At 43.4% G+C, this 72,089-nt stretch overlaps 1 protein-coding gene across 1 annotated transcript; it reads right to left on the reverse strand.

Annotated features, from left to right (window-relative positions):
* Positions 1-1,135: 1,135 nt before the first annotated feature.
* LOC140192978 (uncharacterized) lies at positions 1,136-53,919 on the reverse strand. The gene is made up of 9 exons (XM_072250444.1): positions 53,699-53,919; positions 49,313-49,451; positions 44,388-44,568; positions 30,527-30,631; positions 29,169-29,222; positions 27,191-27,269; positions 9,296-9,473; positions 1,979-2,262; positions 1,136-1,155 (listed from the first exon to the last, which is right to left on the reverse strand). Exons 1-9 carry the CDS (start codon positions 53,868-53,870, stop codon positions 1,136-1,138), a joined length of 1,212 nt encoding a protein of 403 aa, XP_072106545.1. The 5' UTR covers positions 53,871-53,919.
* Positions 53,920-72,089: the final 18,170 nt, after the last annotated feature.

Here is a 72,089-nt window from a genome sequence, read left to right on the forward strand (position 1 = left end):
AGAATATTTCTCTGGTGCCTCCTGCACCCTCTGCTTTCCCTTCCTTCTTTTCCCAACCATGATTCCCTTCTCACTCCCAGAATCAGAATTAGAATCACTCACATATGTCCTGAAATTTGATTTTTTTTTTTGCAGCAGTACAGTCCAACACATAAATTTACTACAGTACTGTGCAAAAGTCTTTGGTATATATGTGCACAGAATTTTACACAGTAATGTAATGGGTAGAATGGGTTTGGAGAGCTATGGTCTAGGTGCAGGTCGATGAGACTAGCAGAATAATATTTTGAAGGTCCTGTTTCTGTGCTGTAGTGTTCTATGACTCTCTATCAGAACTTCTTCTGCAGTGGCTCTTCTGCTCAGTGTAGACAATACCTCAGGGCAAATTACTGAGCAATATGGGAGTAAGAACAAATGATGTGACAGGGCTTATATTAGGATTGTACTTGGAAAAGAGAAAAGGAATACTATAACTGATGCACAGCTTCATCAGAATAAATAAAATTAAAACATGCTGAAATATTCATTATCTTCTGAAAAGTTTGAAGTTTTAATGTGTCTGATGAAGACCTTTGGTAAGAACTGGAATGATGGAAAATAAGTTAGTATAATATCTTCCAGTGAGTGCACTTATTTTCCCTCCTTCCAAGTCCTGATTAACATTCTTCAACATGAAACATTAATTTTGATGCAGAGAACGAGCTGTTGGATGAACTCCGGGTCAGGCAGATACTGCCTGATCTATTGAGAATTTTTGATCAGATTCCAGCATCTGCAGTATCTTGTGTCAACATCAATTCTCTTTCCACAGATACTGTCTGACTCCCTGTGTATATTCAGCACTTTTTAGGGTCAATATGATTTGGGTCCCACCAGAACAGGAGAGCCGGGATGTTTCAATCACCTGCACTCCAATCTGAGCGCCTACTGTGTAAGTGCTGCTCACTTGCAATTATCCACTAGAAATACCATCATACATTGCATAAAATTGTAAAGAAAGTACATTTACAAACTTCAGCTTTATCAAATAGTTAGTAGGAAAAAGAAAAGAATAAAAAATAAAAAAGGGCCCATTACAGTTAACAGTCCTAATGTGCGCCTAATTTGGAGCTCACCTTGAAGTTGTCTTTATCTCTCACACGCTGGGCCCACGGTCTGCGTGAAAGCACTCACCACATTCAGAATGTCTCTCGAAATCCATCTCGAACAAACGGGCTCCCCACGGGAGTACTGCTCCTTTCTCCTTGAAGCTATTCACCAGCACAAAGCACCTTGTGCAACAGGGATGGCATCCTCAGCCACCTACCCTCCTGTCCTCTCCCAGCTCCTGCCAAAAAGACCTCGACCCTCACCAGTGTCCACCAAAAATCGTCTCTACCTAGTGTTCTCTAGAACCTTCTCCTAATTCCACAATCCTGATCAGATGACATGACATTCCTAAGCTGAACATCATAAGCCTCATCTTTAATGGTAACCCAAACACCACCAACAGAACACACTGCTTCTACAGAAAACCATTAAATGAAATACCCTACACATTAGCGGTAAAATCGTAACCTGGGTATTACAATTAATTTATGGGAGTAAGGGGCATTTCCTCCATTTACTCCCTGAATGGAGATTAACCTGTCATAGTTACATCACTCTATTAAAAGATACAGTATATGATACTGACATACAAAGCACAGAGTTCTTTGGAGATTTTACATGTTACTAAAGTTCACCATCAGCAATCAAGCTAGCATGTTCTCCATTCTCCACTTGTATGCAAATTATAATATCTATATTGCATTTTTTTATTGTTTTATTAAAGTGTATAACCAGTGTTTTTGATGATTCCTACTTATCAATCATTTTTGAAAATAGTTATAGTAATGCTACAAAACCCAATTCTGATCTCAGCAACTAACCAATTAGATGACAAGAAAATTTCATACATGCTAACACCAATCATTTTTTAACTTTTGAGGAAGTTTACCTGCTGATGTCTGTATATGAGTTTCCTCAACAGATTTAGTCAGCGATGTGATAAGAGAATTTTCTGCTGTGGAAATGCACTGCCCCTCAATCAAGTTCTTGTTACAGTCATCCAAGCTGATCTTATCCGGGGACACCATATTGTAGGTTGAATATCCTGTCAGGTCAATGAGGTCTTCAACAACCTTTGGCTCATTACGATCCTTCTCCAATTCCACATCTTGGCTCACCTCATTTAGTGGAGAGAATTCCGGGATGGATATACCTTCATCCTTTGACATAGGGCTAGAAACAAAAATACTACAGAATAAAATATGTCTACAATTTACTATCAGACCTGTTGAACTTCCACTTGACCCATTCATTCAGTTGCTCTCCCCACAGATGTAATCTCACCTGTTGACTATTTTCAGTATTTACTGTTTGACATGCAGTTGTTTTGATTTTCATTATCACACCTTTATTGATAATGTAGGAAAATTACAGTGTTCCCAAGGTTATATTGTGGTGTACTATGTCATGTTTACGTATAGGAAATTTCACTAAATAGAAAAGTATATAATATGAATAAGCAAAGTGAATACTCACAAATTACAATAAAAACAGGGAATATTGGAATCTCTCAGCATTTTCTAATCCTTCCTTGGAATTGAGAAGGAGAGAAAATAAGCATTCCAACTAGAAAATAATATGCTAACTTTTTTTTTAAACTTGCCAATTCTGAGGAAGGTCTTTGACCTTCCCTATCTGTTTAGCACAGATGCTGGGTGACCTGCTGAGTGTCATAGAATGTAGAACAGTACAACACAGTATAGGCCCTTCAGACCACAATGTTGTGCTGGCTCTTTAATCTCCAAGATCAATCTAACCCTTCTCTCCCCATAAACCCCCAAGTATTTATTAATTTGCCTATCTAAGACTCTCTTAGATGTCTCTAATGTGTCTGCCTGTACCACACACTTGGCAGCATGTTACACGGCCCTACCACTCTGTGTAAAAGAAAACAACCTCTGACACCCCCTCGACTTTCCTCCAAACACCTTAAAGATATGCCGCCTGGTATTAACCATTTCTGACCTGGGGAAAAACTCTCCAGTTCTCCACTCTATGCTTCTTATCAACTTCTGTCAAGTCACCTCTCAGCCTCCTCCTCTCCAAGAGAAAAGCCTTAGCTCACTCAATCTACCCTCATCAGACATGCTCTTTAATCCAAGCGGCATCCTAGTAAATCTACTCCGCACTCTCTCTAAAGCTTCCACATCGTTTATTTAATGAAGCAATTAGAATTGATTGCAATACCTCAATTGCGATCTAACCAGAGTTTTATAGAGCTACAACATTACCAGAATCAGAATCGGGTCTATTTTATTTATTTATTGAGATACAGTGCAGAATAGTCTCTTCCAACCCTTCGAGCCTCACTGCCCAGCAGCCGTCTGGGGGTGAACCATGTTTTCATAAGACAAAGTACACAATGGTCCCTGATGTCCCTCTGGTACTGCAATCTTGCTCTGAAGTCTTAGTTTTATTTTTCAGTGACTGTACATTCACCAGTAGGGGAGTTGGGAGTAGGGAGTGGGGGGCAGGGGTGGTCTATGGGGTCTGTAGTTCAATTGTACCCGAGTCCAGCGCACTTCCCTTGCTTCCTTTTACTCAAAAGGGAACTGCACTCACAGTCTAAGTCTACCATCTGGGGTCCGCCAATTTTGAGGATCAATAGATTCTTTAGATGTCTTAAAGATGTGTTGCTTACTGAAGTAGACATGGCTGTGCCTGTGGATTTCAGCTGTAGCAGTCCTAAGTGGGAATTCTGACGATTCCCATCAGGGCTGCGTGCAAAGAGTCACCACTTATCAGTGCCATCCTGAAGAGCCATTCATAGCTCTTGAACTCAATCCCATGACTAATGAAGTTCAACAGAACATATGCCATCATAACCACCCGGTAAACTTATACTGCAACTTTGAAGGATCTGTGGATGTAAATCCCAGCATCTCTCTGTTCCTCCACACTGTAAAGAGTCTTGCCATTAACCCTGTATTCTGTCTTCAAGTTTGACCTTCCAAAGTGAATCACTTCACATTTTTTCAGAGTGAACGCCATCTGCCACTTCTCAGCCCAGCTGTACACCCTGTCAATGTCTCGTCGTAATCTACCATAATACTCTCCATACTATCGACAACACCACCAACTTTCATGTCATCTGCAAACTTACTAACCCAACCCTTTCACTTCTTCATCCCAGTCATTTATAAATAACTCACAAAGGGCAGGGGTCCCAGAACAGATCCTTGCAGAACACCATTGGTCACCAACCTGTAGGAAGAATACACTCCATCTACCACCATCACCTACCTTCTGTGGGCAAACCAAATGTGAAACTATGCAGCTAAATTTCCCTGGATCCCATGCCTTCTGACATTTTGAATGAACCTACTTCTGAGGAACCTTATCAAGTGCCTTACTAAAATCTATATACACCACATCCAACACACCACCTTCATCAATATGTTTTGTCAATGTGTCAGAGTATTATTTCAGGTTTCCAGCATCTGCAGGCATTATTATTCTCACAATTAATATATCCAATTTCATTTCTATGAAATATTTACCACCTCATTCTAGATTGTAAAGTTTCCTTAAGTTTTTATCCATACCAAATGGGCATCATCATCCTGGTTTGGTGTTCTGCTTGTTTGCACTCAAGTTCATGCAAACTTCTATATTACCTCTACTTCAACCACTCTGATAGCTTTCTGTGAGACTGTTTCTACAAGAGGTATTTCCCTTCCGTATACCGATCTCTCTGTTTTCTCTCTTACCCCCGTTATGTCTGTTTTGCATTGAATTCCAAATCCAACCTCACTCCAAACCAGGTGAAAATGACTTTCACGAATCACTATCTTTATCTTTATTCAGAACAATTCTCATAAATCACAAGAAATTTTCTCAAAACTCCTCAGCTCCAGTAATGATTCAAGTATATGAACTCTTTCCTCCTCCTTTGAGCTCTTCTAAAGATGTGCTAATGTAAAAAAAAAAACGGGTCTGAATTCAATCAAATTTATTTATAAAGAGCTGGTCAGCCCCAATCTGACATGCAGCCTATGTGTTCCAGGTTTTTCTCATATCTATCCTTGCCGGAACCCAACCCACATCAGCTCTAGTTTTGGTTCTCTGCACTTTCAATTAATTGAATGCACGTGGCACATGATTTCTTTGTTCAGCCACATCTTTCAGCATTTTTGCCTTAAAAACTCCCTTTTATTGTTTCCCGTCCTAAGATGCTAGACCTCAGATGTTAATCTGTATCTGCAACAAAGTTCTGGAAATAATTTATTCCAAATTTGTTGAACTGTAACCTGAAGGATGTAATACTACAAACACAGAGGTGGTAGGTCTTCTTCCTCCTTAGCCCATTATTAAATTTTATTTTCTTTTCCTATGATATATTTTTTGTCAACTGTTGACTCCTTGGTCTCACTGTCACTAATCAGTTTATAACATCTTTTACCTTTGATCAAGTACTGAACCTCAAGTGGTTTCACTCAATGAATATTTTAGTGGGGTGGGAGAAGGAGAGAGAGTCTTCTTAAGACTTTCTTGTTCAATTGATAACACTGGACAACAAAGATTTTGCTTCCTGAATATTTTTTGGAGTTTCTTAGGGAGTTTGGGCTGCTGATCATAAAAATCACCTAAAATTTCCCTTGTAGAAATTGCCTATATTTGTTATTTCAATTTATAATTCAAGTCAATTAAAATGTTGCCCACAATGTAAGCTGATAAGTTTTCTATCTTGTCCAGGCATGCCTCCGCATGTTTAGTCAGGGCAGGACAGGTTTTAGAAAGGCTATAAATTTCCATGAAGGATTCAATATTTGAGACAGATATTTCCCAGAATAATTGATGCCAAGATTAAGGAAGGCATTTTTGTTGGTCCACAAATAAAACAGGTCATCAATGAAAGCAATTCAAATAACTTAAAGTGGGACCGGAGAAAATCACATGGAAGGCATTCAAGAATATTGTTAAAAATTTTCTTGGCAACTACAGAACAGCAAACTACATGCAGCTGGTTGACAATATGCTTCAAGCACACAAAATCATAAAGTGCAACATGTCACTAAAGATTCATTTTCTGCATTCCCAGTAAATCTTGGCGCTGTCAGTGAAGAGCACAGTGAAGGCTTTCACCAGGACATTGCGGTGATGAAGAAACGGTATCAGGGCAACTGGAATCCATCAATATTGGCTGATTATTGTTGGATGCTTAAGCAAGAAGCCTCAGACACTGAGTACAAATGCAAATCATCAACAAAACATTTTTAGCTTAGTTGAACTATAGTGGAGTGTTTATGCAATTAAATGCATTATATTCAATAAAAATTAATTTCTACTTTCTCCAAATTCCTACATGATATAAGTAGTCTGAAATTACATGTTCAAGTAGTCTATCATAACCACAAAAAATTCTGAGGCAGCAACACTTCAGAAAAAATTTGTTGTAATTGGCTGAGCTGGGCAATGTTATTTCATTGTTGCCTCCATAGGCCATCTCTGGGTAAAGAATAAAGAATCTCTGGGTTAGCCTAACGTCGGTGGTGGGGAAACTGCTGGAGTCAGTTATCAAGGATGTGATAACAGCACATTTGGAAAGCGGTGAAATGATCGGACAAAGTCAGCATGGATTTGTGAAAGGAAAATCATGTCTGACGAATCTCATAGAATTTTTTGAGGATGTAACTAGTAGAGTGGATAGGGGAGAACCAGTGGATGTGGTATATTTGGATTTTCAGAAGGCTTTTGACAAGGTCCCACACAGGAGATTAGTGTGCAAACTTAAAGCACACGGTATTGGGGGTAAGGTATTGGTGTGGGTGGAGAGTTGGTTAGCAGACAGGAAGCAAAGAGTGGGAATAAATGGGACCTTTTCAGAATGGCAGGCAGTGACTAGTGGGGTACCGCAAGGCTCAGTGCTGGGACCCCAGTTGTTTACAATATATATTAATGACTTAGATGAGGGAATTAAATGCAGCATCTCCAAGTTTGCGGATGACACGAAGCTGGGTGGCAGTGTTAGCTGTGAGGAGGATGCTAAGAGGATGCAGGGTGACTTGGATAGGTTGGGTGAGTGGGCAAATTCATGGCAGATGCAATTTAATGTGGATAAATGTGAAGTTATCCACTTTGGTGGCAAAAATAGGAAAACAGATTATTATCTGAATGGTGGCCGATTAGGAAAAGGGGAGGTGCAACGTGACCTGGGTGTCATTATACACCAGTCATTGAAAGTGGGCATGCAGGTACAGCAGGCGGTGAAAAAGGCGAATGGTATGCTGGCATTTATAGCGAGAGGATTTGAGTACAGGAGCAGGGAGGTACTACTGCAGTTGTACAAGGCCTTGGTGAGACCACACCTGGAGTATTGTGTGCAGTTTTGGTCCCCTAATCTGAGGAAAGACATTCTTGCCATAGAGGGAGTACAGAGAAGGTTCACCAGATTGATTCCTGGGATGGCAGGACTTTCATATGAAGAAAGAATGGATGAACTGGGCTTGTACTCGTTGGAATTTAGAAGATTGAGGGGGGATCTGATTGAAACGTATAAGATCCTGAAGGGATTGGACAGGCTAGATGCAGGAAGATTGTTCCCGATGTTGGGGAAGTCCAGAACGAGGGGTCACAGTTTGAGGATAGAGGGGAAGCCTTTTAGGACCGAGATTAGGAAAAACTTCTTCACACAGAGAGTGGTGAATCTGTGGAATTCTCTGCCACAGGAAACAGTTGAGGCCAGTTCATTGGCTATATTTAAGAGGGAGTTAGATATGGCCCTTGTGGCTACGGGGGTCAGGGGGTATGGAGGGAAGGCTGGGGCGGTGTTCTGAGTTGGATGATCAGCCATGATCATAATAAATGGCGGTGCAGGCTCGAAGGGCCGAATGGTCTACTCCTGCACCTATTTTCTATGTTTCTATACTGACATATGGACAGGAAAAACATCCATAATATTATTAAATTAATTCATTATAGTACAGTGGCAGTATGGTTCCCATATTGAGTGATGCTGTGCATTTTCTGACTTATGTACAAAATCAGTTTAGGACATTGTCCAGCGCCATAAACTCAGAATTCTTATTATGGAGCAACAGACAAGATACTGGAGGAACTTGGTGGGTCAGGCAGCATCTATAGAAGGAAAAGGACAGTTAATAGTTCAGGTCGAGATCCTTTATCAGTCCACTGTACATTTCCCTCCACAATGCTACCTCACCCACTGAGCTCCTCCACTACCATGTCGATTGCTCCATATTCTATATCTGTTGACTCCTTTCTCAGCATGATAGTAGTTCTTCCAGGGCTTTGATCCTGCATATTTTAGCGGCTTTTACAGCCCAACAACACTTTCCCACCTCTTATCCCACTTTCTTATGCTATTGGTAGCTGTTTAAATGAAATCCATTTAATTTCAGGGATTTCACTCCTTAAAGCTTTCCACCTCCTCAGTTCCCCTTTTCCTTCCATGGTCCTTAAGCTCTTTCACATATCCAAGTTTTAATCACCTAACCTAATATCCACTTTAACCCGGTAATAATTCTATGAAACATTTCAATATATGAATGGTATTACATAAATACAAACTAGTGACTAATTTCTAAAGTTCTTAACTTTGTAAAAAAAATGCTAATGGATAGAATAACATGGCGATATTAAAATGTAACATTTTATAGGCTTGATTATTCAGGTGTCATTGATATGTACATTTCCCAAGTTAAATTTTCCAGCAAATCAAAATTCCTTCTAAAAACAACTACTTTTATTCAAGACTTGTAGACAAAAGAAACTACAGATGCTAAAACCTAGAACAACATACAAAATGCTAGAGGAACTCTGGGTCAGGCCTCACCTGTGCAGGGAAATCGATAGTCAAATTTCTGCTTAAGATCCTTCATCATGACAGAGGAGTACATAGAGGGGAAGGGGTAGGGCCCCTGAAAAAGCATCCGTAATTCACCAGACACACTAATCACTTGCTAATCTTTCCACTTCCTGTATCTTTCTACCCAGAACGTTAATTGCCCATTTCCTTTTGCAGATGCTGCCTGATCCACCAAATTTTGATTTCAAACTTGTTCCTGGTTTTTCTGCTTTTCTAGAACTTTAAGACAATGTGCAAATGCAATAGACTGTTTTCTCCAAAGTGAAAAAGAACACAAAATTTTAAATTGGAAATCCCCAGAATAATGTATAACAAAATGAAATTGAACTATTAGTTTACTTTCCTTATTAATAGAGCCATGCTAATAAGCCATCCCACCTCACATCCATTGACTGTATCTCATCTGTAGACTCATCCACACTGTTGGGTTGCTCATCCATTTGCTCAGTTGCTGGCACCACTTCCAGGTCTGGTATGGCTTCAGGTGGGGTCACAGCAGAATGTGCCATCTCATCCTGCTTGCTTTCTAAACAAAGCAGTGCTGTGCTGACTTCCACTAGAAAACAAGGATATGATGTTACACTAGGTCTCAGAGAGCACATTGCTGACCAGAATCTGCAGAGGTACATTTTTATTAGAGTCAAAGATTTCACATTCCACCAAGCTGAGAAGATTTCAGAAATTACTATTTTATAACAAATGGCTACATTGTCAGTGAAAAAGCATCTATAATTCATCACACAAAATAATAATTCAAAAATAGATGGAAGCCAAAGTGACCTCAGAAAATTAAGAACACATTTTACAGTTTACCTGAGTTGCAACAAAAATCTAAACAGTGGGAGTGCATATCAGTATATGACCGGTCCCTAATCATCCTCTGGGCTTAGTGGATGATATACAGTACACATACTGACCAGACAGCCTTAGTCCTGAAGGAATAAGGTTCTGGATCAAGAGCCTTTTCCTTCCAGCTAGGAATGCTATGTTTTTTCTGGCCAATGCTTGGGAGACTTCAGTCTGATTAATTGGTTCTAACAGGACAGTTTAGGTTTTGGAGCTTAGTAATTGGTTTTGAGGGTTGAAATTTTTGAATACTGAACCATAGTCAGTGAAGAACATCCTAAGGTGTGCATCTTCATTGTTCAAAATGTTCTACAGCTGAAATGGCCATCTGCTGGTATCCTGTTGTGATGGTAGGCAAATTGGAACAGATCCAAGTCATTCCTCAGGCAGAAGTTGATATGCATCATGACCAACTTCTCAAAGTACTTTATCACAGTGGGTGTGAGTGCCGCTGGACAATCATCACTGTGGCAAGTTATCACCTTCTTCTTGGGCACCGGTATGCCAAAGGAAGAGGTTGAAATTGTCAGTAAACACTCCAGGCAGTTGGTCAGCACAGGTCATCAGTACTCAGCCGGGTTCACTGCCTGGGCCAGATGCTTTCTGTGGGTTCACCCTCCTGAAGAATGCTGCCATGTCAGCCTCAGAGACTGCTATCACAGGATCGTCGGTGGCTATGGGAGTTCGTAAAGATGCCTCCATGTACTGTCACTCAAAGCCAGTATAAAAAGCATCGAGTTCATCTGAGACTGAAACCTTCTCATTATTTATGGATCTTGGTTTTTGCTTTTTAGGAAGGGATAACATTCAAGCACTGCCACAGCTGTCAAGCATCCTGTGATTGAAATTTGGTCTGGAATTGCCAAGTCGCATATGAGAGGCTTGGTTGGACCCTGTCACCTTCATGCCTCCTGCCAGTAAGTCAATCTTTTATCAACGCTAATAACTTTCCTGTAATACCATGGGCAAACTCGTGTGCGGCACCTTGTCAAAGGCCTTCTGAAAATCCAACTAAACAACATTGATTAACTCTCCTTTACCTAAATTGCCTGATAATTCCTCAAAGAATTCCAATAGATTGGTCAGGTAGCATTTCTCCCTAAGGAAACCATGCTGACTTTGGCCTATTTACTCCTCCAACTACAGGTTTCCCCCGCCATCTGAAGGTAGAGCGTTCCTATGAAACGGTTCGTAAGCCGGAATGTCGTAAAGCGAAGAAGCAATTACCATTTATTTATATGGGAAAATTTTGTGAGCGTTCGCAGACCCAAAAAATAACCTACCAAATTATGCCAAATAACACATAAAACCTAAAATAACAGAAACATATAGTAAAAGCAGGAATGATATGATAAATACACAGCCTATATAAATTAGAAATACTTCCCTACAACGGTTGCCTGCACTGTTCTCCGTAGCGAAAATCTCACGCAAGCGCAACATTCTCTCCAGTAACCTTTAAGCTGTGAAGCTGCCAAATCATACCAAATTAACACATAAAAATACACAGCCGATATAAAGTAGAAATAATGTATGTACAGTGTAGTATCACTTACGGGAATCGGGAAGACAGCGAGCACACTGATGATGGTGTGTTAGACTGAGTCGTCGGAGGTTGGGGTGGTGCAGTGGCCCCCAACCTCCAGGTAGCGAACCGATACCGATCTGCGAAGCATGCAGTGGTACAGCGGTAGCCGGGACGCACTCAGCACATCTTTAAGAAAAAAACTGAAATAAACAACCTAATTAATTAGCTTGTTTATCTTGGCTTTTTTCTTAAAGACTTGCTGGGTGCCTCCCGGCTACCCCTGCATTCTCTGCGAATCTGTCCGCGACTCGGGGGTTGGGACCACTGGGGTGGTGGGACACGGGGGTGTCATCTCATCTTCGATCAGGACAGGCAGGTCATCTTCTTCTATGTCTGCCTGCCTCGATGTCAAAGATCAAGGTTCGTTGTCAGCTGTGGCTGATGTGAAAGGCTTGAAAAACGACAGTATGCTTGACTGCTTAGCCTCGCACATTTTTCTATCATACAGTTCTTTGTAAAACCATCTTACAAATATGCCCTAAACCGACGTACCCTTTCAAAATTAAAGTCGTACTTCATCATTGCAGCGAAAATCTCACGCAGTTGCTTCACGTTCAGTTCCTGGACGACTTCAGTTTCGCTACTGCATTCGGTTTTGATTGTTATCCTTTCCTCTTCCAATTGCATCAGCTCTTCATCTATCAGTTCTTTGTCATGGGATGCCAAAACCTCTTCAACATCATCTTCGTCAACTTCCACAAGCCAAACTCACTTTGTCCTTACTTCGTTCACCGTGATCGAAATGCTTAATTATGTCTAGTTTGACGCTAAGTGTAACACCCTTACAAGCTCTTTTAGGCTTTTCTGATACCTTAGAACTCATCTTGCAAATGGCTGCTCAGAGGCACGTGTTTAAGCAATGCCGGCGAGAATGCCGTTACGAATCCGGGGGAGAGTGGCTGCTCGGGGCGTGTGCTGTTTTTTTTCGCGCGCTGCTTTTTTCTTAACAGTGAAAACACCTTCTGTTAGCGAAAACAGGGAACTAATGTAGGTCTGTCATAACAGTGAGGTTTCGTAAAGCGAACGTTCGAAAAGCGGGGGACACCTGTACCCTGAAACTTCATCGCCCCACCCCTAACAGTATCCAAAGTGGCATACTTAGTATTGAGAGGAATGGCCACAGTGATACTCTGTGCTGTCAGCTTGTTTCCTTTCCCTCCTGACAGTCACCCAGCTACTTGCCTCCTGCCACTTAGAGGCGACTACTTCAGTGTAGCTCCTATCTATTATCTCCTTATTCTCCCAAATGAGCTGACGGTCATTCAGTTGCAGCATCAGTTCTCCAACATGGTTTGTAAGGATCTGCAGTTCAATGCACTTCGTGCATTTGTAGTTATCAGGAAGACTGGAGGTCTCCCAATCCTCAAACAAAGAACATACCACTAACCTTACACACATTCTCACCACATTAACTATGTACTAATAGACGAAGAAAGAAAAAAACTTAACTAGAAACTTACTTCGAGCCTTTGCCTCTTGTTACCCAAACCTGACCACGCTAACACCGGCCCACTCACACAATAGCCTTGCTTCTTTTTATTGACCATTGTCAAGTGTCTCATAGATCATTATGATTGAAGCCCACCAAAAAGTTTGGAAAGACCTGAGCTACTTTTAAACCTCCCTCTTCCACAAGTGAGTGCTCATGATGATTGAAGCCCTCTGAAAGGCCCAAGCTCTTTTTAAACCTTGTGCCACTTCATCCACAAGATGTGCTTGTGATGATCAAAGCCCACTGAAAAAGGTTACAGGTTACAGTGATGTACATTTTTCCACTCATAATGGTCATAGTGCTTTGGCAATACCCAACAGATTAAGCCAGCAGAATTATTCCAAAGACAAGAAATTCTACAAATTCCAAAGTTAAATTTCTGTTGGAAATCCAGAACAACACTCACAAAATGATGGAGGAACTCAGCTGGTTAGGCAGCGTCTATGGAAGTGAATTAATAGTCAACGTTTCGGTCTGAGACCCTTTCTCAGATCTATTCTGTGCCTATTCTATTTAATAAGACTGCAGTGTAAAGCATGTCCAAAATATGAAGGCAGGACCATCTCCACAGACACTCTAGCAATGTTATCATGGACAGATACATCTGCCACAGACAGATTGGTGAGGTTTACCCTTTTCTCAGACAGATTGGTGAGGATATGCTGAGATGGGTTTACCCTTTTCTCGGTTAACTACCACAGACCCACCTGGCAGCTGTGTTCTTCAACAATTGGACAGATGTGGTGTAACCAAGCCACTCTTGGTGGTGGACATTACAAGTTCATCCTGTAATCTTATCTGGACTTAACAAGCAATATCTATAGAGGCATGTGTGTGCACCAGGTAGTCATCAGCTGATAAAACTTCAAGTACATGCACTGTCGCATGCTAATTCTGCTCTCATGGCTGGTGTCTGTTTTCAAACTCAGGTTGCAGCCACTGATTTAGACCATTTACAGTTCACTTCTTATTGTATAATAGATGAGTGGGCTTCCTTCTCAACCCATTGCAGCCAGCAGAATAGGGACAGGCACTCACTGCCTCAGAAGGCTTTCCAAATGACAGGAAGGGGCCATGTTCTCTCAAGCCATCAGAAGACTTTGCTACTGAACCCATTCCAACTTGCACCTCTCATAACTCATTCACCTTGCTCCACAGGTCCCACGTATCCCCTTGCTCCACGGGTCCCGCGTATCCCGTTGCTCCACGGGTCCCGAGCATCCCCTTGCTCCACGGGTCCCGCGCATCTCCTTGCTCCACGGGTCCCGCGTACCGCCTTGCTCCACGGGTCCCGAGTACCTCCTTGCTCCACGGGTCCCGACCATCCCCTTGCTCCACGGGTCCCGCGCATCTCCTTGCTCCACGGGTCCCGAGTACCTCCTTGCTCCACGGGTCCCGCGCATCCCCTTGTTCCACGGGTCCAGCGTACCGCCTTGCTCCACGGGTCCCGAGCATCCCCTTGCTCCACGGGTCCCGCGTACCGCCTTGCTCCACGGGTCCCGAGTACCTCCTTGCTCCACAGACCCCAAGTATGTATGGTATTTTCTGCTTTTATTTCAGACTACTGTAAAGATGGCGCCAGAGGTTTCCGTAGACCCAGGTGATTTGTTCCAGTTCGTCCATGAAACAGATTATTTTTCTTTCCACGTTTTTCTTTTCTTTTCAAGGTGGCTGGGATCCTATCGGAGTCCATGATCTACAGCTACAGCTCAAACTATGGTTCTCCGTGAGCGGTGGGTTCTCAGACTGACCATGTGGCCTGGTGTTTCGATATCTCCAGAAGCGGCCTGGAAGAGATGTGTCTTGGGGGTGGCGGGTCTGTCCCATAGATCAGTGGTCCCCAACCACTGGACCGCGAGGAAACTATATGATTTGGCGATATGAAACGATATGAGTCAGCTGCACCTTTCCTTATTACCCTGTCACGCACTGTTGAACTTGAACACCACCCCCCACCCCCGTCGGCCCGTCCACAAGAATATCGTCAATATTAAACTGGTCCGTGGTGCAAGAAAGGTTGGGGGCCCCTGCCATAGATGACCCGATTCATTGCCGATGTCGCTGACTGGAGACTAAAACATCGGGACAGATGGCGGTGTGCACTGCTGTTGGAAGAAGGCCCTGTACTCGAGCGATCCTCTCCCTCTCTCTGATGATGAGTGAGAGCGAGTCAGGGGACTCGGAGAAGTGACGTGGTAGATTGTAACATCGGAACAGCGAGCTGATGTCCACTCTCGTTGTTGCTGGGGGATGGGTGATGCTTCTGCTGCTGCTTCCGCATGCAAGGGGGAGAGGGGAACCTTGGGGTTCTGACGTTGCTGTCATTCATTCTTTGGGGTTTTTACTCTTTCATGGATGTCTGTGAAGAGTAAGAATTTCAGGCTGTATACTGTATACATTCTCTGATATCAAATGGAACCGTTTGTTTGCTTTTCACGGATTCATCTTTTTCCTAATAGAACTGCCTCTAGTATTTCAGAGCCACAACCCAGAGGATGAACATCAGAGGCAGGGTGGTGCGGGGGGGGGGGGTGGGTGTGGGTGGTGGAACTAGAGGATCATCTTTTGGTCACTCTGTGCACATCTTCAAAATCTGTCACAGGTGAGGCAGGACATGAATGAGCCAGACAAGTGGTAGGGTAGTTTGTGAAGTGGTGTGACCCCCTCCACCACCTGTGTGCCCCAAAACATGGACTCGAGTTTCTTCTCCACTTCAAGCAGCTATGGCCAGGAACTCACAGGAGTCAGTGGTATAAATTATTTCCCAAATGGGGAGAAAATTAAAAAAATCAGAGGTGTAAAGGGACTTGGGAGTGCTTATGCAGGATTCCCTAAAGGCTGAGTCAATGGTACGGAAGGCAAATGCAATTCATTCATTTTGAGATGAGCAGAATATAAGAGCAAGGATGTGATAATGAGGCTTTATAAGGCATTGATCAGACCGCACTTGGAGTATTGTGAGCAGTTTTGGGCCCCTCATTTAAGGAAAGATGTGCTGGCATTGCAGCGGGTCCAGAGAGGTTCATGAAAATGATTCCACGAATGTATGTAGAGCTTTTGATGGCTCTGGCCCTGTATTTGCTGAAATTTAGAAGAATGAAGGAGGATCTCATTGAAACCAATTGAATATTAAAAGGTCTAAATAGAGTGGAAGTGGGAAGGACGTTTCCTGTAGTGAGTCCAGGAACAGAAAGCACAGGCTTAGAATAGAGGATCATCTATTTAGAACAGAGATGAGAAGGAATTTCTTTAGTCAGATTGTGGTGAATCCGTGAAATATAGCTGACTATGGAGTCTAAGTCATTGAGTGTGTCGTCAGGGAGTGAAAGGTTACAGTGAGAAGGCACAAGACTGAGATTGAGAGGGATAATAATTAATCCATGATGGAATAGTGGAGTAAAGTCAATGGGCTGAGTGGCCTAATTCTGTTCCTATGTCTTATGATTTTATGGTATGTTGCCTCTTTTTCTAAAGAGGTGTGAAGGATATCGACCTGGTAACCTCCTCATGACAGAGCATTTCAGTTGATGTGAAGCTTGTGATCAATGTAACCTTCTCATAGAAACATAGAAAATAGGTGCAGGAGTAGGCCATTCGGCCCTTCGAGCCTGCACCGCCATTCAGTATGATCATGGCTGATCATCCAACTCAGAACCCTGTACCTGCCTTCTCTCCATACCCCCTGATCCCTTTAGCCACAAGGGCCACATCCAACTTCCTCTTAAATATAGCCAATGAACTGGTCTCAACTGTTTCCTGTGGCAGAGAATTCCACAGATTCACCACTCTCTGTGTGAAGAAGGTTTTCCTCATCTCGGTCCTAAAAGGCTTCCCCTTTATCCTCAAACTGTGACCCCTCGTTCTGGACTTCTCCAACATCGGGAACAATCTTCCTGCATCTAGCCTGTCCAATCCTTTTAGGATTTTATACTTTTCAATAAGATCCCCCCTCAATCTTCTAAATTCCAGCGAGTACAAGCCTAGTTCATCCAGTCTTTCATCATATGAAAGTCCTGCTATCCCAGGAATCAATCTGGCGAACCTTCTTTGTACTCCCTCTATGGCAAGAATGTCTTTCCTCAGATTAGGGGACCAAAACTGCACACAATACTCCAGGTGTGGTCTCACCAAGGCCTTGTACAACTGCAGTAGTTCCTCCCTGCTCCTGTACTCGAATCCTCTTGCTATGAATGCCAGCATACCATTTGCCTTTTTCACCGCCTGCTGTACCTGCATGCCCACTTTTAATGACTGGTGTATAATGACACCCAGGTCTCGTTGCACCTCCCCTTTTCCTAATCGGCCACCATTCAGATAATAATCTGTTTTCCTGTTTTTGCCACCAAAGTGGATAACTTCACATTTATCCACATTAAATTGCATCTGCCATGAATTTGCCCACTCACCTAACCTATCCAAGTCACCCTGCATCCTCTTAGCATCCTCCTCACAGCTAACACTGCTGCCCAGCTTCGTGTCATCCGCAAACTTGGAGATGCTGCATTTAATTCCCTCATCTAAGTCATTAATATATATTGTAAACAACTGGGGTCCCAGCACTGAGCCTTGTGGTACCCCACTAGTCACTGCCTGCCATTCTGAAAAGGTCCCGTTTATTCCCACTCTTTGCTTCCTGTCTGCCAACCAATTCTCTATCCACATCAAGACCTTACCCCCAATATCGTGTGCTTTAAGTTTGCACACTAATCTCCTGTGTGGGATCTTGTCAAAAGCCTTTTGAAAATCCAAGTATACCACATCCACTGGTTCTCCCCTCTCCACTCTACTAGTTACATCCTCAAAAAATTCTGAGATTCGTCAGACATGATTTTCCTTTCACAAATCCATGCTGACTTTGTCAAACCCAGGTAATTGTTTACATGCTTGGCTTGATGGTAGGAAGCAAACAGTGATGGTGAAAAGCTATTTTTCAGAATGGAAGTCTAGGACTAATGATGTGCCTGAAGGATTAGTGCCAGGGTCACTACAAGGTAGTCAGAGTACAAGGTATGGCTAGTAACAGTCAACAAGGTATTAGTTGCTGACCAATTGATTCGGGGAGGGGGAGCTTTGCACGGGTTGGGGAGAAGAATTTTTAAAAAAGGAGCGTTTTGCAGGGCTCTGCACATTAGTGGTGGACCAATCAATTCAAAGAGAGAGAGAGAGCTTTGCACAGGTTGGGGAGAAGAGTTTAAAAAGAGTGTTTTGCAGGGTTCGGCCATTAGTGGTGGACCAATCGATTCGAAGAGATAGAGATAGAGATAGAGATAGATTTGCACAGGCCAGGGAGAAGAGTTTAAAAAATGGAGCATTTCGCAGGGCCCGGTGCATTAGCGATGGACCAATCAATTCACAATTCATGAGCAGGAACAAATAAAAGAGTCAAAGTAAAGCAGCCATTATCTGAGTGGACCAGTGTAGGAGTGGGAACTTGAGGATTTGGCTCAAGAGACTTTGGTGAGGAGGCACAGATAAGCAGTAGGTAGGGCTTTTGTAGTGGTTGAATGAAATTCACCAAACTACAGCTAATTAAATAAAGCGATGATGTAGGATCAGGTGTAGCTGCATGATGTGGGAGCTGATGGACCCCGTTGTGGTTCCTGGTGACCACATCTGCAGCAAGTGTCGGCGGCTCGCGGAGCTCAGGCTCAAAGTTGATTTCCCGGAATCTGAGCTTCAAACACTGCGGCACATCAGGGAGGGGGGAGAGTTACCTGTGTTCTCTGTTTCAGGAGGTAGTCACACCCATTAGATTAGCTGCCTCAAGTTTGGTCTGTGGTCAGGGACAAGAGGGTGTGACTACGAGTGAGGCGAGTAGTGGGATCCAAGAGGCAGTGCTGGAGGAGCCTCAGCCCTTGAGCTTGTCCAACAAGTCTGAGATTCTTGCTCCCTGTGTAGATGAGAGTGGGGGCTGTAGGAAGGATGAGCAACCTAACTGTGACACTGTAGTTCAGGGAGCCATTCAAGAGAGGGGAGAGAAGAGCAATGTGGTAATTGGGGGTAGTACAGTCAGAGGAATGAACAGTTGTGAGGATAGAGCATCCCGAAGGCTGTGTTACCAGCCTGGTACGTGGGTTTGGGACATCTTATCTGACCTGCAGAGAAATTTGCAGTGGGAGGGGAAAGATCCAGTTATCATGGTCCATGTGGGTACCAATGACATAGGGAAAAGGAGGAAAGCAGTTCTGCTGAGGGAACTTGAGCAGCTAGGGACTATGTTAAAAAGCAGAACTGAAAAGTTGGTAATCTCTGGATTACTACCTGAGCCATGTGCAAATTGGCGGAGGGTCAGGAAGATTAGAGAGTTAAACGTGTGACTCAAGGATTGCTGTGGGAGAAGTGGGTTTGAATTCATGGGAAATTGGCAGCAATATTGGGAAAGGAGGGAGCTGTACCAATGGGACGGGCTCCACCTGAATCATGATGCGACCTGGATCCTGACAAATCGCATAACCAGGGCTGTGGATAGGGCTTTAAACTAAATAGCAGGGGAGTGGGTTCAACAGATTGGAGATGTATGGATAAAGTAAAAAATAAAAGTGTGGATAAAGATAAAGAAAAAACAAAAGATGATAAAGAGAAATGCAAGAGTGGAGTGAAGAAAAGTCAAGTGCAAAAGGGGGAAAGATTGCAGGATTTTAAAGCACTATGAGTGTAAGGGCACTTTATTTGAATGCCATAGTACAGTATTCGAAATAAGGTCAGTGAACTTCTGGCACAAATCAGTATAAAGGGGTATGATTTAGTGGCCATTACAGAGACATGATTGCAGGGTGGAGAGGACTGGGAATTAAATATCCAAGGATATCAGGTAATACAGAAGGACAGGCAGGAAGATAAAAGAGGTGGGGTAGCACACTTCATTAAAGATGCGATCAAGGCAATAGTGAGAGATGATATAAGATCGAAGGAGCAGAATGTTGACTCCATCTGTCAAAGTTCGCAGATGTCACTCAAGTAGGTGGTATTGTAGACAATGAAGAAGGTCATCAAGAATTACAGAGGGATCTTGATCAGTGGGCTGATGGCAGTCAATCCAGATAAGTGCAAAGTGTGACATTTTGTGTAGTCAGGCCAGGGTAGGACAGTCAGAGTATACTGTTGGGCCCTGGGGAGTTGTGTAAAAGAGAGGGACTTAGGAGTACAAGTGTATGGTTCCCCACAAGTAGCACCAGAGATAGACAAGGTGGTGAAGAAGGCTTTTGGCACATTGGCCTTCATCCGGCAAGGCCGTTATATACAAGTTGGGACATTATCCTGCAGTTCATCAAGACATTGGCAAGGCTGCATATGGAACACTGCATGCAGTTTTGGTTACCCTGTTATAGGAAAGATGTTATTAAATTGAAAGAGTGCAAAGACAACATATGAGAATGTTGCCAGACCTGGAGATCCTGAGTTAAAGGGAGAACTGGCATAGATTAGAATTTACTCCTTGAAACTAAGGGAGACTGAAGGTGACCTTATCCCAAGGAAATGAAATCAAAAACTACAGGACATAGGCAAGAAGTGAGAGGGGAAAAGCTTTAAAGCAACCTGAGAGGTGAGGTAACTTTATCATGCCAAAATAAGTAATTGTACAGGTACATTTACAATATTTAATTTGAACAAGGTCCTGAAGAGAGAATATAGGGAGTTAGGTAGAAAGCTGAAAAGCAGGACATCCAGAACAGTAATCTCTGAATTGCTGCCTTTGCCAACGTCACTGAAGGTAAGAATAGGATGGTTTGACAGGTGAATGTGTGGCTGAGGAACTGGTGCAGGGGGACAGGGTTTCAGATTTCTGATCATTGGGATTTTGTCCGTACAAAAAGGACAGGTCACACCTGAACCCAATGGGGACCAATATGCTTGTGAGAAGGTTTGCTAGAGCTGTTGGGGAGGATTTGAACTAATTTGGCAGGGGGGATGGAGACCAGAAAGATAGGGCTGAGGATGAAGCAGCTGTGTACCGAGACTGTGAGGAAGGACAGGCAGTCAGTGCAATGAGGTTCAGTGTAACATGGGGGCAAAATCGAACAGGATGATGAATACAGGATCAAAGATGTTATATTTGAATGCATGGAGTATACAGGATGAGGTAGATGATCTTGTAGCACAGTTAGAGATTGCCAGATATGACACTGTGGGCATCACTGAGTTGTGGCCTGATCATAGTTGGGGGCTTAATATCTAACAAAACACCTTTTATCAAAAGGACAGGTGGGTATGCAGAGGGGTGGGGTGGCTCAGATAGTAAAAAATGAAATCAAATCCACAGAAAGATGTGACATAGAGTATGATCAGAAGACGTAGAATCCCTGTGGGTAGAGTTAAGAAACTAAAGTTAAGAAAGTCAAAAGATCCTGACGTTAGTTGTATAAAGACCTCAAAATAGTAACCAGGATGTGGGATTCAAATTACAACGGGAGATAGAAAAGGCATGTAAGAAGGGCAATGTTACAATAGTCATTGGGGATTTCAATATATAGATAGATTGGGAAAATCAGGTTGGTGATGAATCACAAGAAAGGAAATTCGTAGAATGGCTACGAGATAGCATTTTAGAGTAGGTTGTGGTCAAGTCCACGAGGGGAAAGGCCATTCTGAATTGGAAGTTGTACAATGAAACAATTTGATTAGGGGGCTTAAAGTAAAGAAACACTTATGAAGCAGTGATCATAATGTTATAGAATTCACCCTGCAGTTTGACAGGGAGAAGCTAAAGTCAGTTATTTCAGTATTATATTAGAGTAAAGGGAATTACAGAGGCACGAGAAAAGAAATACTAAAGTTGATTGGAAGGAGGCACTAGCAGGGATGATGGCAGAACCAAAATGGTTGGAGTTTCTGGGGACAGTTGAGAAGGTGCATGATCAATACATCACAAAGGTGAAGAAGCATTCTGAAGGGAGGATGAAGCAACCATGGCTGACAAGGGAGGCCAAAGACAGCATAACAGCAAAGGAGATGGAAAAATTAGTGGGAAGTTAGAGGATTCAGAAAATTTTAAAAAACCAACATAAGACAACTAAAACAGCCATAAGGAGAGAAAAGATTAAATATAACATATAAACCATATAACAATTACAGCATGGAAACAGGCCATCTCGGCCCTTCTAGTCCGTGCCGAACTCTTACTCTCACCTAGTCCCACCGACCTGCACTCATCCCATAACCCTCCATTCCTTTCCTGTCCATACATCTATCCAAGTTAACTTCAAATGACAACATCGAACCTCCCTTAACCACTTCTGCTGGAAGCTCGTTCCACACAGCTACCACTCTCTGAGTAAAGAAGTTCCCCCTCATCTTACCCCTAAACTTTTGCCCTTTAACTCTCAACTCATGTCGTATTGTTTGAATCTCTCCCATTCTCAATGGAAAAAGCCTATCCACGTCAACTCTATCAATCCCCCTCATAATTTTAAACACCTCTATCAAGTCCCCCCTCAACCTTCTACGCTCCAATGAATAAAGACCTAACTTGTTCAACCTTTCTCTGTAACTTAGGAGATGAGACCCAGGCAACATTTTAGTAAATCTCCTCTGTACTTTCTCAATTTTATTGACATCTTTCCTATCATTTGGTGACCAGAACTGTACACAATACTCCAAATTTGGCCTTACCAATGCCTTATACAATTTCAACATTACATCCCAACTCCTATACTCAATGCTCTGATTAATAAAGGCCAGAATACCAAAAGCTTTCTTCACCACCCTATCCACATGAGATTCCACCTTCAGGGAACTATGCGCCATTATTCCTAGATCCCTCTGTCCTACAGCATTCTTCGATGCCCTACTATTTACCATGTATGTCCTATTTTGATTAGTCCTACCAAAATATAGCACCTCACATTTTTCAGCATTAAACTCCATCTGCCATCTTTCAGCCCACTCTTCTAACTGGCCTAAATCTCTCTGCGAGCTTTGAAAACTTACTTCATTATCCACAACGCCACCTATCTTAGTGTTACCTGCATACTTACTAATCTAATTTACCACCCCATCTTCCAGATCAATAATATATATGACAGACAACATTGGACCCAGTACAGATCCCTGAGGCACACCGCTACATACTGTCTTCCAATCTGACACACAGTTATCCACCACTACTCTCTGGCATCTCCCATCCAGCCACTGCTGAATCCATTTTACTACTTCGATATTAATGCCTAACAATTGAACCTTCCTAACTAACCTTCCATGTGAAACCTTGTCAAAGGCCTTACTGAAGTCCGTATAGACAACATCCACCACTTTACCATCGTCAACTTTCTTAGTAACCTCATCAAAAAATTCAATAAAATTTGTCAAATATGACCTTTCACGCACAAATCCATGTTGACTGTTCCTAATCAGACCCTGTCTATCCAGATAATTATATATACCATCTCTAAGAATACTTTCCATCAATTTACCCACCATTGACGTCAAACTCACAGGCCGATAATTGCTAGGTTTATTCTTAGAACCCTTTTTAAACAATGGAACAACATGAGCAATACGCCAATCCTCCGGCACCATCCCTGTTTCTAATGACATTTGAAATATTTCTGTCAGAACCCCTGCTATTTCCACACTAACTTCCCTCAAGGTCCCAGGGAATATCTTGTCCGGACCCGGAGACTTATCCACTTTTATATTCCTTAAACGTGCCAGTACTTCCTCTTCTTTAATCGTCATATTTTCCATAACTACCCTTCTTGTTTTCTTTACCTTACACAATTCAATATCCTTCTCCTTACTGAATACCAAAGAAAAGAAATTGTTCAAAATCTCCCCCATCTCTTTTGGCTCTGCACATAGCCGTCCACTCTGATTCTCTAAGGGACCAATTTTATCTCTCACTATCCTTTTGCTATTAATATAACTGTAGAAACCCTTTGGATTTATTTTCACCTTTCTTGCCAAAGCAGCCTCGTATCTTCTTTTAGCTTTTCTAATTTCTTTCTTAAGATTCTTTTTACATTCTTTATATTCCTCGAGCACCTCATTAACTCCAAGCTGCCTATATTTATTGTAGATCCCTCTCTTTTTCCGACCCAAGTTTCCTATATTCCTTGAAAACCATGGCTCTCTCAAACTTTTAATCTTTCCTTTCAACCTAACAGGAATGTAAAGATCCTGTACCCTCAAAATTTCACCTTCAAATGACCTCCATTTCTCTATTACATCCTTCCCATAAAACAAATTGTCCCAATCCACTCCTTCTAAATCCTTTCACATCTCCTCAAAGTTAGCCTTTCTCTAATCAAAAATCTCAACCCTGGGTCAAGTCCTATCCTTCTCCATAATTATATTGAAACTAATGGTATTGTGATCACTGGACCCAAAGTGCTCCCCAACACATACCTCCGTCACCTGCCCTATCTCATTCCCTAACAGGAGATCCAACACTGCCCCTTCCCTAGATGGTACAACTATGTATTGCTGCAAAAAACTACTTTGCACACATTTTACAAACTCCAAACCATCCAGCCCTTTTACGGAATGGGCTTCCCAGTCTATGTGTGGAAAATTAAAATCTCCCACAATCACAACCTTGTGCTTACTACAAATATCTGCTATCTCCTTACAAATTTGCTCCTCCAGTTCTTGGTCCCCATTATGTGGTCTATAATACACCCCTATAAGCGTAACATCACCTTTCCTATTCCTCAATTCCACCCAAATAGCCTCCCTGGACGACTCCACTAATCTATCTTGCCAGAGCACTGCTGTTATATATTCTCTGACAAGCAATGCAACACCCCCCCCTCTTGCCCCTCCTATTCTATCACACCTGAAGCAACGTAATCCTGGAATATTTAGTTGCCAATCACACCCCTCCTGCAACAACGTTTCACTAATAGCTACAACATTATGTTTCCAGGTATCAATCCATGCTCTAAGCTTATCCACCTTTCTTACAATGCTCCTAGCATTAAAATAGATGCAGTTAAGAAACTCTCCACCTCTTACTCTCAGTTTATCCTTAATGGAGCAAACAACTTTGTTATCTTTTTCTTCCTTGTCCCCTACATCTTTGGTCTGAGTGCTCCTGATCTCTGTCCCCTGCCTATCCTCCCTCACACACTGTCAACTAGCTTTCTCTATTTTTGAACTAACCTCCTCTCTCCTAATCTCTTTAACTTGATTCCCACCACCCCAACCATTCCAGTTTAAAGTCACCTCAGTAGCCCTCGCAAATCTCCCCGCCAGGATATTGGTCCCCCTAGGATTCAAGTGTAACCCGTCCTTTTAGTACAGGTCACACCTGCGCCAAAATATATGAGGGGAAGCTGGAAAATAATTCAAAGAGGATAGTAAAAGGCATTCAAATATATAAAGAGTAAATGAGAGGCAAAATTGGATATCAAATTGCTGGAGAGGTAGTAATCAGGAACAAAGAAATGATGGAGAAACTTAATAAATATTTTGTGTCAGTTTTCACTTTTTAAGACACTAACAGTCTGCCAGAAATTCGAAAGAGTCAGGGGACAAGCGTGAGTGAAGTTGCTACTACTAAGGAGAAGGTGCTTGGGATGCTGAAACACCTGAAGGTAGATAAGTCAACTGAATCAGATGCTCTACACCCCAGGTTCTGAAGGAGGCGGCTGAAGAGATTAGTACTGATCATTCAAGATTCACTAGATTCTGAAATGGTTCTGGAGGACTGGAAAATTGAAAATGTCACTCCATTCTTTAAGAAGGGAGGGAGACAGAGAAAAGGAAACTATAGGCCAGTTGGCCTGACTTCAGTGGTTGGGAAGATGTTGGAGTCCATTACTAAGGAAGAGATCTCAGGGTACTTGGAGGCAAATGATAAAATAGGCCAAAGTCAGCATGGTTTGCCTTCCAAATCTGTTGGAATTCTTTGAGGAAACAACAGACAGGATAGAAAAAGTAGAGTCAGTGGATATTGTTTGCATGGATTTTCAGAAGACCTTTGAAAAGGTGCCACACATGAGGCTACTTACCAAGATAAGAGCTCATGGTATTACAGGAAAGATGGATAGAAGATTGGCTGACTGGCAGAAGACAAAGTGTGGGAATAAAGAGGACCTTTTCTGGTTAGCTCTAGTGACGAGTGGTGTTCTGAGGGGTTAATGTTGGGACTGCTTCTTTTCATGTTATATGTGAATGATTTGAATGACTGAATTGATAGATTTGTGGCCAAGTTTGTGAATGACATGATGATACGTGGAGGGGCAAGAAGTGTTGAGGAAGCAGGGAGCCTGCAAAACAATGGAGACAGATTGGGAGAAAGGGCAAAGAAATGGCAGATAGATTATAGTGTAGGGAAGCGTATGGTCATGCGCTTTGGTCTGATCTTGGTCGCTCAGACCCTGAGGAGGATCACAAGAATGATCCTAGGAGAAAAAAGCTGAATGTATGAGGAGTGTTTCATGCATCTGCATCTGTATTGATAGTGGATTATCTCCTATAGGACACTGAAAGGCTTGGATAAAGTGGATGTGTAGAGGTTGTTTCCACTAGTAGGAGAGTCTAGCATCCAAGGGCACAGCCTCAGAATAAAGGGACATCCATCCTTCTAAAACAAATGAGGAGGAATTTCTTCAGCCAGAAGGTAGTGAATCTGTGGAATTCTTTGCCACAGAGAGCCACAGAAGCCAAGTCACTGTGTGTACTTAAGGCAGAGATTGATAGGTTCATGATTGCTAAGGATAATGGGGAGAAGGTGAATGAATGGGGTTGAAATAAAAATCAATAGACAATAGGAGCAGGAGTAGGCCATTCGGCCCTTCAAGCCAGCACCGCCATTCACTGTGATCATGGCTGATCATCCACAATCAGTACCTCATTCCTGCCTTTTCCCCATATCCCTTGACTCCGCTACCATTAGGAGCTCTATCTACCTCTTTCTTGAAAGCATCCAGAGAATTGGCCTCCACTGCCTTCTGAGGCAGAGCATTCCACAGATCCACAACTCTCTGGGTGAAAAAGTTTTTCCTCAACAGAGTTGAGGAAAAATCAACTATGATTGAGTGGTTAAGTAGACTAAATGGGCCAAATTGCCTAACTCTACTCCTTTATCCAATGGTCTGAATAGGATCAAGTCCTACTACCTACAGAAAAGACTTTTCAAACTGCCCTTCCTCCAAAGGAATAGAATTTGTTACAGAACAGGAAGCACCCTGTGAAACCACGATTCCTCACAATTTCTTCCTTGATGTCCAGTGAAGAACTATAAAAAACATAGCATTTTTTTGCTCCATGCAAAGTAAGTATGGATCCAGCTCTTCCCAATGTTACTAATAGTTCAAGAAACTGCTTAACCCATAAACACAACTTCTCCTTTATGATGCTGTACAATGGAATTATCACATTAGAATGACCCAGGAACAGAGATTACCTGGTTCCACGGAGGTCAAGGTTTGTTGCTCCTTTGCACTGTTCTCAGTTAGCTCAACTACTGCTTTAATTTCTTTTTTCTGAAAGCAAAATATTCAAGAGATTTAATAATAATTACCCCTCACTTGTTCTGTGAGAATTCTTCTTGATGTTGCTATTAGATCTCATTGGCAATAAGGTGATCAACCCCATTTCCACTGTTTTCTACCATCAGCTAGGGAGAACCATTGCTACCAATTATGTGAATAATTTCCACTACTCTCAGGCACCCTTCTGAGCTCCTGATTTGGAATCTATATTCCAGCCAAATGACATGGTGAACAAGTCTATGACATAATATGAGGAAGCACAGTAGCTGGCAGTAACAGCTGGAGACACTGTCCCCAATGCCAGGGAACAGCTGGGCATCACAGAGAACACGTGGGCATGCTTTCTGAGAGGCTCTTCTGAGAATCGGGTACTTAACTCCAAAGGAAGCTGATGTGCAATTACCTTAAGAATAACAACACATGTCCACTTAGCAAAAAAGTCACCTTATTTGTTTTATTTTGCAATACAAGCTTGAGCAAATTACTGTTTTCCACAGCAAGACTCTGAAAGTAGAGAAGGATAAGCAAGATGGAGTAATTGTCCCTCGTTGTGGATATAGTGGATATACTGCCTGTCCACCATTTCTACCCAGAAGTGGTTGTAGCCTCAACTTGAACCGCTCGTGGATTCCATCCTGACCAAAACCAGTCTGTGTGTCAGTTATATAGCAGGAAAACCACCCCTTCCTGACCAAAACCAGTCTGTATGTCTGTTATATAGCAGGAAAATTGTCCCTTCCTGACCAAAACCAGTCTGTGTGTTGGTTAAATAGCAGGGAAACCACCCCTTCCTGACTGAAACGAGTCTGTGTGTTGGTTGTACAGCAGGGGAACCTTGCTGACACACTCATAATCACAGAGAATTGTAACAAGATATGCCAGGGATAATTACTGTATTGCCAATCACTGCTAGTGAGTGGGAGCCCTTGACTGAACTTACTTTCACACAACCTGAGTACTATCTAGCCTATGTTTGTGTATGCAGACTTATGACTGCCCATAAGCTTCCATGGGAAGGGAAGATGGGGTAACAAAAAAAAAACAATCAGGGTGCATATATTCCAATCTGTGATAGTACCACATAGACTATACAGAGGTTCCATTTTCTGGTATTTAATAGATATACAAAGCAATGCAAAATGAACTACACTTCCTCTACTACATTTTCAGTTTGTTTAATTATATTCAAATCATGCATGGAGATCAGATGGAGGAAAGGCCAAGCAAGGGTAGTGCTGCTGCAAAAAATTCAGCAACTAGTGTTCTATCTTGACCTTGGAAGCTATTTGTGTCGTCCTTATGGCAGAGACCATTATCCCATTGAATCTATGCCAGCCCATTCAGCAATTCCATTAGTTACATTCTCCCATTTATTTTCCTGCAACCTTTCACATGATACCGACAAGACAGCACACCGAGACAGACATTACAGCCATTGCATTAGAGCACTATAGCCACAGTTTCAATCCTGGCCTTGGGCACTGTGTGAAGTTTGCATGTTCTCCCTGTGACCGTGTGGCTTTACACATCCTCCCAAAGACATGCAGATAAGCTAACTGGCTGCTGTCAATTACCCAATGCCAACAAGAATCCAAGGGTAGTTGACAGACGGGAGCAAGAGAGAAGTTGCTGCAGGGAAGTATGGAGATGAAGACCAGGTCCAATGGGATTATTCCCCAAGAAGCTAGAATTAACTCAATGGGTTAAATGCCCTCTGTATCTTAATAAGCTCAGCAAACAATCCCACTGAATTTTCTGGCTTTGACTCCTGGAGAATATTGGTTTGCAAAGATAAGACCATTCTCCAGAATGGGAAAATGTTCAGTGATGGGAAAAGTTGTTTCTCAGAAGAATGGATGGGGGAGTTTTGTTACCGGTCTTGTTTGTTACCTTGGTCTCTCCAGCATCACTTCGCCTAGTTCGTTTCATGATCTCTTCTATTCTCTAGAAGAAAAGAACATAGTCAATCAAATGCTATTCCCTTTTGTCTGTTCTCAGCATGAGGCTTTCCATTCCAAAACACCTGAGATGGTCTCCTTCAAAAAACTGGTTTTCACTTCCACCACCATTGATATTGCCCTCATCCACATTTCCCACACACCTGCCCTTGCCCTATCCTTCTGCTACAATGACAGGGATAGGTTTCCCCTTGTCCTTACCTACCACCCCATGAGTTTCAATACCCAAAACATTACTCTAGATAACTTCCACCATCTACAGTGGGATCCTACCACTAACCATATCTTTACCTCCCTCGTATTCTCCATTTTCTGCAGGGATTGCTCTCTATATGACTCCCTTGTCCACTTGTTCCTCTCCACTGATCTCCCTCCTGGCACTTATCTCTGTAAGCAGAATAAGTGCTACACCTGTCCTAACATATCCTTCCTCACTACCATTCCCCTAAACAGTCTTTCCAGGTGAGGCAGCACTTCACCTGTGAATCTATCAAGAGATACTGTATCTGGAGCAACTGGTGCTGCCTCCTTTACATCAGTGAAGCCTGACTGGTAGATTGGTAGACCACTTTGTCAAGCACCCTTGTTCTGTTTGCCACAGAAAGTGAAGCAAAAAGTGGCCACCCATTTCAATTTGACTTTTTTTTCCCCATGCTGACATGTCAGTCCACGACTTATTCTACTGCCACAAAGAGGCCACACTCAGGTTGGAGGAGCAACTTCTCATATTCTATCTGGGTAGTCTCCAACCCAATGGCATGAACATTGATTTCTCTTAACTTCTGGTAATTTCTCCCCTCCCCCTTCTTTCTTTTTCAATTCCCCATTCTAAATCTCTGCTCACATTTTCTCTTCCCCTTGCTTGTCCATCACCTCCTACTTCCCTTTCTTACATGACCATTATCCTCTCCTATCAGATTCCTTCTTCTTCAGCCCTTTAGCTCTTCCACTTATCATCACGCAGCTTCTTACTTCATTTTCCCTCCCCCACCCACCTCCTTCACCTGGTTTCACCAATCACCTGCCAGCTTGTACTCCTTCCCCAACCCTGCCTTCTTCTTCTGGCATCTTACCCCTTCCTTTCCAGTCCAGATAAAGGGACTCAGCCCAAAACTTTGACAGCGTATTCCTTTCTTTTGATGCTGCCTGACCCGCCAAATAGAATTCCTGTTGTTTGCGTTTTAAAATTTCTCCCACACTGTGTGTGTTAGTCAATCAGACAATTTTTATTCTTCTCTAACTGAAACCCATCTGTATCAGGAGCTTGCTCCTTCATCTCTCCCCACTTACCTTTTTTCTCTCCAACCTCTCCTGTTCAATCTGCAGGATGACCTGCTCCCGCAATTGCCGCTGTCGCTCAGCGGCCTCCCGAGCCTTGACTTCAGCTTCTTCCCTCTGAAAGCAGAGAAATAAGGGAGATATTAATAACACAAAGCCTTAAATTACAGCCATCCGCACCCTAGCCTAATAAACAACGCAAATTTCAGGGAAAAAAATCGAATTCTAATCGCCACTGTTAGTCAATCCAGCACCTGAACACAGATGAGCTCTAAGTGCCTCTCCAAATAAGAGAAGCCGGCTTTCAGATCTGCCTGACGGGAATCAAAGCTCGACTCCTTCTCCTGTACCTTAGTTGTACCCAACAGTATTTCACCCATGTCTCAACTATCTCATTATATTGTATAAACTGAAGTCATGGTAGCATCATGGTTAGCACAAAACTTTACAGTACAGGAGACCCCAGTTCATTTCCCACTGCTGGCTGTAAGGAATTTGTATGTTCTGCCCTGTGTATGCATGGGTTTCTTCTGGATTCTCCGGTCTCCTCCCATGGTAAGTTAGTAGGTCATTGAGAATTGTCAACTGATTAGGCTAGGGTTAAATTTGGGGACTGCTAGGGGGTGCAGCTCAAAGGGGTGATTCAGTGATGTATCTCATTAAATAAATAAATATTATCACGGCAAGACGACAAGATTGCAGAGCTTGCAGAGAGATTTAGGCCAGTTAGAAGAGTGGGCTGAAAGATGGCAGATGGAGTTTAATGCTGATAAATGTGAGGTGCTACATTTTGGTAGGACGAATCAAAATAGGACATACATGGTACATTGAAGAATGCTGTAGAACAGAGGGATCTAGGAATAATGGTGCATAGTTCCCTGAAGGTGGAATCTCATGTGGATAGGGTGGTGAAGAAAGCTTTTGGTATTCTGGCCTTTATTAATCAGAGCATTGAATATAGGAGTTGGGATGTAATGTTGAAATTGTATAAAGCATTGGTCAGGCCAAATTTGGAGTATTGTGTACAGTTCTGGTCACCGAATGATAGGAAAGATGTCAACAAAATAGAGAGAGTACAGAGAAGATTTACTAGAACGTTACCTGGGTTTCAGCACCTAACTTACAGAGAAAGGTTGAACAAGTTGGGTCTTTATTCTTTGGAGCATAGAAGGTTGAGGGGGACTTGATAGAGGTGTTTAAAAATATGAGGGGGATTGATAGAGTTGACGTGGATAGGGTTTTTCCATTGAGAATGGGGGAGATTCAAACAAGAGGACATGAGTTGAGAGTTAAAGGGCAAAAGTTTAGGGGTAAGATGAGGGAGAACTTCTTTACTCAGAGAGTGGTAGCTGTGTGGAACGAGCTTCCAGCAGAAGTGGTTGAGGCAGGTTCGATATTGTCATTTAAAGTTAAATTGGATAGATACATGGACAGGAAAGGAATGGAGAGTTAAGGGCTGAGTGCAGGTCGGTGGGACTAGGTGAGAGTAAGTGTTCGGCACGGACTAGAAGGGCCGAGATGGCCTGTTTCCATGCTGTAATTGTTATATTAGATTAGATTAATAGATTATGAGGACACGCAGTCCTCTTTTATTGTCAAGCATTAAGAAATGATACAATATTTCTCCAGTGTGATATCACAGAAATACAGGACAGACCAAGACTGAAAAACTGACAAAAACCACATAATTATAACATATAGTTACAACAGTGCAAACAATACCATAACTTGATGAAGAACAAGCCATGGGCACAGTATAAAAAAGTTCAAAGTCTCTCGAAAGTCCCACATCTTACGCAGACGGGAGAAGAAAGAAAACTCTCCCTGCCATGCCCGACCACAGTCCAACTCTGAGTTGTCCGAAAACTTCGAGCCTCTGACCAGCCCTTCGACACCGAGCACCATCTCTGCCAAGCGCTTCGACCCCAGCCTCGGCCGCCAGCAGCAGGCAAAGCCGAGGATTTTGGGGCCTTCCCTCCAGAGATTCTCGATCGCACAGTAGCAGCGGCAGCGAAGTGGGCATTTCAGAAGTTTCTCCAGATGTTCCTCCGTGCTTCTCATGTTTGTCTCCATCAAATCCGAATTGTGCACGGCATCCTACTTACAAATACGATATCATTTCACCGGAGCGCTGCGCGTGCTACGTCACACCACTATCTTCTCCTCCCACCTTCCTCGCGCCTTATATGTTATATATGTTATGTTATAAGATGATGCAGAATTAGAATGATCTCCACGATTACAGGATAGTACCTGAAGTTAAATGGCTTATGGTTAAGAAAGATTAGAAGTAATCCAAATGAGTTACTCAGAACAATCATAGGAGTTTGAGAGCTGGGATTATAAGGAATGAAATAATAAAAAACGTTTTCACAGGAAGGCTCTGTCAAAGCTGCACGAGAGTTGCACACAGCAAGGTGTGGTAGAAAGGTGGAAAATAGAAGCCATAAGTGATGGTGAAACAGTCTAGCAGGTTGAATGGAGCTGTTTCGGGTCAAACCCTGCATTGGGACCCCAGCCTCTTTCACCTCTTGTATCTCTCAGATAGAACAGGGACACAAGAGACTGCGGGTATTGGAATCTGGAGCAACACAAGATGCTGGAGGAAGTCATACAGAGGGAAACGGACTGTCACTGTTTCAGGCTGAGACCTTTCTCCCTTATCGAAGGGGATGGCAGTGGTGCACTGGTTCATTTAACATCTCAGTAATCCAACAAACCTGAGATGAGAATACAATTCTCATTACATGGCAGCTGTGGAATTTAAACTCATTTTGGTAGTAATGATGAACCCAGTTTGCTCTGTTATAACACAACAGTTGCATTCCAAAGATCACATTTTTGAAAAATTGCATTATAAAAACAATTATACAAATGGGAGAAAGGGGGTTTGGGACTACAGAGTTTCAGACTTGCAACAAAGCTATTTTCCCACATGATTTTCAAAACTAAATGCACTTTTAATAGTCATAAATTTATTTTATTACTGCAAGCTGGAAGTACTAATGTTATAGAGTTTAATGGACAAGTATCAGTAGAAGCAATTGCTTGTCAGTTTCCAATTCCCTCACATGGTGAAATTAGCAGCCTGTCTTTTTAAGAGACAGTGTTGTCTAAATACTGCAGGGAGGGTACATGGAAACAGTTTTTATCCTCAGACCTTTACTCCCCTCAAGCGAGCTTCTTTATACTTATCAGCTTCCAGCTTCGGCAGCAAATACAGGAGACACTGTCTCAAGAGGTCAGAGATCCCCACCATCAGGCCATGTCATCTTCACCGGGCAGGCGCTACAGAGGCCGGAAATCTCACAGTACCAGCTTCAACATTCATCGTCAGAGATCCCCACCATCAGGCCATGTCATCTTCACCGGGCAGGTGCTACAGAGGCCGGAAATCTCACAGAACCAGCTTCAAGAAGAGCTAATCCTCTTCAACCACTCAGTTCTTCATCCAGTTTGTATTCTTTCCTGTAAAAATTGTGTATGCCTGATTTATATTTTTCTTGTCAAAGCTGTTCACCTGAGGCTATGTGTCTAAGTTTTTCACTGGCCCTGTGCAAGTTCAAGTTTATTGTCATTCAAACATACACTTGCATGCAGCTAAAACAAACAATGTTCCTCTGGGACAAAGGTGCAAGACATTTATCACACAGTACATAAAGTCTTTTTTACGCTCGTTTTGAAGTCGTTAACACTGAACCCCCGAGGAGAGCCGTCGACACAACCTGCAACTTGGTCATCTCCGAGGCCGAGTTACTTAGGTCACTGCTACATGTCAACAGCCGCAAGGCAGCGGGGCCAGATGGGAACCCAGGGCGAGTACTCAAAGTGTGCGTGGCACAGCTGGCTGGTGTGTTTACAGACATCTTTAATCTCCCTCACCCAGTGTAGAGTGCCCTCCTGCTTTAAAACATCCACCATTGTCCCTGTACCAAAGGAAACCAAAGGTAGCATGTCTGAACGACTGGTGTCCTGTCATACTCACCTCAATCATACGCAAATGTCTTGAGAGGCTGGTCAAGGACTACATTTGCAGCTTGCTACCACCCACACTGGATCCCTACAATTTGCCTACCGACACAACTGATTGACAGATGCCGCAATAGCCACAGATCTACACAGCATCTTTACACACTGGAGAGGAGGGGTGCTTATGTGAGAATGTTTGTTGTTCCTGGACTACAGTTCAACATTCAACACCATAATTCCCTCCAGACCTGACAAGATGCTCAGAGACCACAGCCTTCACCCTGCCTTGTGCAACTGGATCCTGGGCTTCCTGTCAGATCACTGGCAGGTGGTAAGAGTGGGCTCCCTCACCTCTGCCCCTCAATACAGGAACCCCCCACCCCAGGCTGTGTCCTAAGCCCCCCCGCCAACAAACTTCCTATATGCCCACGACTGTGTTGCTACACACAGCTCCAATCTGCTCATCAAATTTGTAAGTGACACGACATTGATAGGCCTTATTTCCAACAATGATAAGATGGCCTACAGAGGAGGTCAAAACACTGACATGGTGGTGTCAAGAAAACAACCTCCCCCTCAATGTTGACAAAACAAAGGAGATGTCACAGATTACAGGAGGAACGGAGACAGGCTAGTCCCTATTGACATCAATGGGACAGTAGTCGAGTGGGTGAGTAGCTTCAAGTTCCTCAGTATACACATCACCTGGACTGTATACACCAGCTGTGTGGTGAAAAAAAGCACAACAGCACCTCTTTCACCTCAGGCGGCTGAAGAAGTTCAGCGTGAGTCCCCAAATCTTCAGGGCTTTCTACAGGAGCACAATCAAGAGCATTGTGACTGGCTGTATCACTGCCTGGTATGGGAACTGTACTTCCCTCAATCGCAGGATACTGCAGAGAGTGGTGTGGACAGCCCAGCACACCTGTGATGTGAACTTCCCACTATCCAAGACACTTGCAGCAGCAGGTGCGTAAGAAGGGCCCGGAGGATTATCAGGGACACCAGCCACACCAACCGTTTGAGCTGGTACAGTTTGGCAAACGGTACCACAGCATTAAGGCCAGGATCAAGAGGCTCCAGGACAGTTTCTTTCGCCAGGCCATCAGAATTATCAATACACATTGATCTGATTGCACATCCGACTGTACGTTGATCCAACAGCATATACGACTGCACATTGATCCGACTGTGTACCTGACTGTATATTGATCCAACTGCATATCTGACTGTACATTGATCCAACAGCACATCTGACTGTACATTGATCCAACTGTGTATATAAGACCATAAGACAAAGGAGCAGAAGTCGGCCATTCGGCCCATCAAGTCTGCTCTGCCGTTTTATCATGAGCTGATCCATTCTCCCATTAAGTCCCACTCCCCCGCCTTCTCACTATAACCTTTGATGCCCTGGCTACTCAGATACCTATCAATCTCTGCCTTAAATACACCCAATGACTTGGCCTCCACTGCTGCCCGTGGCAACAAATTCCATAGATTCACCACCCTCTGACTGAAAAAATTTCTTTGCATTTCTGTTCTGAATGGGTGCCCTTCAATCCTTAAGTCATGCCCTCTCGTACTAGACTCACCCATCATGGGAAACAACTTTGCCACATCCACTCTGTCCATGCCTTTCAACATTCAAAATGTTTCTATGAGGGCCCCCCTCATTCTTCTAAACTCCAAGGAATACAGTCCAAGAGCGGTCAAACGTTCCTCATATGTTAACCCTTTCATTCCCGGAATCATTCTAGTGAATCTTCTCTAAACCCTCTCCAACATCAGCACATCCTTTCTTAAATAAGGAGACCAAAACTGCCCACAGTACTCCAAGTGAGGTCTTACCAGTGCCTTATAGGGCCTCAACATCACATCCCTGCTCCTATACTCTATTCCTCTAGAAATGAATGCCAACATTGCATTCGCCTTCTTCACTACTGACTCAACCTGGAGGTTAACCTTAAGGGTATCCTGCACGAGGACACCCAAGTCCCGTTGCATCTCAGAACTTTGAATTCTCTCCCCATTTAAATAATAATCTGCCCGTTTACTTCTTCTACCAAAGTGCATAACCGTACACTTTCCAACATTGTATTTCATTTGCCACTTCTTTGCCCATTCTCCCGATCTATCCAAGTCTCTCTGCAGACTCTCTATTTCCTCAGCACTACCGGCCCCTCCACCTATCTTCGTACCATTAGCAAACTTAGCCACAAAGCCATCTATTCCATAACCCAAATCGTTGATGTACAATGTAAAAAGAAGCGGCCCCAACACTGATCCCTGTGGAACACCACTGGTAACCGGCAGCCAACCAGAATAGGATCCCTTTATTCCCACTCTCTGTTTCCTGCCAATCAGCCAATGCTCTATCCACGTATGTAACTTTCCTGTAATTCCATGGGCTCTTATCTTGTTAAACAGCCTCATGTGTAGCACCTTGTCAAAGGCCTTCTGAAAATCTAAATACATAACATCCACTGCATCTCCCTTGTCTAGCCTACTGGTAATTTCCTCATAAAATTGCAATAGGTTTGTCAGGCAGGATTTTCCTTTAAGGAAACCATGCTGAGTTCTGCCTATCTTGTCATATGCCTCCAGGTACTCAGTAATCTCATCCTTGACAATTGACTCCAACAACTTCCCAACCACCGATGTCAAGCTAACAGGTCTATAAATTTCCTTTTTGCTTCCTTGCCCCCTTCTTAAATAGCAGAGTGACACTTGCAATCTTCCAGTCTTCCGGAACCATGCCAGAATCTATCGACTTTTGAAAGATCATCGCTAATGCCTCTGCAATCTCCACAGCTACTTCCTTCAGAACACAAGGGTACATTCCATCTGGTCCGGGAGATTTATCTATCCTTAGACTATTCAGCTTCCTGAGTACTTTCTCTGTTGTAATTGTGACTGCGCACACTTCTCTTCCCTGACACCCTTGAGTGTCTGGTATACTGCTGATGTCTTCCTCAGTGAAGACTGATGCAAAATACTCATTCAGTTCCGCCACCATCTCCTTATCTCCCATTACAATTTCTCCAGCATCATTTTCTATCGGTCCTATATCTACTCTCACCTGTCTTTTACTCTTTATATACTTGAAAAAGCTTTTAGTATCCTCTTTGGTATTATTTGCTTGCTTCCTTTCATAGTTCATCTTTTCCCTCTTAATGACCTTCTTAGTTTCCTTTTGCAAACTTTTAAAAGCTTCCCAATCCTCTGTCTTCCCACTAATTTTTGCTTCGTTGTATGCCCTCTCCTTTGCTTTAACTTTGGCTTTGACTTCTCTTGTCAGCCACCGTTGCATCCTTTTTCCATTAGAAAATCTCTTCTTTTTTGGAATATATCTGTCTTGCACCTTCCTTACTTCTCGCATAAACTCCAGCCACTGCCGCTGTGCCATCCTTCCCGCCAGTGTCCCTTTCCAGTCAACTTTGGCCAGTTCCTCTCTCATGCCACTGTGATTTCCTTTACTCCACTGAAATACCGACACATCAGATTTCGGCTTCTCATTCTCAAATTTCACAGTGAGCTCAGTTATGTTATGATCACTGCCTCCTGAGGGTTCCTTCACCTCAATCTCTCTAATCACCTCTGGTTCATTACACAATACCCAATCCAGTACAGCCGATCCCCTAGTGGGCTCAACAACAACCTGTTCTAAAAAGACATCTCGCAGACATTCTACAAATTCTCTCTCGAGATTCAGTTCCGACCTAATTTTCCCAATCCACTCGCATGTTAAAAAACTCCAGAATTATCATAACACTGCCCTTCTGACAAGCCTTTTCTATTTCCTGTTGTAATTTGTACTCCACATCACTGCAGCTGTTTGGAGGCCTATAAATAACTGCCATCAGGGTCCTTTTACCCCTGCGATTTCTTAGCTCAACTCATAAAGATTCTGCACCTTCTGATCCTATATCACCTCTTTCTAATGATTTAATATCATTTCTTACCAATAAAGCCACGCCTCCCCCTCTGCCTACCTTCCTATCCTTCCGATACACCGTGTATCCTTAGATGTTCAGTTCCCAGAGACTTGCATCCTTTAGCCAGGTCTCAGTGATGGCCACAATATCATACCTGCCAATCTGTAGCTGTATGACAAGATTACCCACCCTATTCCTTATGCTGCGTGCATTTAAGTATAACACCTTAAGTCCAGTATTTGGTACTTTTTGCTTTGATTGCACTGCAACTCATATGACTGTACATTGATCTGACAGTGTATACAACTGTATATTTATCTGACTGTGTATCCGACTGTATATTTATCTGACTGTATATAAAATAATGTATACAATCTTAGTGTTTGAGCAATATCCTCCCACATTTCCCTTCCCTATTGCTTGTATATAGCGACAGAGCAGCACCGTAAAGAATTTTGCTCCCATGGATGTAAAAGATAAAACATATCTTAAATCTTAAATAACATTACATATAATAAAAATATTCTGTAGATGTAGGAGTTAACAAAGTGCATATATGACACATGATTAAATATTACTGGCACTGTCATAAATGATGTGAACAGAGCAGTAGCAGGGTGTTCAGAGGTCTCACAGCCCGGGGGAAGAAGCTATTGCTCACCCTGACTGTCCTTGTTCTTGTACTGTTGTGCGTCTGCCTGACAGTAGGAGATTTTCTCAACAGTCCTCATAATCTGTTGCAGGGTCTTGCGGTCAGCTGCCTTGCAATTCCCCCACCAGACAGTGATACAGCTGGTCAGGACACTCTCAATGGTGCTCCGGTAGAATGTAGTTAGAATGAGGATGGGGAGCTTTGCTTGTCTGAATCTCAGGAACTGGAGGCACTGTTGTGCTTTCTTCACCACAGAGGTGGTGGATGGGAAATAGGTGAGATTATTTGTGAAGTGCAAGCCAAGAAACTTGGTGCTGCTGGCTCTCTCCACGGAGGAGTCACTGGTGTGTCAGCCTGCACCTTCCTAAAGTCCATAATCATCTCTTTAGTCTTGTCCACATTGAGACTCAATTTGTTGTGTTCACACCAGTCCACCAACTCCGTACGTTGATTCATCATTGTTACTGATTAGGCCAATCACTGTTGTGTCATCGGTGTGGTTAAAGATGGATCTAGCAATACCGTTGTACGTCAGTAGTGTGAACAGCAGTCAGCTGAGTACACAGCCCTGGGGGAGGGGTGGCTGTGGCATTGTTACTCACCATGATGGAGTTAGAGATCGTGTTTGATAATACAGACTGTCCGAAGTCTCTCTGTCAAGTCCAAAATTCAGTTACAGAGGGCAGAGGGGAGTGTTGAGACTTAACTAGGACAGCTTATCCACCAGCTTCTGACAAATAATCATATTGAACGCCATCCTGAAGTCAACAAACAGCATTCTGACATAGGTGACACTGTTCTCCAGGACTGAGTAGAGGGCAGAGGCTATTGCTATTTAGGTGATTTGCAAACTAGTAGGAGTCCAATGTAGTGTGAAGGAAAGTTTTAACGCAGTTTGTTAGAGTGAGTTTTTTGGGTAGATGATTCCTTTACACTTAAATGACTTTGGCCACCAGACTTCTATTTGACAAAGTACTGTGGATTGAGTCCACAACAATGCGCTTCCTAAAAAGGTGTGAATACCAGGGTGCTTCTGGCGCCGTAGTTTGACCAGATGCTGTAGTTTCGAAGACAGTATTATCTATACTTTATAAATATTAATTGTCTTCTACATTAGCATGTAAAATGCCAAATAAATGTATTGTGGATTAAACTTGTATTCCTAAAGACTGTGGATACCAACCCAGACATGTTAGCATCGGAAGAAAAGGGTGAAGTCAGAAGGTATGATGTTTGTATGTAGCTTCAAAAGGAAGCATTGCCTATGCATTGCCTTTGTGTTTAGCGTATAAATATCGAGCCCACATTGGGCTAGCAGACCTTTCCACCGAAAGTGCCTCCGTCCCCCTGCTGTACCTTGTTGTGTCAAATAAAGAAGCTGCTTTGTATCTACCAGTGACTCTGCCTCTCTGGTGATTTCATCCACGCCACAACATTTGGTGTCAGGAGTGGGATGCTTCGTGACCCGTTGTGTGGCCAGTCTAAGTTGGTGAGTATTTTTCTAAAGTAACACTCACACTTGGATCTGTTCAGTCGGTGGTACACGGGAACACAAGGTATCATGAACGTGGAGAGCTGAACTGGTAAAAGTAGTGTGTGCGTGTGCACGTGTGTTTATGTAAGTGAGGAATCTTTGCATGTTAACTTGGTGAGACTTGGACCACCAGTTGCAAAAGGTGGTAACCAACGGTACGGTTCGAGACGCCAGAGTAGGGGCGTGTATACTCGTTCAGGGAGCTGCATTTCAGTGTGTGCATTTGCAAGTGTGATGCAAAGGAATACAGCAGGCATCATGAGTTCAGGTGCTCAAAAGTGGCAGATTGTGGAGTACATACTCTGCGGTTTTATATTTTGCGTAGTGTGGGAATTAGTATAGAGATATCTCAGGGAGAGGTTTTACCCAGATAGATCTACCAGAATGGCACCTATTGAGGTCAGGCAATGTCAGGTTGAGAACCCTGATGATATGAGCCAGCCCTTGACCTTGATTACAACCATTCATAAGCCCTTCATCTCCGGGGAGAAACAGAGCATCTTGTCTGAGTGGCCCTCACTTAAAGTCACCTGTGGGAATTCAGAATTCTGGCGCAAGCTCGAGGAAATTGTTGAAATTCACCAGATGCACCCTAAAGATGTACACGTGTTAGTGAAAGTGAAGTGCCCAAGGAATATCTGGGACAGGATGGGCTGGGGGTGCGGGATTGTACATGGGCAACTACCGGGAGTGCCAGTAATGAAGAAAGAATCGCTCTTTTAAAGGGAAGTGAGGCAGTGGCTGGGGGGAGGCGAGAGTAGCTGGGGAACGATAATGGCAGTGACCCAGAGGGCTGAAAAGACAGCCATGGATTATGCAGAATGTAAATATCGAGCATATGAGGAGTATTCAGGGTTGGGTAATCCAGGGAGGGACGACCCAGTCTTCCTAAAAATGCGGAAGGAAGGCCTGAGCACAGCCCCCCAGGAAGTGTTCTGTAGGAAGTAGCTGTGGAGATGGCGGAGGCATTAATGATGATCTTTCAAAAGTCGATGGATTCTGGCATGGTTCCGGAAGACTGGAAGATTGCAAATGTCACTCCGCTATTTAAGAAGGGGGCAAGGAAGCAAAAAGGAAATTATAGACCTGTTAGCTTGACGTCGGTGGTTGGGAAGTTGTTGGAGTCGATTGTCAAGGATGAGGTTACAGAGTACCTGGAGGCATATGACAAGATAGGTAGAACTCAGCATGGATTCCTTTAAGGAAAATCCTGCCTGACAAACCTATTGCAATTTTTTGAGGAAATTACCAGTAGGCTAGACAAAGGAGATGCAGTGGATGTTGTATATTTGGATTTTCAGAAGGCCTTTGACAAGGTGCCACACATGAGGCTGCTTAACAAGATAAGAGCCCATGGAATTACGGGAAAGTTACATACATGGATAGAGCGTTGGCTGATTGGCAGGAAGCAGAGAGTGGGAATAAAGGGATCCTATTTTGATTGGCTGCCGGTTACCAGTGGTGTTCCACAGGGGTCCGTGTTGGGGCCGCTTCTTTTTACATTGTACATCAACGATTTGGATTATGGAATAGATGGCTTTGTGGCTAAGTTTGCTGTCAATACGAAGATAGGTGGAGGGGCCGGTAGTGCTGAGGAAATGGAGAGTCTGCAGAGAGGCTTGGATAGATTGGAAGAATGGGCAGAGAAGTGGCAAATGAAGTACAATGTTGGAAAGTGTATGGTTATGCACTTTGGCAGAAAAAATAAACGGGCAGACTATTATTTAAATGGGGAAAGAATTCAAAGTTCTGAGATGCAACGGGACTTGGGAGTCCTCGTACAGGATTCCCTTAAAGTTAACCTCCAGGTTGAGTCAGTAGTGAAGAAGGCGAATGCAATGTTGGCATTCATTTCTAGAGGAATAGAGTATAGGAGCAGGGATGTGATGTTGAGGCTCTATAAGGCGCTGGTGAGACCTCACTTGGAGTACTGTGGGCAGTTTTGGTCTCCTTATTTAAGAAAGGATGTGCTGACGTTGGAGAGGGTACAGAGAAGATTCACTAGAATGATTCCGGGAATGAGAGGGTTAACATATGAGGAACGTTTGTCCGCTCTTGGACTGTATTCCTTGGAGCTTAGAAGAATGAGGGGAGACCTCACAGAAACATTTCGAATGTTAAAAGGCATGGACAGAGTGGATGTGGCAAAGTTGTTTCCCATGATGGGGGAGTCTAGTACAAGAGGGCATGACTTCAGGATTGAAGGGCGCCCTTTCGGAACAGAAACACGAAAAGATTTTTTTAGTCAGAGGGTGGTGAATCTATGGAATTTGTTGCCACGGGCAGCAGTGGAAGCCAAGTCATAGGGTGTACTTAAGGCAGAGATTGATAGGTATCTGAGTAGCCAGGGCATCAAAGGTTATGGTGAGAAGGCAGGGCAGTGGGACTAAATAGGATAAAATGGATCAGCTCATGATAAAATGGCGGAGCAGACTCGATGGGCCAAATGGCCTACTTCTGCTCCTTTGTCTTATGGTCTTATGGAAGTTTTAGATTTAGGCATAACGGTGGGGTCCAACTACTCTGAGATAGTTTCATGGGCCAGTGAGGTAGACCAAAGAAAAGACAAGAGAATCCGTAAAGTGGGTATAGTGGATGCAGCTGCTGTGATGTCTCAGAGAGTTTGTTTTGCTTGCCGGCAGCCAGGGCACCTAGCAAAGGACTGCCAGACCAGGTGTAAGATAGGGTTGACCAAGACTAGGATCTTCCTCACATTGGCTGTTGCCAGACAGAGTGTCTGCTCCTTGGGGGAGGGGGCTTTCGTCACCTGTACATTGTTTAGAGCATCAAACTGTGTAGGAAACATTCAACCTATCAAGTGAGGCGTCACTGTCACAGATGTGCAGTGTGACCCGAATGCCTTGCCACATTCACTGCCTGTCCCTGGTATCACAGAAAAGACTATAGATTTTCTGAGTGTAGTCCCATTCACCTGGCTGATGGGGCAGGAAAGCACAGCTCTTGCTGACCTGAAGGCAGCATCCGTTGATTCAGCAAGGCCCAGAGAGGCCCGGATGGTGATGACCTTAACGACAGGGAAACCCTCAATGTTCTTTGCCATACAGCATTTCACAGAACCTGCACATTCAAAGTTTTTATGATGATCACAGGCAGCCGCCTCCCTCAACATAATCCAGTATGTGCTGCAATGTCGAAGGTGCTCCTCCTGGCTGGACCAGAGCCGGATTTCCCTGTGATCTGGTTTGACTTGTCTTAGCAGCAGCTTCTATGCAGGGTTTAGCATAACAGGCAAGTGACGGAGTGGGTGGTGGTGTCAGCCTTGTGCACCCCATGGACGTTGGTGTAAACCAGGTCTATTGTATTTCCTCCTCTGGTAACCAAGTGCACAGGTGCACAGACAATAAGCTTGACTTTGAAAAAGCCCCCACCAAACCCTGGGCACACCACATCAATTAAATCTGCACTCTGCTTGTGACTGCAATGTCCCTGAGAGTGCTGGAAACCAAACACTTTCATTACCAGTTTTATTATTGCTTAAATTCCATGTTAAAAATGTTGACTGGTTTTTAATTTACATTGTTATTCCAGTAACATAGACAAAACACTGTACGTTTTAAACATCTTACCTTACCCGGATGGAGCTCTACTGTAACTGTAATGTCTGTTTAAAATCAATGTTGCACTGTTCTTTCATCCTTGTGCCGAGACAGACACACATATCTGTCCACTGCATTCACAGTTAGAAACAGACACACATATCTGTCCACTGCATTCAGAGTTAGAAACAAGAACAGGAAAATGGAACATGACATCACTAACCTGCTGCTCCAGCCTGGCCAGAAGTTCTTTCTCTTGCTGTTCCTTCATCATTCTCTCCTCCTCTGCTCTTCTTTGGCATTCCAACTCCTGCTGTCTTCGTTCTTCTGCAAGCCTGCGTGCCTCTTCTTCAAAATGTGCCTTCTTTTCAGCCTCTATTCTCTTCAACTCTTCCTTCATTTTCCTTTAACAAACACCAAATGTATTTTGATTTTTCCCATATCTTAGCATGGACAATAACCCATTCATCCATCACCCCAGAGCCAAGTGGGTTAGACAACACATGCAAAATGCTGGAGGAACTCAGCAGGTCAGGCAGCATCTGTGGAAAGGAACAGTCAGCATTTCGGGCTGAGGGACGGCTAGGGTAAATAGCCACTGATGACATCATCCAAAAATCACCATTTGCTTGCAACACTTGGGCTCCCACTTTCCATCACACATCCCTTAACTCCTCCACTGCAATAAACTGTTTCTCAGATTCAGATTCATTTCTTTACATGTATATCGAAACGTACAGTGAACAAATGCAACCTTAACAACCAGCTCAACCTAAGAATGTGCTGGGGGCAGCCTGCAACATCACAAGCAACAACAACACAACAGCAGCAACAAAACAAAAGAACAACAGGAAAACTCCCTCCACCCACCACAGGGTGAGCTGAATTATACACAGCAAGACAAAAGCTACTTCCTTTACTCCCTTCCACTGTTGTTCAAATTTATATTTGGGATATGTATATTTTTTGCAAAGTGTGCTCACTGCACAACTCCTGAAGTGATGATGGTTCAGCTGCTTGAAATAAGATTGATGTTAGTGATCATCATTATATGCCATGTCATATGACATGGGCGATCACGGTCTTTTCATGACCATCATAGTCCTTTGCAAATTTTTCCACACCTCCTTCTGGGCAATGTCTTTACAAATCAGGTGACCCCGGCCATTATCAATACTCCTCAGAGATAGTCTGTCTGGTGTCAATGGTTGCATAACCAGAACTTGTGATATGCACCAGCTGCTCATACGACCATTCACCACCTGCTCCTATGGCTTCATGTGACCTTGATCAGGGGGCTACACAGGTGCTACACCTTGCCCAAGGGTGACCTGCAGGCTAGCAGAGGGAAGGAGCACCTTAGACCTCCTTTGGTAGAGACGTATCTCCACCCCATCACCCCTGCACAATCTTATTAAATAGGGAATTCCATGATTTAGAACCAAAGATGATCAAAGAACAGAGAGTTATTTTGTCAGCACAGGTAATGACTTAGTGAGGAATGTGCAGCTGCTGGTGCTTTGCTGCATCTACAACTTGTGGTCACAGTTTCAAATTTATTATCAAAGTATGTTTGCACTTTTCAACCCTGAGCTTCATCTTCCCACAGACAGCCATGAAACAAAGAAACACCAGAGTACCGTTCAAACAAAAACATTAGATACCCAAATGGGCAAAAACAGAACAAGTCGCGCAAATGGCAAAAAAACAACCGAATAACACACAGAATATTAAACATCAAACTGCAGAATCCTTGGAACAGCAAGGAATGTTCTGTCTGGGCCTCTGTACCTCCCTCTGCAGCTGGATCCTTGACTTCATCACCGAAAGACCACAGTCTGTGCAGGTCGGAAATAACATCTCCACCTCGCTGACAATAACACTGGCACACCGGAAGGAGGCGTGTTTAGCCCACTGCTCTACCCTCTCTACACCCATGACTGTGTCACTAGGCGCAGCGTAAATGGCATCTATAAATTTGCTGACGAGACAACTATTGTTCGCAGAATTTCAAATGGAGACGAGGTGGTGTTCAGGAGGGAGATAAATCAGCTGGTTGAGTGGTGTCACAGCAACAACCTTGCTTTCGATGTCAGTAAGATCAAAGAATTGATTGCAGACTTCAGAAAAGGTAAGACGAGGGAACACACACCAGTCCTCATAGGGGGATCAGAAGTGGAGAGGGTGAGCAGTTTCAAATTCCTGGGTGTTAACGTTTGAACTCGATACGTCTGGGCTCGATGCAGGGATGCAGTTGTAAAGAAATGACAGCAATTATACTATATTTGGAGTTTCAGAAGATTAGGTATGTCACCAAAGACACTCGCAAATTTCTACAGAAGTACCGTGAACATTCTAACTGGCTGCATCACCGTCTGGTATTGGGGGTGGGGGATGGGGTTACTGCACAGGATTGAAAAAAGCTGCAGAATTGTACAACTAGTCAGCTCCATCATGGGCACTAGCCTCCCTAGCATTCAGGTCATCTTCAAAGATCACGGCCTCAAAAAGGCAGCACGACATTGCGATTAAGGATCACCATCACCTAGAATATGCCCTCAAACCCATGAACATAACCTCACTTGTTTTTGCACTATTTAACTAGTACATATAATTTCACAGTTTTTATGATTAGGTATTGCAATATACTGCTGCCACATAGCAACAATTTCACGAGACATGCTGGTCAGATTAAACCTGATTCTGGTTCTGATTCAGTCTAGTTCGGTTCAGTTCAATTCAGCGCTGGGTCTTTCGTTGATTGTTGGTGGTAGAGCCAGCCCAGTTCGAATTGCCCTGATCAAAATCATGCAAAACAGCAATTAAAAAAAGTAACCAGAAACCAAATGCACATTTAATATGAACTGCAGTCCCCTAAAAATGAGTCCAATCAAGCCTTGCCCAAGACCCAAGACGCCTGCACCTTCGGGGCAGCAGCAAGCAAGAGGGAGAGAGAGACCCATCAAAAGCAGAGAGCGCTGAACATCTACTCACCTTCCAATCCCATCCTCCTTGATTTCAATCTTGTTCGACATTTTAATTGGTGACATTGGTGAGTAATAGATCAGAGGTTTGCCCTCCTCATGACACATACTCCATTCTCAACCGTGCCAAATTCCCTCGGAGACAGCCAAAGCACTAGATCACTTGGTGGCCCAAAGGCAGATTATCAAAGTGTAAATTACAGGCTTCAATCACACACAGATCAACCGTAGAAGTTTGCAGACTCCGGTCACAATCGGATTAGCTGTAGAAGTTTACAGACTCCTGTCACAATCAGATTAGCTGTAGAAGTTTGCAGACTCCTGTCACAATCGGATTAGCTGTAGAAGTTTACAGACTCCTGTCACAATCGGATTAGCTGCAGGAGTTTACAGACTCCGGTCACAATCGGATTAGCTGTAGAAGTTTACAGACTCCGGTCACAATCGGATTAGCTGTAGAAGTTTACAGACTCCTGTCACAATCGGATTAGCTGTAGAAGTTTGCAGACTCCTGTCACAATCGGATTAGCTGCAGGAGTTTACAGACTCCTGTCACAATCGGATTAGCTGTAGAAGTTTGCAGACTCCTGTCACAATCGGATTAGCTGTAGAAGTTTGCAGACTCCTGTCACAATCGGATTAGCTGTAGAAGTTTGCAGACTCCTGTCACAATCGGATTAGCTGTAGAAGTTTGCAGACTCCTGTCACAATCAGATTAGCTGTAGAAGTTTACAGACTCCTGTCACAATCGGATTAGCTGTAGAAGTTTGCAGACTCCGGTCACAATCGGATTAGCTGTAGAAGTTTACAGACTCCTGTCACAATCGGATTAGCTGTAGAAGTTTACAGACTCCTGTCACAATCGGATTAGCTGTAGAAGTTTACAGACTCCGGTCACAATCGGATTAGCTGTAGAAGTTTACAGACTCCTGTCACAATCGGATTAGCTGTAGAAGTTTGCAGACTCCTGTCACAATCGGATTAGCTGTAGAAGTTTACAGACTCCTGTCACAATCGGATTAGCTGTAGAAGTTTGCAGACTCCTGTCACAATCGGATTAGCTGTAGAAGTTTACAGACTCCGGTCACAATCGGATTAGCTGTAGAAGTTTACAGACTCCTGTCACAATCGGATTAGCTGTAGAAGTTTACAGACTCCTGTCACAATCGGATTAGCTGTAGAAGTTTACAGACTCCTGTCACAATCGGATTAGCTGTAGAAGTTTACAGACTCCTGTCACAATCGGATTAGCTGTAGAAGTTTACAGACTCCTGTCACAATCGGATTAGCTGTAGAAGTTTACAGACTCCGGTCACAATCGGATTAGCTGTAGAAGTTTACAGACTCCGGTCACAATCGGATTAGCTGCAGGAGTTTACAGACTCCTGTCACAATCGGATTAGCTGTAGAAGTTTACAGACTCCGGTCACAATCGGATTAGCTGGAGAAGTTTACAGACTCCTGTCACAATCGGATTAGCTGTAGAAGTTTACAGACTCCGGTCACAATCGGATTAGCTGTAGAAGTTTACAGACTCCGGTCACAATCGGATTAGCTGTAGAAGTTTACAGACTCCGGTCACAATCGGATTAGCTGTAGAAGTTTACAGACTCCTGTCACAATCAGATTAGCTGTAGAAGTTTACAGACTCCTGTCACAATCGGATTAGCTGTAGAAGTGTATTTAAAAGAGTAAGTAGTTTAAGAACTGTCGCCATTAGTCATGGTGGTTGCTGGTGCCATTTTGCAATTGAAGGAGGCAGGGTGATTTGTAATGGCTGAGTGCAGGCACCAGAGTGGAAACAATAAATGTCTTCAATCCCCTCTGAGATCTCACCCCCTCCCCAGCTCTGTAGTCAAGACTCCGGCCATGCGGAACCCGAGGTCTCAATTCTGGCCTCTTGTCCTGCCTTGAAGTTAATAGTTGTACTTTGCACTCTGGAATCCTCTTTATCGCTCACTCTTTTCTCTATTAAATCAATGCATGTTCAAGCTTTTTACCATCTATCTGTATATCTCCTCATGTGCTCCAGTGTTGCATTTGATTAACTGTACATCCCTGAAATATCTTGGTGTGTTAACAATTTAAAGACACCACACAAAGCAAAACTTCAGGACTTCAGGAAGAAGAAAGATAACACGCATCATTGGAGCATGCTCACTACCTCTCAGCTTCTTCCTGCTCTCGCCGCTCCTGCTCTTCTTTCTCCTTCTGCAGTCGTGCAAGTCTTCGTCTTTCTGCTAGAAGCTTGGCTGCTTCCTCTGGATCAGTGGTTCCTGCCATACTCTTTGTACTGGATGTGTCTGGAAGAGAAAAACAAGTTAGTCAGTCAAGCCATTATACTGTATGTAGATTAAGACGAGGGGGAGGGAATGTTCTGGGGGGTGGGGGGGTGCCTTTATGTTGCCTGTTTTACCAAGAGTCCATGGAGGGGCGGCTGGCTTTCTGATGCACTGAGCTGAGTGCACACTCTGCAGTCTCGGGCAGAGACGTTTCCACACCAAGTTATGATGCAAGTCCTTGCAGTCTCAGCCAGAGACGTTTCCATACCAAGTTATCATGCAAGTGTTGGCACATGGCCAAGTGGTTAAGGCGTCGGTCTAGTGATCTGAAGGTCGTCAGTTTGAGCCTCAGCTGAGGCAGTGTGTTATGTCCTTGAGCAAGGCACTTAACCACACATTGCTCTGTGACGACACCGGTGCCAAGCTGTATCGGCCTTAGTTCCCTTCCCTTGGACAACATTGGTGGCATGGAGAGGGGAGACTTGCAGCATGGGTAACTTTCGGTCTCCCATACAACCTAGCCCAGGCCTGTGCCCTGGAAACCTTCCAAGGGGCAAATCCATGGTCTCACGAGACTAACAGATACCTATTTATGATGTAAGCAGGTAGGATGATTTAGATATTTAGCTAAATAAGATGATAAAACTGAGGAGCAGAATTAGGCCATTTAGCCCATTGAGTCTGCTCTACCATTCCATCATGGCTGATTTATTATCCCTCTCCTGCCTTCTCCCCATAACTAATCCAGAACCCATCAACCTCCACTTTAAATATACCCAGTGACTTGGCCTCCATATCCCTCCGTGGCAATGAATTCCACAGATTCACCACCCTCTGGCTAAAGAAATTAGACCATAAGACATAGGAGCATATTCAGGTCATTTCTCCCCTCGAGTCTGCTCCACCACTCAATCATGGCTGATCCCTTTTTCTCCTGCTCAGTCCCACTCCCCAGCCTTCTCCCCGTAACCTTTGATGCCATGCCCAATCAAGAACCTATCAACCTCTGCCTTAAATACACCCAACAATCTGGCCTCCACAGCTGTCTGTGGTAACAAATTCCACAAATTCACCACCCTCTGGCCAAAGAAATTTCTCCGCATCCCTGTTTTGAAAGGGCGCTCCTCTATCCTGAGGATGTGCCCTCTTGTCCTAGACTCCCTCACCATAGGAAACATCCTTCCTACATCTACTCTGTCTAGGCCTTCCAATATTTGAAAAGTTTCAATGAGATCTTCCTCATCCTTATAAATTCCAGTGAGTACAGATGCAGAGCCATCAATCGTACCTCGTATAATAACCCTTTCATTCCCGGAATCACACTAGCGAACCTCCTCCGAACCCTCTCCAATGCCAGCACATCTTTTCTCAGACGAGGAGCCCAGAGCTGTTCATAATACCTAAGGTGAGGCCTCACCAGTGCCTTATAAAGCTTCAGCATCACATCTCTGCTCTTGTATTCTAAACCTCTTGAAATGAATGCTAAAATTGCATTTGCCTTCCTCACAACTGTCTCTACCTGCAAGTTAACCTTTAGGGTGCTCTGCACAAGGACTCCCATGTCCCTTGGCATCTCAGATTTTTGGATTTTCTCCCCGTATAGAGAATAGCCTGCATTTTTATTTCTACTACCAAAGTGCAAGATTACGCATTATACAACATTGCATTTCATTTTCCACTTTCTTGCCCATTCTCCCAATCTGTCTAAGGCCTTCTGTTTTCTCAACACTACCTTCCCCTTTTCCAGTCTTCGTTTCATCTACAAACTTGACAACAAATCCATCTGTTCTATCATCTAAATTATTGATATACAGCATAAAAAGAAGCGGTCCCAATACCAACCCCTGTGGAACACTGGCAGCTCAACCAGAAAAGGATCCTTTTATTCCCACTCAGTGCCTCCCATCAATCAGCAAATTCTCTAACCAGTAACTTTCCTATAATACCATGGGCTCTTAAGTTGGTAAGCTGCCTCATGTGTGACATCTTGTCAAAGGTCTTCTAATAGTCCAAATATACAACATCCACTGCATCCCTTTTATCTATCCTGTGTGTAATATCCTCAAATAATTTCAACAGGTTTGTCAGGCAAGATTTTCCCTCAAGGAATCCATGCTGACTTTGTCCTATCTTGTCCTGTGTCACCAAGTACGCCATAACCTCATCCTTAACAATTGACTCCAACGTCTTCCCAACCACTGAGGTTAGGCTAACTGGTCTTTTATTTCCTTTCTGCTACCTTCCTCCTTTCTTAAGGAATGGAGTGATATTTGCAATTTTCCAGTGCTCTGGCACCATGCAGAAAATAGTCTATGCCTTTATTCCTTCTACCAAAGGGCATGACCATACACTTCCAATACTATATTCAATCTGCCTCTTCTTTGCCCATTCTCCTAATCTGTCTGTCCTTCTGCAGACTTCCTGCCCCCACCCCCTCCACCTCATCTTTTTATCGTCCACAAACCTGGCCACAAAGCCATCAATTGCTTCAGCCAGATCATTTACATATAACATAAAAATAAGAAGTGCCCCACACCGACCCTGCAGAACACCACTGGTCACCAGCAGCCAACCAGAAAGGATGCCTTTATTCCCATTCTTTGCTTCCTACCAGTAAAGCAATCTTCTATCCATGTTAATATTATTCCTGTCATAATAAGGACTCTTATTCTGTTCAGTAGCTTCATGTGTGGCACCTTGTTAAAGGCCTTCTGAAAATCCAAGTAAACAACATCCAGTGATTCTCCTTTGTCTATCCTCAAAGGATTCCAATAGATTTGTTAAGCAAGATTTCCCCTCACTGAGAGATCTGTGACCTGACCTGGTTCGTTACCTAGTACTAGATCTAGTATGGCATTCCCCCTAGTCGACCTGTCAACATACTGTGACAGGAATCTGTACTGGACTCTACCCCATCTAAACCCTTGGAACTAATCAGGTGCCAATCAATATTAGGGAAGTTAAAGTCACCCATGATAACAACCCTGTTATTTTTGAACCTGTCCAAAATCTGCCTCCCAATCTGCTCCTCTATATCTGCTGCTACCAGGGGGCCTATAGCATACTCCTAATAGAGTAACTGCTCCCTTCCTGCTCCTGACTTCCACCCATACTGACTCAAAAGAGGATCCTGCTACATTACCCACCCTTTCTGTAGCTGTAATAGTATCCCTGACCAGTAATACCACCCCTCCTCCCCTCCCCCCACCCTTGTATCGCTTTTAAAGCACTGAAATCCAGGAATATTGAGAATCCATTCCTGCCCTGGTGCCAGCCAAGTCTCTGTAATGGCCACTACATCATAATTCCATGTATGTATCCAAACTCTCAGTTCATCACCTTTGTTCCTGATGCTTCTTGCATTGAGGTACACGCACTTTAGCCCTTCTACCTTACTGTCCTTACACCGTTTATTCTGCTTCTCTTTCCTCAAATCCTCTCCAGTCCACTCCAGTGCTGTTCAATGTTCTGTGTTCTATTAGTTTTAAATCGAAAACTAGAAAGTGTTCTAGTGGGTTTTAAGTCACAGAAATACACGTGTTCCTGCTAACCAGGACTGCATTTCTCATTCAGCTTGAAGTGAAGCTTTTCATTTTGTCTTTTAAACTGCATACTATTTCATAACAGCAGCACCAATAATGTGACCTGTCCGGCCATCAAAAGCATCCAAAATCCAGCTGTCGAAAGCATCCTCAGATCGGCAAAGCAGCACTGAGGAATATGATGATGAGGTTGTGATTATATCACCAGATACCTGGACTAATAATCCAGAAACCTGGGTTCAAATCCCACCAGTAGCTGGGGATATCCTAGTCATGAGTAATGGTGATCATCAAATGATGCATTGTCACAAAATTCCCATCTGTTTCACCAGATGGAAATAGTTCACGAAGGAAATCTGCCTTCCTTACCCACTCTCCATGTGACTGCAGGCCACAACATTGTGCTTAACTCTGAACAATCTCCTCTGAAATGACCACTTTATCAAGGCCAATTGGGGATGTGCAATATATGCTAGCTTTTCCTCAGCTACATCTTGAAAAAAAAAATGAAGAATTCATTATTCTACCTGCTCCAATTTCAAGACTTCCCAAGACCTCTGGTGCTCATTTCTTTCCGTTATTGGCAGCACAACCTTCAGCTCCCCTTGCTAAACTCCCATCTCACTTCAAAGGCCAGTCCGCATTGATGCACTTTTGTCTGAAGACATTTGGGACATTTCACTGCATTAAAGGCGCTATACAAATGCAGGTAGTCATTCTACGTGCCTTCAACCACAGCTGCTTTTCTCCTCTCGTGCTCTTTCACTGGAGTCGTTGCAGGAGGAGTACCACCCTCAGCATGCTCTGCCTCCTCGGATCTCTGCCGAGCTACTTCCCCCTTCTCTCTGCTCTTTTTCCCACTCTCTGCAATGTTGTTGGAAGATGGACGTCTTCTCATGGGGGAGGACTTCCCACTGGAGGTTGGAGATGGTGGGAACTCTTTGGAAGAGCTGTGTGACTGAGTCCGAGCTTTTGAACTGTGCCTGCAGAAAACAAAGCAACAACTCTTCAGCAATATTAAATCTCTGAACGCACTTAATGCATTTGTGGCAAAGTGCTGGAGTATTATTACTCTATCTGGATCCCAGTATAGTTGCCAATACCAGCATTTATGAACATCATAAAGACAAAATACTGGCATTATTGGAAATCAGCAAGTATATCAACAAATACCTAAGCAGTTACATTGATGAAAAACGCTGTAAGAGTAATTGCTGCAGTTAACCTGTTTATATTTTGAAGATGTCAGGTGATCACTCTCACTTGTGAACCAGCCAATCCTAAAGTTCCTACTTCAGTGCAACCAGGACGAATTTGAGAAACCACCTTTCAAATGAAAGACAGTTGATCACTGATCCAACATCCTTCTATCCAGGATTTTGCAGGTGACAGCACTATAGTAGGGTAGATGTCAAACCACGAAGAAGTGCAGCACAAAAAAGAGACAGAGAGTCTAGTGACATGTGTGTCAAGACAACAACATTTCCCTCAATGTCAACGAAAGAGCTGGTAATTTACTTTGGAATGCTGAGTGGAGTACACACTCCTGTCCATATCAATGGGAGAGTGTTTCAGGATCAACGCACTAACAATCTGCACTGGTCCAAGTACACAAACGCTATGGTCAAAAACTCCACAGCGTTCTGCTTCCTCACTAGGTGAAGGAATGTCAGCATGTCCCTGCTGACCTTCACCAACTGGGCAGCACTGTGGCATAGTGGTTAGCACAACGGGTTAGGTACCAGCAACCCGGGTTCAATTCCACCACTGTCTGTAAGGAGTTTGTATTTTGCCGCTGTGACAACATGGGTATACTCTGAGTGCTCCGGTTTCCTCCCACAGTCCAGAGACATGCCCGTTGGTAGGTTAGTTGTTTCTGTAAACATCCCTGATTAGGCTGGGGTTAAATTAGGGGTCGCTGGGTGGCCTAGCTCAAAGGGCCAGAAAGGCCAACTCCACATTGCATCTCATTAGATAAATAAATATATTTTTTAACCAATGCACCATAGAAGGCATCCTGTCTGGACACATCCCAACTTAGTATGGCCACTGTTCTGCCCAAGGAACTGCAGAGGGTTATGAATATAGGCTAGTCATCATGAAAACCAGTCTCCTTTCCATTGACTCTGCCTAATCTTCCCTCTGCCTCAGGAAAACAGCCAGTATAAACCAGAACACCTCCCACCCTCCGTCATTCTTTCTTGCTCACCACTCCCCCCAACTCCCTATGGGCAGAAGATACACATACCACCAAGCTCAAGGGCGGCTTCTATCACACTGTCATCAAACTCTTGTCCGGATCTCTGATACAATAAAGATGGAACTCTGCATTTCCAAATCTACCCTGTTGTGGCCAAACTCCTCACTTCTCTACCTGCACTGCACTTTACATCTAATTTGGAACGATGTGGTAACACTGTTGCCATGGGTAGGTGGGATGAGGTTTGGTCACTACTACCAGGAGGTAGCGAAAGGAAGGCTTACTTCCTCTCTGAGGGACTGGCTGGAGAGGGATTTGATAAAGATGTGGAAAGGCTACCACTGGGCTGAGCAGCATGCCAACTTTGATTCAACTTACTTCACTGCCGGTGACAATGACCTTTTGGACATGTTTGCTGGAGACTGAGATCTTCTGAGCGTGGATGTTGTACTGGATCCTGCACCAGATGCGTGCTTCTTTTCCTTCTTCGTTTTCTCAGTCTGAAATAAATTATTCTAATTTTGCTTCAAAACCTTAAATGACTTCCAAAAACAATAATAAAAGAGCATTAAAAAGTTCCTGATGCTGTAAAGCTGAAGTGCTGGGGATATTCACAGCTCAGACACAGTCTATAGAGGGACCGTCAATGGAAGGAACGTCGATGGAGGTACAGTTTACGGAGGAAACAATGCATAAGATGAAAACTTATTGACCTGAAACATTAGCTCAGCTTCTCTGACTGAAATGAACCCTCCACAGACTTTGTCAGAGCTGCAGAGTATCATCAACATTTCAGATTTCAACCATTTACAGCTTGTTATGCATTATTTTCAATAATATTCTGCTTTGTTGTTGAAATCAAAAAGTTTTTTTAAAAGGAAAAAAAATGTGCACAGTGTAATCATTAATGAAAGCTCCAAAATCAAAAGCAGCTTTTAAATAAAGATTCCAGCATTGGCTTTTTGTTTAAAAATCAAACTTGCTGACTGTGTTTACAAGTGTGAGCAGGACATGACCAAATTTATTATCCCAGCAACATGACTTCCATTTTGCCATCATTGGTGTAATTTTGTTATTGTGTGCAGTTGCGTTAAAGCAAGGAGAATTAAACTCAAAAGGAACAGTGACCGGGAGGGAATTTGACCAGTCCCTTGTGAAAAAATTAATGGACCAACAGCAATTAAGCTCCAAAAAGATGTTATGCCATTGAATATCGTCCAGTTACTGAAATGATCTTCATAGTTTATAACCTGACTTCCACACATGATGTAATGATCAGAACAAGGAATCTAACTCATCCTTCCAAAATCCACTCTGGAATTTTTTCTGTGGTTGGAGGGTAGTGGCAAATGAAACCCCAATATTGAAGAAGATGGAGAAAGAAATTATACATGTAGCAACAAATGTTTATATTTTACTTGTGAATGTCATGCCCCTGATGTTGCTGAAAGTAAGTTTCCCATTGCAGCTGTGTATACACATGACAATAAACTCAACTCTGACTTTCCAGAAAACAGGAAACTACAAAACTATTGACATGATATCAGTGCTCGAAAAGAGACTAATTGCTCACTATAAAATGCCTCAGCTAGCCCAAGCTAACCCCCCATTTCTCCAAGCTGAAACTTCATTGTGCTTCTGGTTATCAGGAATCATGAATCTAGTTTAAGTACAGGGCTCGCAGATGTGCTTCAGTCCGCATGCACATATCTCCTTCACAATGGTATTGTAATAGAAGCCAAGGGAAACTGTTAGCCTTCAGTTCAGTGTCATTGTAGCAACGCACACAGATCCCACTGTAAACACGAACAGACCAGGAAAGAATTTTCATGTTGGAATGGCATGGGTGTAGGTCTCACTGTTTAGTTTTCCTCACAGGAGGAAGATAAATGTCAGGAATCGGAAAGGTGCAACTGTTAGCTACTTACTTTCCCATTCTTCATGGCTCCTTTGTCATCTCCTTCCTGTCCTAAACTGACATCCCTTTTCAAAGATTCAATAATTTGCAACTCTGCCCCACAGATCTAATGATTGGCCTGGCCTCTCACTACTTAACTTTTTGCTTTTGCAAACTATTTATTGGCGAAAGAAAGCCCTTTCTAATTTGTTGCTACATGTATAATTGTGAGTGATTTTATACTCCCACTCTCACAGACATTCATTTCCAAGCAATTGAAAAAGAATAATACAGCTTTAATCTCCACAATTCTTTAAACTATCCCATTTGTCAAAATGATTTTATGGACTGTTACTGAACTGAAAAAAACAGGACTAAACACAGAAATGAGACAAAGTTCACATTCTCACAATGTACTGATCAAACTAGAGTTGCAGGGGGATGGGAACCAGAGCGCCAGAACAGTTAGCAGAGAGTTAACGGAAGATGGTGGTAAGAGCTCAAAGTCAGGATTCAAAAGGTTGACTCGTGTCCTGAGCTGCGTATATTTCAATGCAGGTAGTATCGTGGGAAAGGCATTTGAGCTCAGGCCATGGATCGACACCTGGAATTATGACGTAGCTATTAGTGAGACTGGGTTGCAGAAAGAGCAGCTCAATATTCAGGGGTTCCAGTGTTTTAGACGTGACAGAGCGGGAGGGACTAAAGGAAGAGGGGTGGCGTCACCAGTCAGGGAAAACGCTCCATCAGGACAGATTAGAGAACTTGTCTAGTGAGGTATTATAACCATAGAACAATTACAGCACGGAAACGGCCATCTCGGCCCTCCTAGTCCGTGCCAAACTCTTACTCTCACCTAGTCCCACCGACCTGCACTCAGCCCATAACCCTCCATTCCTTTCCTGTCCATCTATCTATCCAATTCAACTTTAAACGACAACATCGAACCTGCCTCAACCACTTCTGCTGGAAGCTCGTTCCACACAGCTACCACTCTCTGAGTAAAGAAGTTCCCCCTCATGTTACCCCTAAACTTTTGTCCTTTAACTCTCAACTCATGTCCTTTTGTTTGAATCTCCCTATTCTCAATGGATAAAAACCTATCCACGTCAACTCTATCAATCCCCCTCATAATTTTAAACACCTCTATCAAGTCCCCCGTCAACCTTCTACGTTCCAAAGGATAAAGACCTAACTTGTTCAACCTTTCTCTGTAACTTAGGAGATGAAACCCAGGCAACATTTTAGTAAACCTCCTCTGTACTCTCTCAATTTCATTGACATCTTTCCTATAATTCGGTGACCAGAACTGTACACAATACTCCAAATTTGGCCTGACCAATGCCTTATACAATTTCAACATTACATCCCAACTCCTATACTCAATGCTCTGATTAATAAAGGCCAGAATACCAAAAGCTTTCTTCACCACCCTATCCACATGAGATTCCACCTTCAGGGAACTATGCACCATTATTCCTAGATCCCTCTGTTCTGTAGCATTCTTCCATGCTCTGCCATTGACCATGTATGTCCTATTTTGATTAGTCCCATCAAAATGTAGCACCTCACATCTTTCAGCATTAAACTCCATCTGCCATCTTTCAGCCCACTCTTCTAACTGGCCTAAATCTCTCTGCAAGCTTTGAAAACCTACCTCATCATCCACAACAGCACCTATCTTAGTATCATCTGCATACTTACTAATCCATTAGTGGGATTGTATTACAGACCACCCAATAGTCAACGAGACTTGGAAGAGCAAATCTGCAGAGAGATAGCAGGCAACTGCAGGATACAAAGTTGTAGTGGTAGGGGATTTTAATTTTCCATACATTGATTGGGACTCCCATACTGTTAGGGGTCTAGATGGTTTAGAGTTTGTAAAAAGTGTTCAGGAAAGTTTTCTAAATCAATATATAGAGGGACCAACTAGAGGGGATGCAATATTGGATCTCCTGTTAGGAAACGAATTAGGGCAAGTGACAGAAGTCTATGTAGGGGAGCACTTTGGTTCCAGTGATCATAACACCATTAGTTTCAATTTGATCATGGACAAGGATAGATCTGGTCCTAGGGTTGAGGTTCTGAACTGGAAGAAGGCCAAATTTGAAGAAATGAGAAAGGATCTAAAAAGCGTGGATTGGGACAGGTTGTACTCTGGCAAAGATGTGATTGGTAGGTAGGAAGCCTTCAAAGGGGAAATTTTGAGAGTGCAGAGTTTGTATGTTCCTGTCAGGATTAAAGGCAAATTGAATAGGAATAAGGAACCTTGGTTCTCAAGGGATATTGCAACTCTGATAAAGAAGAAGAGGGAGTTGTATGAAATGTATAGGAAACGGGGTAAATCAGGTGCTTGAGGAGTATAAGAAGTGCAAGAAAATACTTAAGAAAGAAATCAGGAGGGCTAAAAGAAGACATGAGGTTGCCTTGGCAGTCAAAGTGAAGGATAATCCAAAGAGCTTTTACAAGTATATTAAGAGCAAAAGGATTGTAAGGGATAAAATTGGTCCTCTTGAAGATCAGAGTGGTCGGCTTTGTGCGGAACCAAAGGAAATGGGGGAGATCTTAAATAGGTTTTTTGTGTCTGTATTTACTAAGGAAGCTGGCATGAAATCTATGGAATTGAGGGAATCAAGTAGTGAGACCATGGAAACTGTACAGATTGATAAGGAGGAGGTGCTTGCTGTCTTGAGGAAAATTTAAGTGGATAAATCCCCGGAACCTGACAGAGTGTTCCCTCGGACCTTGAAGGAGACTAGTGTTGAAATTCCGGGGGCCCTGGCAGAAATATTTAAAATGTCCTGTCTATGGGTGAAGTGCCGGAGGATTGGAGAGTGGCCCATGTTGTTCTGTTGTTTAAAAAAGGATTGAAAAGTAATCCAGGAAATTATAGGCCGGTGAGTTTAACGTCAGTAGTAGGTAAGTTATTGGAGGGAGTACTAAGAGACAGAATCTACAAGCATTTGGATAGGCAGAGGCTTATTAGGGAGAGTCAACATGGCTTTGTGCGTGGTAGGTCATGTTTGACCAATCTGTTGGAGTTTTTCAAGGAGGTTACCAGGAAAGTGGATGAAGGGAAGGCAGTGGATATTGTCTACATGGACTTCAGTAAGGCCTTTGACAAGGTCCTGCTTGGGAGGTTAGTTCGGAAAATTCAGTCGCTAGGTATACATGGAGAGGTGGTAAATTGGATTAGACATTGGCTCGATGGAAGAAGCCAGAGAGTGGTGGTAGAGAATTGCTTCTCTGAGTGGAGGCCTGTGATTAGTGGTGTGCCAGAGGGATCAATGCTGGGTCCATTGTTATTTGTCATCTATATCAATGATCTGGATGATAATGTGGTAAATTGGATCAGCAAGTTTGCTGATGATACAAAGATTGGAGGTGTAGTAGACAGTGAGGGAGGTTTTCAGAGCCTGCAGAGGGACTTGGACCAGCTGGAAAAATGGGCTGAAAAATGGCAGATGGAGTTTAATACTGACAAGTGTGAGGTATTGCACGTTGGAAGGACAAACCAACGTAGAACATATTGGGTTAACGGTAAGGCACTGAGGCGTGCAGTGGAACAGAGGGATCTGGGAATACAGATACAAAATTCCCTAAAAGTGTCATCACAGGTAGATAGGGTCGTAAAGAGAGCTTTTGGTACATTGGCCTTTATTAATCAAAGTATTGAGTATAAGAGCTGGAATGTTATGATGAGGTTGTATAAGGCATTGGTGAGGCCGAATCTGGAGTATTGTGTTCAGTTTTGGTCACCAAATTACAGGAAGGATATAAATAAGGTTGAAAGAGTGCAGAGAAGGTTTACAAGGATGTTGCCGGAACTTGAGAAACTCAGTTACAGAGAAAAGTTGAATAGGTTAGGACTTTATTCCCTGGAGCGTAGAAGAATGAGGGGAGATTTGATAGAGGTATATAAAATTATGATGGGTATAGATAGAGTGAATGCAAGCAGGCTTTTTCCACTGAGGCAAGGGGAGAAAAAAACCAGAGGACATGGGTTAAGGGTGAGGGGGGAAAAGTTTAAAGGGAACATTGGGGGGGCTTCTTCACACAGAGAGTGGTGAGAGTATGGAATGAGCTGCCAGACGAGGTGGTAAATGCGGGTTCTTTTTTAACATTTAAGAATAAATTGGACAGATACATGGATGGGAAGTGTATGGAGGGATATGGTTCGTGTGCAGGTCAGTGGGACTAGGCAGAAAATGGTTCGGCACAGCCAAGAAGGGCCAAAGGGCCTGTGGTTCTATGGTTTCTATGGTTCTATGGTTCATCCATTATGGATGAATCTGAGAAATAGGAAAGGTATGACCACGTTAATGGGGCTGTATCACAGACTACCCAACAGTCCGAGGGATTTAGAAAGTAACATAAGGTAGTGATAGTAGATAATTTTAACTTTCCACATATTGACTGGGAATACCATACAGTAAAAGGGATAGAATTTGTCAAATGTGTTCAGGAAAGTTTCCTTCATCAGTATGTAAAAGTCCCAACAAAAGAGTACACAATACTGGATGTGCTATTACAGGTCAGGTGACAGAAGTTTGTGTAGGAGAACACTCTCCATCTAGTGATCACAATGCCATTAAGTTTCAAAGTAAATATGCAAAAGGATAGGTCTGGTCCACAGGTTGAGATTCTAAATTGGAGAAAGGCCAGTTTTGATGGTATCAGAAAGTGTGGCAAGTGTGGATTGGGACAAGCAACACACATCAAAGTTGCTGGTGAACGCAGCAGGCCAAGCAGCATCTGTAGGAAGAGGTACAGTCAACGTTTCAGGCCGAGACCCGTCGACTGCACCTCTTCCTACAGATGCTGCTTGGCCTGCTGCGTTCACCAGCAACTTTGATGTGTGTTGCTTGAAATTCCAGCATCTGCAGAATTCCTGTTGTTTGTGGATTGGGACAGGCTGTTTTCCAGCAAACGTGTACTTGGAAAGCAGGAGGCCATCAAAATGAAATTTTGAGAGTACAGAGCTTGTTCGTGCCTGTTAGGATAAAAGGTAAAGTTAACAAGTGTAGGGCACCTTGGTTTTCAAGGGATATTGAGTCCCTGGAGGTGCATAGCAGGTATAGGCTGGTAGGAACAAAAGAGGTGCTTATGGAGTATGAGAAATGCAAGAGAACACTTCAGAAAGAAATCAGGAAGGCTAAAAGAAGGCATGAGGTTGCTCGAGCAGACAAGGTGAAGGAGGATTCAAAGCGATTCTATAGATATATTAAGAGCAAAAGAATTCTAAGGGACAAAATTGGTTCTCTGAAGACCAGAATAGTAATCCATGTGTGGAGCCAAAACAGATGTGGGAGATCTGAGATGCTTCATTGCATCTGTAGAGAAAGTGGCTCACCTGAGGACTGGGAGGAATTCAGAGTTCAGCAGAGGAGGACAAAGGGCTTAATTAGGAAGGGGAAAAAAGATTATGAGAGAAAACTGGCAGGGAACATAAAAACGGACTGTAAAAGCTCTTATAGATATGTAAAAAGGAAAAGACCGGTAAAGACAAATGTAGGTCCCCTGCAGACAGAAACAGGTGAATTGATTATGGGGAGCAAGGACATGTCAGACCAATTGAATAATTACTTTGGTTCTGTCTTCACTAAGGAGGACATAAATAATCTTCCAGAAATAGTAAGGGACAGAGGGTTCAGTGAGATGGAGGAACTGAGCGAAATGCATGTTAGTAGGGAAGTGGTGTTAGGTAAATTGAAGGGATTGAAGGCAGATAAATCCCCAGGGAAAGATGGTCTGCATCCCAGAGTGCTTAAGGAAGTAGCCCAAGAGATAGTGGATGCATTAGTGATAATTTTTCAAAACTCGTTAGATTCTGGACTAGTTCCTGAGGATTGGAGGGTGGCTAATGTAACCCCACTTTTTAAAAAAGGAGGGAGAGAGAAACCGGGGAATTATAGACCGGTTAGCCTAACGTCGGTGGTGGGGAAACTGCTGGAGTCAGTTATCAAGGATGTGATAACAGCACATTTGGAAAGCGGTGAAATGATCGGACAAAGTCAGCATGGATTTGTGAAAGGAAAATCATGTCTGACGAATCTCATAGAATTTTTTGAGGATGTAACTAGTAGAGTGGATAGGGGAGAACCAGTGGATGTGGTATATTTGGATTTTCAGAAGGCCTTTGACAAGATCCCACACAGGAGATTAGTGTGCAAACTTAAAGCACACGGTATTGGGGGTAAGGTATTGGTGTGGGTGGAGAGTTGGTTAGCAGACAGGAAGCAAAGAGTGGGAATAAACGGGACCTTTTCAGAATGGCAGGCGGTGACTAGTGGGGTACCGCAAGGCTCAGTGCTGGGACCCCAGTTGTTTACAATATATATTAATGACTTGGATGAGGGAATTAAATGCAGCATCTCCAAGTTTGCGGATGACACGAAGCTGGGCGGCAGTGTTAGCTGTGAGGAGGATGCTAAGAGGATGCAGGGTGACTTGGATAGGTTGGGTGAGTGGGCAAATTCATGGCAGATGCAATTTAATGTGGATAAATGTGAAGTTATCCACTTTGGTGGCAAAAGTAGGAAAACAGATTATTATCTGAATGGTGGCCGATTAGGAAAAGGGGAGGTGCAACGAGACCTGGTGTCATTATACACCAGTCATTGAAAGTGGGCATGCAGGTACAGCAGGCGGTGAAAAAGGCGAATGGTATGCTGGCATTTATAGCGAGAGGATTCGAGTACAGGAGCAGGGAGGTACTACTGCAGTTGTACAAGGCCTTGGTGAGACCACACCTGGAGTATTGTGTGCAGTTTTGGTCCCCTAATCTGAGGAAAGACATCCTTGCCATAGAGGGAGTACAAAGAAGGTTCACCAGATTGATTCCTGGGATGGCAAGACTTTCATATGAAGAAAGACTGGATGAACTGGGCTTGTACTCGTTAGAATTTAGAAGATTGAGGGGGGGTCTGATTGAAACGTATAAGATCCTAAAGGGATTGGACAGGCTAGATCCAGGAAGATTGTTCCCGATGTTGGGGAAGTCCAGAACGAGGGGCCACAGTTTGAGGATAGAGGGGAAGCCTTTTAGGACCGAGATTAGGAAAAACTTCTTCACACAGAGAGTGGTGAATCTGTGGAATTCTCTGCCACAGGAAACAGTTGAGGCCAGTTCATTGGCTGTATTTAAGAGGGAGTTAGATATTGCCCTTGTGGCTACGGGGGTCAGGGGGTATGGTGGGAAGGTTGGGGCGGGGTTCTGAGTTGGATGATCAGTATTGATCATAATAAATAGCGGTGCAGGCTCGACGGGCCGAATGGCCTACTCCTGCACCTATTTTCTATGTTTCTATGTATTTACTCGGGAGATGGACACAGAGTGTATAGAAGTGAGACAAATCAGGGTGGGTAAATCCCCAGGGCCTGACAACGTGTTCCCTTGGACCCTGGAGGAGGCAAATGCAGAAACTGCCCTGTCAGAGATATTTAAATCATTCTCAGTGACAGGAGAGATACCAAAGTATTGGAAGATAACCAATGTTGTTCTGCTGTTTAAAAAAGGATCTAAACATAAATTAGGAAATTACAGGCTGGTGAGTCTGACAACAGTTATGGAAAACTTATTGTAAGGTATTCTGAGGGACTGGATGACAAACAACAAAGTGCTGGGCCCTTTGTTGTGAGTTGCCATCTATATCAATGATCTGAATGATAATGTGGTAAGTGGATCAGCAAATTTATGGTGACACCAAGATTAGGGGTGTTAGTGGACAGTGAGGAAGGCTATATTGCTTGCAGAGGGATCTGCATTAGCTGGAAAAATGGGCTGAAAAATGGCAGACAGAATTTAATATAGACAAGTGTAAGGTTTTACACTTTGGTAGGACCAACCAGAGTAGGTCTTACACAGTGAACAGCAGGTCACAGAGGAGTGTGGTAGAGGAAAGGGATCTGCGAATACTGCTACATAATTTGTTGAAAGTGCTGTCACAGATAGATTTGGAGCTCTACTGTATGTGCAGTTTTGGCTACCAATGTACAGGAAAGATGTAACCAAAGTTGAAAGAGTGCAGAGAAAATTTATAAGCATATTGCTAGCTCTGGAGGACTTGAGTTATAAGGAAAGATTGAATAGGTTAGGATTGCATTCTTTGTAACGTAGATTGTGAGGAGATTTGATGGAGGATATAAAATTATGAGATATACAGATAGGGTAAATGCAAGCAGGCTTTTTCTACTGAGTTTGGAGAGGTACATGGATGGTAGAGGTGTGGAGGACTATGGTCCTTGTGCAGGTCAATGGGAGTAAGCAGTTTAAATGGTTTAACATGGACTAGATGGGCCAAAGGGCCTGTTTCTGTGCTGTACTTCTCTATGACACTTCTCAGTTCATTGCAGTCAAAGATCTCACACACACAAGTAAACTAAACCATCGGCAAACAAATTTCCTATAATAATGTACCAAGACAGTTCAGTTTAATTCTGAAAATGTATTTGACTTTGATCCTTAAACCCTATCTTTGTAAATCTGAAATCAGAGTTACTGAAAAGAATTTTGTGCATTTCATGGGAATCCATTCATCGAAGTATGCAGAGTGACACTCACCAAGGAGAAATGTGTGATAAAGGTGGACCCAATTGACAAATGTTGGCAGAAATCAAAAAAGGAACAGGAAATTTGTAATAGATTATGATAAAATAAAAGATTCGTATTCCTATTAATTTGTGAATTGTTAATATAGTAGCTCACATTACAAGGGTCATGGATGCATAGACTGATGATGGTAAAATGCAGAAAGTCTTAAAGGAAACAAGATCATCCAGAATTACTTGTTTGGAATATCCTACAAATATTATGGATCAGAAATACTGCAAATGCTAGAACTTTGAAATCAAAACTGAACATGCTAGCAGGATGCAGCCAACTTGCATTTTCTATTTTTATAACTGTTAATATTACACTTCAATTGGGGCTTATAATCTTTGTCTAAGGTTACCTGACACAGCTGCCCTTATTAAAAACAATCATTGAAAGTAATTTTCTTTGTAAAGCAAAGCCTTTCATTGGACTTTCTTACAATCAGAGCAATTTAGAAAAACAGCGTGAAGCTTGACAGTAAGCTATCACCTGAGGATACAGGGCAGCAGCAAAGTATAGAAAGAAGCGGTAGAGAGGAGGAAAGGAAGGCCATGGAAATTACTTCACACTGGTGATTATTTTTGCTTTCCAGTTCACCAAAGAAAGTAACTTCTAACATGCAGAATTTCTGTAATTGTTGAAGTATTCATTGGCCAAGCACTGTTGTATAATAACCTCCCTCAAATCATTTAGAATCTCAGTCAATTTGATTGTCACTGAAATGTGGTAACGGCAGCAGCACAGCGCAATACCAAATTCACTACATACATCACTGATAATAAACTCAATTCTGATTCTCAATTCTATCGAGATCCTTTGTGATTTACCATAGCGTTGTGAAAAATGGTATAGAGATTGTTTCATGGAAACTTTGTTCAAACAGAAAACTGCTGGCATATTTTGGGAAAACAAAGCGAAAAATGAGGTGGATAGAATTAACGCCTCTGGGAGATGGGACTGGGAAGTCACTATTGCCAGTAGCCAGCCCAGGCTGTGTAGTTCTGGACCTCCGAGCGCCACACCGGTTGGTGTGCACTTCCTACGCAAGAACCCATTGCGATGTTGTGTAATCACAAGAACATTGTCAGATTCAGTAATGCTGTGGAAGAATGTTCTCACACTTTACCCGCGTGTATAGAATTAGGCATTGAAAGCAAGCTGTTCTGCTGGTTTCTAAGTTCTCCAGACTGAGCTGATTTTCTATTTTGTCTACTCTTTTCTCAATATTATGGAGGGGAAAACTGAAGTTGGTGCACAGCAAGCTAGGCCTGTACTTGCTCCTATACCAAGCACACCAGTGCTTCTGTCTGGGATGGATAGTCATCAAGCAACACAGATACAGACCCATTGGCCTAATAAGGCCTAATGGGCCTAATGCATAGGAGATTATCTTGGGCATTTTACTTGTGATCGCAATACTCTGTTGAACAGTGATAACACACAGTGGTGCTAGAAAGTTTCTGAACCCCGTAGAATTTTCTCTTTTTCTGCATAAATATGGCCTAAAATGTGATCTTAGAACCATAGAAACATTGCAGCACAGAAACAGGCCTCTTGGCTCTTCTTGGCTGTGCCGAACCATTTTTCTGCCTAGTCCCACTGACCTGCACCTGGACCATATCCCTCCATACACCTCCCATCCATGTACCTGTCCAAGTTTTTCTTAAATGTTAAAAGTGAGCCCGCATTTACCACTTTATCTGGCACCTCATTCCACACTCCCACCACTCTCTGTGTGAAGTCCCCCCCAATGTTCCCTTTAAACTTTTCCCCCTTCACTCTTAACCCAAGTCCTCTGGGTTTTTTTCTCCCCTAGCCTTAGTGGAAAAAGCCTGCTTGCATTCACTCTATCTATACCCATCATAATTTTATATACCTCTATCAAATCTCCCCTCATTCTTCTACGCTCCAGGAAATAAAGTCCTAACCTATTCAACCTTTCTCTGTAACTGAGTTTCTCAAGTCACGGAAACATCCTTGTAAACCTTCTCTGCACTCTTTCAACCTTATTAATATCCTTCCTGTAATTAGGTGACCAAAACTGCACACAATACACCAAATTCGGCCTCACCAATGTCTTATACAACATCACCATAACATTCCAACTCCTGTACTCAATACTTTGATTTATAAAGGCCAATGTACCAAAAGGTCTCTTTACGACCCTATCTACCTGTGATGCCACTTTTAGGGAATTTTGTATCTGTATTCCCAGATCCCTCTGTTCTACTGCACTCCTCAGTGCCCTACCATTTACCTTGTATGTTCTACCCTGGTTTGTCCTTCCAAAGTGTAATACCTCACACTTGTCTGTATTAAACTCCATCTGTCATATTTCAGCCCATTTTTCCAGCTGGTCCAAATCCCTCTGCAAGCTTTGAAAACCTTCCTCACTGTCCACTACACCTCCAATCTTTGTATCATCAGCAAATTTGCTGATCCAATTTACCACATTATCATCCAGATCATTGATACAGATGACAAATAACAATGGACCCAGCACTGATCCCTGTGGCACACCACCAGTCACAAGCCTCCACTACCACTCTCTGGCTTCTTCCATTGAGCCAATGTCTAATCCAATTTACTACCTCTCCATGTATGCCTAGCGACTGAATCTTCCTAACTAACCTCCCATGCGGGACCTTGTCAAAGACCTTACTGAAGTCCATATATACAACATCCACTTCCTTCCCTTCATCCACTTTCCTGGTAACCTCCTCGAAAATCTCTAATAGATTTGTTGAACATGATCTACCACACACAAAGCCATGTTGACTCTCCCTAATAAGTCCCCATCTATCCAAATACTTGAAGATCCCATCTTTTAGTACTCCTTCCAAGAATTTACCTACTACCGATGTCAAACCTACCAGCCTATAATTTCCTGGATTATTTTTGAGCCTTTTTTAAACAAGGGAGCAACATGAGCTATCCTCCAATCCTCCAGCACCTCACCCGTAGATACCGACATTTTAAATATATCTGCCAGGGACCCTGCTATTTCAACACTAGTCTCCTTCAAGGTCCGAGGGAATACCCTGTCAGGTCCTGGGGATTTATCTACTCTGATTTGCCTCAAGATAGCAAACACCTCCTCCTCTTCAATTTGTATAGGTTTCATGACCTCACTACTTGTTTGCCTTATTTCTACTGACTCCAGTTTCCTTAGTAAATACATACGCTGTGACAAAAGACCAAGTTATCAGAAGATTGATGCTGATAAGACAGACAAAGAGAGAAACATTCCAAATGTTAATAAGAGAGAGGAGAGAGATTAACGAAAAGAGACACAGTTCTGAGTATTGTCAGACCGGTTGCTTTGAACCTGAACTGTTTGAAGTTTGATGGACAGGCGAGACCCCAGCAGGGGGATAAAAGGAACAGGTTCGCTAAGGCAAGACACACACCATGACACCACGAGATAACGAGACCCTGGAAGTGCGATGTGCCCCCCCACAAGTTGGTGGGAGTTTTGGAGGTCTGCTCGCGGGACCAACCATAGACGCACAGGGTGAGAAGGTACGATCGGCGGGAACCTGGTGTGTGTGCCTGCCCTTGCCTGGGTGCCAGGTTCACCGCAGAAGAATGATTGTATCCGGAACGGAGGGGTCACAGTCGGTGACCTCAGAAGACATTACAAAGGGCTCGCCCGAAAGCTACCTGCGAGGAATATCAAAGGTCTGTTTGAATCCGATTTGAATATCATCATTCGCGCGCGCGCTCTCTCTCTCCCCAACGGCATAACAGCGATTACTGCGAACTGCATTCAGCTGAACTGAACTCTGTGTCACTTGAGACTGATCATTTTACCCCTAGACTGCGATAGAGCTTGATTAATTCCTATTATCCTAGTTCTGTGTACATTTGTGTTTTATCATTGCTAACCTGTTGCATTTATATCCTTACTATTTGAATACTGTGTTACTTATTTCTTTAATAAAAACTTCCTTAGTTCCAGTAATCCAGACTCCAACTATGTGGTCCATTTCTGCTGGTTTGGCAACCCAGTTACGGGGTACGTAACATAAGTGGGGTTCTCGTCCGCGATTTTGAACGCTAAATTTTGGACGGGGTAAATTGATTGGGTTAAAATTCCTGAAAGAAAGAAAAGGCAAACAGCAGAAATGGAGATTAAGGAATTTCTAAAGGCGCCGACCTTGGAGGCATTAGAGGATGCCAGGAAAGCGGAATTGGCAGCTGTGGCCAAACGGTTGAATCTTTTTAAGGGGAAGTCGACAATGAGGAGAGCGGAGATGCACAGAGCTATCGTAGAGAATTATGTATCTAAAGGTGTGTTTCCCCAAGGGAAGCTGGAGGTGATAACTATTGAAAAACCTGGTGGAGACGCAGTACAGGTGCAGATTGAAAAATTGAGACTCTAGCACGAGTTCTGGGACAGGCAGTTAGAATGAGAAACAGAGGGAAAGGGAATTTGAGCTGGAGAGGTTAAAGATGACGGCAGTGCAGGGGCCCATGCCGAACCACGGTGGAGGGTTCAGGGTGACCCAGGAGGTTAGGCTGGTTCCCCCATTTGACAAGACCGATGTTGATCGGTACTTTCTCCATTTTGAAAAAGTTGCTGCAAGTCAGGACTGGCCGAGGGATAAGTGGGCTGTTTTGCTTCAGAGTGTACTTAAAGAAAAAGCCCAACAAGCTTACTCGGCCTTGTCCGCAGAAGATGCCCAGAGGTATGAGGTGGTGAAAGAGGCCATCCTCAGGATTTATGAGTTGGTCCCGGAGGCATACCGGCAGAGGTTCCGGAATGCGAGGAAGCAGTGGGACCGCACGTATTTAGAGTTTGCCCGTGAGATGCAGACATATTGTGAGCGTTGGTGCGCCTCGAAGGGGGTAAATGGGGATCTTGACAAACTACTACAGCTAATCCTGATTGAGCTGTTTAAAGGTTGTGTCCCTGAAGGTATGAGACCCTACCTAGATGAGAAAGAGGCAGACACTTTAGCCGCAACTGCTAAGTTAGCGGATGAGTACGCGTTGACACATAAAACAAAGTTTACCCCGAGTAAAGGCTACCAGAAGGGTAGTCAGGACAACGGGGAGAGTCCGCCAGAAAAGTCAGAAAGTAAGCCAGGGACTGGTGAGATGGATAAGGAAGACCGGGAGCAGTTTGGTAGGAAGTCTCCTGGGGTCGTATGCTATAATTGTGGGAAAGCCGGTCACTTTGCGTCCAGGTGCTTTACCCCAAAGAAGGGGACGGGGAAAGGAAAAACGACGGTTCCGACTGGCTGTATTGAGCCGGCAAACAAACCGCTAGGGGAGAAGAGGTCTGATAGAGTTCAGGAAGGGCGCGGGAAGTTTATTTCGGCCGGATTGGTCTCGGTGAAGGAGGGGTTAAACCCAGTTCCAGTACGGATCTGGAGAGACACGGGAGCATGTCAGTCATTGATCTTAAGGAGTGTTTTAGACTTTAGTTCAGAGACCGAGACTGGGGAGGTCAGTGTGATCAAAGGCATTGGGAAAGGGAGTGAAGCAGTACCTTTGCACCAGATACACCTACAAAGTGACTTGGTCTCCGGACCGGTCACGATCGGGGTGAGGCCCAAACTACCGATGAAAGACGTGGAGGTCTTACTCGGTAATGACCTCGCTGGTGGAGAGGTGTACCCAGCAGTAAGATTGACAAGCCAGCCTGCCAGGATTGAGGCCTCGCCCATGGACTCACAGGTTTATCCCGTTTGCGCAGTGACTCGGGGCATGTCTGGAAAGGCTGCCGAAGTAAATATAGCTTTGGCTGAGACGTTTTTACCAGCCTTGTATCAGAAGGGGTTAGAAAGTGAGGAGCAGCGTAGTGAAATGGAAATTAAGGTAGATTTATCATTAGCAAGGAAGGATTTTGTACAGGCACAGGAGCGAGACGAGGAGCTGATGGTTTTGATGGAGACAGCTCTCTCCGAAGCAGAATTAACAAGGGAGCCAGTGGGCTATTATGTGAAGGAGGGAGTACTAAAGAAGAAATGGAGACCAAGTACCATGCCCGCAGATGAGGAATGGGGGGTGGTGCCGAAAATTTATGGGGATGAGATTCTTAACCTGGCCCACAAGATACATGAAATCATGAAAGAGTTCTACTGGCCGCACAGGAGGAAGGATGTTATTGACTATTGTAGACGTGAGCTAACACAGTTAGAGGCTATTAACATGTTAAAAGCTCACCACGATCAGAAAACAGATCTAGCTGGTGATATCATGAAAATTAATGAGGCTAGTGTGCCACCTGATAAGGGGAAAACCCATTTTGAAAAGCTAAGTATGGTGCCTACCAGATGGGAGAAGTCTACTGTTTTGGCCAGCTTTGCTGATAAGGTCTCTCCCTTAATCCTCGAACAAAGCGACCCGCTAAGAGCGCTAATTAAACGGCACATAGACGTATGTCCGGATGTCCCGAGGCGATGCAGAGAGC

The sequence above is a fragment of the Mobula birostris genome, unplaced genomic scaffold, assembly GCF_030028105.1.
Source record: "Mobula birostris isolate sMobBir1 unplaced genomic scaffold, sMobBir1.hap1 scaffold_328, whole genome shotgun sequence".
Classification (NCBI taxonomy): domain Eukaryota; kingdom Metazoa; phylum Chordata; class Chondrichthyes; order Myliobatiformes; family Myliobatidae; genus Mobula; species Mobula birostris.

Excerpts from the sequence above, each read along its gene's own strand:
- LOC140192978 (XM_072250444.1), bottom strand. The coding sequence starts at position 53,870 with ATGAGAAGACGTCCATCTTCCAACAACATTGCAGAGAGTGGGAAAAAG. Across the intron at positions 49,452-53,698 it reads AAAAGCAGCTGTGGTTGAAG|ACACATCCAGTACAAAGAGT; the intron begins GCACGTAGAATG and ends TTTCTCTTCCAG. Across the intron at positions 9,474-27,190 it reads CTTGACCTCCGTGGAACCAG|TGGAAGTCAGCACAGCACTG; the intron begins GTAATCTCTGTT and ends CTTGTTTTCTAG.